The sequence below is a fragment of the Littorina saxatilis genome, linkage group LG2, assembly GCF_037325665.1.
Source record: "Littorina saxatilis isolate snail1 linkage group LG2, US_GU_Lsax_2.0, whole genome shotgun sequence".
NCBI lineage: Eukaryota > Metazoa > Mollusca > Gastropoda > Littorinimorpha > Littorinidae > Littorina > Littorina saxatilis.
This window is the reverse complement of record NC_090246.1, coordinates 73291767-73354266: the sequence shown is the minus strand read 5'-3', so window position 1 is coordinate 73354266 and position 62500 is coordinate 73291767. Positions and strand designations below refer to the sequence as shown.

The 62500-nt window shown below is 42.0% G+C and overlaps 4 protein-coding genes and 1 long non-coding RNA gene across 5 annotated transcripts in view; all 5 read right to left on the bottom strand.

The window, feature by feature from the left end:
- Window positions 1-169, bottom strand: part of LOC138954168 (protocadherin Fat 4-like) — a 21198-nt gene extending 21029 nt beyond the window's left edge. The window contains exon 1 of the mRNA XM_070326074.1: window positions 1-169. This exon is cut by the window's left edge and continues 11 nt beyond it. Coding sequence (XP_070182175.1) covers window positions 1-169 — 169 coding nt within the window.
- Window positions 170-5341: 5172 nt separating this feature from the next.
- On the bottom strand, window positions 5342-12549 carry LOC138954158 (protocadherin-11 X-linked-like). Its single transcript, XM_070326065.1, has 6 exons — window positions 12544-12549; window positions 11953-12138; window positions 10443-10565; window positions 7237-7425; window positions 6149-6274; window positions 5342-5539 (listed from the first exon to the last, which is right to left on the bottom strand). Exons 1-6 carry the CDS (start codon window positions 12547-12549, stop codon window positions 5342-5344), a joined length of 828 nt encoding a protein of 275 aa, XP_070182166.1.
- Window positions 12550-12668: 119 nt separating this feature from the next.
- On the bottom strand, window positions 12669-14957 carry LOC138959699 (uncharacterized). The gene is made up of 4 exons (XR_011453781.1): window positions 14782-14957; window positions 14004-14123; window positions 13424-13600; window positions 12669-12793 (listed from the first exon to the last, which is right to left on the bottom strand). It is a non-coding gene; the product is annotated as an uncharacterized lncRNA (long non-coding RNA).
- A 3824-nt stretch (window positions 14958-18781) lies between these two features.
- On the bottom strand, window positions 18782-35259 carry LOC138954152 (cadherin EGF LAG seven-pass G-type receptor 2-like). Its single transcript, XM_070326053.1, has 17 exons — window positions 35251-35259; window positions 34532-34714; window positions 33924-34070; window positions 33027-33215; window positions 32582-32707; window positions 31898-32083; window positions 31312-31449; window positions 30735-30932; window positions 29320-29466; window positions 28214-28399; window positions 27320-27451; window positions 26780-26980; window positions 21434-21562; window positions 20903-21091; window positions 20067-20189; window positions 19299-19512; window positions 18782-18786 (listed from the first exon to the last, which is right to left on the bottom strand). Exons 1-17 carry the CDS (start codon window positions 35257-35259, stop codon window positions 18782-18784), a joined length of 2502 nt encoding a protein of 833 aa, XP_070182154.1.
- A 7799-nt stretch (window positions 35260-43058) lies between these two features.
- The window catches only part of LOC138954139 (protocadherin Fat 1-like), a 67985-nt gene continuing 48543 nt past the window's right edge, over window positions 43059-62500 (bottom strand). The window contains exons 47-62 of the mRNA XM_070326044.1: window positions 61712-61761; window positions 60706-60839; window positions 59945-60154; window positions 59074-59208; window positions 58152-58310; window positions 54835-55028; window positions 51891-52017; window positions 48880-48956; window positions 48235-48337; window positions 47755-47883; window positions 46706-46776; window positions 46141-46372; window positions 45516-45725; window positions 44947-45066; window positions 43191-43324; window positions 43059-43068 (exon numbers count right to left, since the gene is read on the bottom strand). Coding sequence (XP_070182145.1) covers window positions 43059-43068; window positions 43191-43324; window positions 44947-45066; window positions 45516-45725; window positions 46141-46372; window positions 46706-46776; window positions 47755-47883; window positions 48235-48337; window positions 48880-48956; window positions 51891-52017; window positions 54835-55028; window positions 58152-58310; window positions 59074-59208; window positions 59945-60154; window positions 60706-60839; window positions 61712-61761 — 2095 coding nt within the window. The remainder of the gene's footprint in view (window positions 43069-43190; window positions 43325-44946; window positions 45067-45515; window positions 45726-46140; window positions 46373-46705; window positions 46777-47754; window positions 47884-48234; window positions 48338-48879; window positions 48957-51890; window positions 52018-54834; window positions 55029-58151; window positions 58311-59073; window positions 59209-59944; window positions 60155-60705; window positions 60840-61711; window positions 61762-62500) is intronic.

Sequence of the window (62500 nt, the reverse complement as noted above, 5' to 3'; positions counted from 1 at the left end):
AATCACGGGCTGTTGTTGTGAAGATGGTGTCGCCGATGGGAGCGTCTTCGTACACTGTCCTCGTGATGTCGTTTTCATTCAAAAAGACAGGGCCATTGTAATTTCTAAAGACAATAATGGTAACGACACCCAAACTCGACTTCGCAGGTGTGCCCTTGTCCCTAGCCATGATTCTGACCTGAAAGTATAAGAAAGGATTATAATCACAGTGTAACATCGCTGTCTTTCGTTTTAAGGCCTCTCCGTTGGAAGGGAGAGGGGAGGGAACGGAAAGACCCAGCAAATCACCTTTAGCGTCTCGTGGCGATAATTATGATCCTCGTGAGTCCGTCTAACATCTTCGCACAACCAGCACGTTTTATAATAATGCTTGACAGTCTCTGATTTGGCAGATGGTGAGACTCCCATGCCAGTCCTTTCAGTTACACTAAGTGTGCTGGTCGCTTAGGGTGCTGGCAAGCTTTTTTACAAGGCTCAGCTTCAGCTGGCTTTTCCATGTATTGTATATGGTTCATTCTGACGTATCCGTTAAGAAACAAATGAATATGCTACCTTTTCCTTTTTGATAAGTAAACATTGAGTCAAGCGCAACGTGAATGTTAGGACAGTCACCCTGCATCAGGCAATAGTGTTCCAATTTGGGTTGTGGATGTATGAGCTTCTTCTTCTTCTTTTCTTACCAAAACCAAACAAACCATTATGTTGTTCACTGTGCACACACTTCACAGAGAATATAATGTTCATATAATATATCCAGCTAAGGAGAAAATAACCACACAAAAATACAAAAACCAGCGACGAGGACCACCCCAAAAATAATAAAACAACAATAATACAAACAAGATCCATGCAGACATACCTTATATTCGTCTTGACCAGAGTTGATCAGGCTGAACAGGCGTGTTCGGATGATGCCGGTGTCAGGTTCAACCCGAAAGTAGTCCACGGCCTTTTCGTCCCCGATCATCTGATATTCCACTGCACTAAAGTCGGTGCCCTGAAGACAAGTGAAAGTTTTAAGTGGTTTACCCTGCCGGGTAAATTAGACACAGCCTGTTTGGATTTTCCAACGCAAATGATAAGGGGCTAACAGGCAAATGAAGGGTGGTAGTTCTATATACTACCTTACAACAATAAAAGCAAATGCTTACACGACTCGCCTTCGACACCAACCTCCCCCCCTACCCCCCTTTTTTTAAGACCCCTGATAGAAGACTTCCTTTCTTCTTACCCAACCATTCAGACTAAACTACCAGACCGATATTTCTGAAATTTGACATGAGAGTTCCTGAGAATGATATCCCCGGATTTTGTTTTCATTTTTTTCAATCAATACCTTTGGTGACGTCATATCCGGCTTATTGTAAAAGTTGAGGCGGCACTGTCACACCCTCATTTTTCAATCAAATTGATTGATATTTTGGCAAAGCAATCTTCGACAAAGGCCGGACTTTGGTATTGCATTTCAGCTTGGTGGCTTAAAAACTAATTATTCACTTTGGTCATTAAAAATCGGAAACTTTTAATTAAAACGATCCAAAAACATTTTCATCTTATTCTTCGTCATTTTCTGATTCCAAAAACATATACATATGTTATATTTGGATTACAAACAAGCTCTAAAAATTAAAAATATAAAAATTATGATTAAAATTAATTTTCCGAAATCGATTTAAAAACAATTTCATCTTATTCCTTGTCGGTTCCTGATTCCAAAAACATATAGATATGATATGTTTGGATTAAAAACACGCTCAGAAAGTTAAAACGAAGAGAGGTACAGAAAAGCGTGCTATGCAGCAGAGCGCAACCACTTCCGCGCTAAACAGAGTCGTTAATTTCACCGCCCTTTGTACGAGCGGCGGACTACGGTCATTGGGAAAAAATGCAGTGCGTTCAGTTTCATTCTGTGAGTTCCACAGCTTGACTAAATGTAGTAATTTCGCCTTACGCGACTTGTTTAATACCTGATTTTGTTTGAATTAAAAATGCGGTTCCAGCTTAAAGGTCCTTGTCTACATTTTTATACCGAAATCGCCATTTGACCATTAAAATGCAGAGTCTATTATCTACAAATAGCAACAATACACCCCCTTTCGATCAGGAAAGACGAAGCCAGTGTAGCCGTTTGAAAACTCATTGTAGTATTCCAGCGTAGTACTCATAGTAGGATATTCTTATTTGGAAAATGCCAAGCGCAAAACTCCTCTCAAATCCCGTGCATTTCGTGCGTTTAAAAAAAAGCGTGGACAGCTGCAGTGTTGCTGCACTTGTTTGGGCGTGGCTATAAGCATAGTGACATGAATTTGATTGGTCAGCATTTTTAGGCAAAGCACATGTTCTAAGCAAACTGAAAACAAAATATTGGAAGCGTGAGTCACGCTACCCAAAAATAAAATCTTTTTTTACATATATTTTTTTTCTATAACTTTTTCCCCCATGGTTCATTCATCATCTGACATAACTTTGAAGCGAAATCTAACCATAAGATTATTGAAAAAAAGCAAAAAATGTAGACGACCACCTTTAATAAAATAATGTTCAAGAGAACGCTCACGTCCGATTGATTGACAAAAACTTGATCCTACCGTGAACTGTATCAATCCATTTAGTTATTCAACCCTAAAAATATTCCTAATTTACAAACTTGCACCACAAGTGCCGGCCGGTCGTCCATACGGACGGACACGGATGATTCCTAAGACTCACCCATTAGTCAGGTGAGTCAAAACACCAACTAGGCAGTTACCTTGAGTGCAGATCTTTGTACTGAGACCGTTTATTGTAAAAATCAATTATTGGACTGGAAAAGCCATTCATTTCCCTACATATTCAGCAAACATATTGGTTTCACATGAGGTAGTGTCTATACAGTGGAACTTACAACACCAAAAAAAAAATCAAATTCACAAAAGGAAGGTTCCTGCTTTAAAATCGGAAAACAAATCAGAACAGCTAAAAGGGAATAAGTTTTGCATGTCAATAGAAACAACAATCACATTTCAGTTCGATTTCTTCACTTATCTTATCTAACAATGACGTTATGGCATGTTGAACAGCATGGGTTCATTCTTCTGATAAGCCACAAAAGGCGGTTTTGAAGCTTTTTGAAGGAGTAATGAGACAAAAACGATACGTGTATGTAACTCCTTAACGTATTGGGCCTACCTTCCAACTTTTGGAGCTGTGTGCCAACACTTATCGTAAAATACACACGCAATCTTAAATCATTTGAGACATTAGTTATGCTGTTAAATGACATTCCAAAAAGAGTTTTCTTGCTGCGTGTTTCTTCTCAGTAGATTGACACTTCACCGTTTCTTAAAAACTTAAACGCAAAACCAAGAGACAACACGATCTGTCCTTTGTTTGGATATGTCCTCTGTCTAATACATCTGAAAGTGTCAGACTTTGATGGATATATGGGCTTTACAGCAAAATATGCGATAATTGTGATGACGCAAATGCCATCTGAAATACCAACTCGTTGTTTATCTGTGACATTGTCTTTTCTGTATGGAAGTATTGCTAGCTTTCCTTGGGCAATTTAAATACTCACTGGTCTATCTGCATCAGTAGCATTCATTTCATAAACGACGGCGTCTTGTGTCGTACTTTCAGAAATAATGGTTCGATCGCTGTTAATTCGGAAATTGGGTGCAAAATTGTTACGGTAAATGTCAATGGTTCCAGTTGCGTTCACGAGAGCATCCTTTGATGGGTCGCCGTCGTCCTTGACAGAAAATGTAATCTGAAATCATAGACAATGCTGGTTTCAACAACAACAACAACAACAACAACAACAACAACAACAACAACAACAACAACAACAACAACAACAACATTCTTGCTACTATAGCATATTCAAAAGGACGATCTCATGTATATCAAAGCTGTCCATCACAAACCTTTATTTTGGCACTTTGATCACAGTATGGACAATCTGACACTCATTTGTTCCAAGGAAAGAGGCACCTTGTTCTTTTTACACAACATGAATATCAGGGCACCACTCATGTAGAACAAGACTAAATTGTCTTCCTTTTTTAAAGAACACACGCACACGCACACCCACACCCACACCCACAACAACAACAACAACAACAACAACAACAACAACAACAACAACAACAACAACAACAGACGAATCGACTCCGAAAAAAGCAAGGTCACTTGATTCAGATTACTCGGGATAACCATACGAGATATTTTATTTCAAGCTTACCACACAGCTGTTGAAACGCGAGTTCAAGATTGGCAGGGCAGGCGAAACTTGACCAGTCAACACGTTCAGGTAAAAGTAACGGCCACAATCACCTGGGCTAGCAGACACCACGCTGTACTGCCTTCCTTGCTGTACACAACAAATACAACACAATAAAAATTTAAAAAAAAAGAGGCAAATCCTTCCAGGCTAACGAGTGCAAACACAAGTCCGTCAATCGATCACATCCCTACTGAAACAGAATGTCGAGCCAATGTGACACACCTCTGTCTGTTTTACGGTATAATTATTGTCTGCTTTGCGGTATATTGACACGCACGCAATGTTGGCTCTATTGAATGACTCGAATGACTCGGCATACCCAGGTTAACTTTGCGGCCGTGACGAATTGTAAACAGTCCCTTTTCGGGCTTGACGTCATATCTAAATCGCATGTAATTGTTTCACACGTAAAGACTTGTGGGATCGATCGCCATGGGGGAGTGTACGAATATCATTTACACGATAGTGCAGCTACAGCTTTGAAGTCATGAATTTGAACATTGTGTAATTTGCCCTTGTTTATCATCATATGAAGAATGATGCAGCATAGGTCTTTATTTTGTTAAACATCGTCGAATGTCAAAGCGTGCAACATCATAGATTGCATAAACAGACACACAGACGGTAATCAAAAGGGTAATTGACAGACTGACTGATAGCTTTACTGGCAGACAACAAAAAAGTCAGGCAGTAGATATTACCGATTGTTAAGAAACAAACAAAAACGTGTCTGTAAATGTCTGTGTGTCTGCGTAGAAAGAATTATAAAAGTGCTATACAGGCTTCATGTCATACAGACTTACAGTGTTGTATTGCATAATGAAAATTGGACACACGCACACAGACCCAAAAAGGCACCCAAAGGGCATATCCTAGGATAGACAGACAAGACACACACACACACACACACACACACACACACACACACACACACACACACACACACACACACACACACACACACACACACACTCACACACACCCACACACACGCTGAAATATATGGAAAAAACATCAAAATGTCTATATAAATTTTCCAGATCTATTGTACGCAAGAAAACAATCTATTAGTGTTTAAAAACTTGCCCCAGGATCATCGTCCGTGGCAGAGAGGGTAAAAATCTCCAAGCCGGGCATGTACGTCTCTGGAATTTCCCTTGAATAGTTCAAGTGTGTAAAGGCAGGGAGGCTGGGGTTGCGTTCAACATTGATGGTGATGTTGGCAAGGCCAAAGTTGTCTGGTCGGGCTGAGTCGTACACCTTCAGTCTCAACTGTTCAAAAAGAATAATATATAATGTGAAATGTATATTTCATGTGGACGGCAGTTTTGGGTGCATGTCTTCTCAAAACAGGAAATGGCAGCAACGACTGATTAAGCCAATGGTCAAGTCATGCGCTGCATTCTACAGAATGACATAAACGAGTAAGATTTGTGTAGCCATGCTGTAGAAATTGGTAACTGAGTAATAAACTGCCTGTCAATGATGGGTCAGCAGTTTTGTTCAAACCTCCTTCGGGTTGGGTAGGAAGACAACCATCATTTCCATATTGTTTGAAGCTAGTAAATAACAGGCCTCAGTCTGTCTTGTTACATCTCCCGTGTGAATATCAGATCACAATCACAATCAAGAAATACTACACTCTGCGTTGTATACCTCCAAGACAGGAGCAGATACATTCTGGAGTGAGTCACCATGACCTAAACTGAAAACAGAACTGAATTGATCTAGACAATAAACGAACATACCATGGAGCTCATTGCTAACAGATATGACTTTCTGTATTACATACCTTCTAGGAAGGAGCAGACAGATGCTAGAGAGGTTCAGGCTGACCTGAACTGACAACAGAACTGAGTTGATTGACTCTAACAAGCATACCGTGTAAGTTTTTGCTGAATCAGTAGCCAGTGAAGTTTTCACTACAATTCTGCCAGTGAGTGGTTCAATGCTGAAGTAGCCTGGAGCTGCTAGATACGCATTGTCAGTCTCAAACGTCAAATTCCCCTGAAAACAGCAATATGGTGGTTAGAATATAAGAAAATGAAAGATATTTATATGGCGCAAATACTAAAATAGTTCTTAGCGCCCAAAAAACCCATATATATGCCTAAATAAATTATTCTGTACACCATTCCAAATCTAATTATAATACACATCGAAATATACTTATGCACTTTACAAAGTTTTAACCCACACAATGCCAAGTCATATAAATATACATATCGGAATTTACAACGTTTTCAAAATAAGTTTTAGAATATATCTGTAATCATGTTGAAAGTCTTCTGTTTAATAAAACAAACGCATGATGATAAACGCATTGTTTAAAATTACGCATACTACAAAACAAGCTTACTTCAACTATTCAATTTTTGGTTGTTGAACGCTTCAGGGTTAAAAATGAGAAAAAAAGTAGTTTCAGCCATCGTAGAAAGGTCTTACTTGTCCGAGGCTTTTTTTTTCCATCGTTTCTCTTCACTGATTCACACGCGCTATTTAGAATCATTAGCCATGGAGCAAACAAAGATTTCCGGAAATAGAATATAATAGTTATAACCTGAAGATGACACATTAATGTTTAAATATGGCGTTGTTTGTTTTGTCTGTCTGTTGCTGTTTTTTAATCGCATTGTATGCCTGCTCAGTTGTTGAACACATATGAGGCAATTATATCTGAAGGGGTAACCCGCATCACATTGATGAATACACCCATGGGCTTGAATTTTGAAATCATTCAAATCAGGCATTCTCATACACAGGCCTACAACTATCCCTGTCAAAGAACATGTCCGTTATATATAGTCTTCGTTGTGCTCCTCTTTTGGAGTCTGCTTATAAAACGAACAACAACAAGCAAACCGCACGCGTGAATACTGCCGACCGCTTTGTGTATTACCGTTGTCATTATAACCATTAATCGCTGACTGCTTTTGTCACTAATCCCTCCCCTCCTTAAAGCTACTTACAAGTAGATCTTCGTCACGGGCGCTCGCAGTGTAGACAGTCTCCCCAACACCGAGGGTGTAGTTGATTAAGGTGTTGTATGGGTCATCGATGAAGCGAGGTGGATTGGTATCTCCGGTGATGCGAATAGTGACGGTGGCTGTTGCTGACTTGGGATTCACTGCAGCGTTATCCTTCACTACTACCGGGATCTGAAAGATAGCAAAAACCGTGAGCTATGAATAATGTAGCAATACGGCAAGAATGTCGTCATTCAGGAAGAGAATAATAGTTGACATTGATGACCGTCCAAAGGTTGAAATACCCTGTTCTATTCTTTTTTGAAACATTTTGTTGCTTACTTTCTCACATGACCAGTAAGGTCTAGTTCAGTGTAAAAAGAAATGTTTGTTTGTTTGTTTCTTAATTTGTTTGTATGTCTTTTTTTGAATCACGAAAGGGGGAGGAATGGCTTCAAAATCAGCAATGTACGTAAATCCAAAAACAAAGAGACTGCCAACGTTCCAAAATTCAGAATCAAAAAACAAAAAAGGTAGGTTGTTGGAACGTGTGTTATTGACAAAACAATACATTCACAAATATATCGACCCAACTGTCTTTTAAATGCACAGACAAACAATAACTAAAACTTATCTGGCTGATTTTTCCTTCCGTTCAATTCAAATCAATTCAAATTCAAAATCAATTCAAATTCGCTTGCGTCTTCGTGGCAGGCGGAAGGAAAAATCAGCCAGATAAGTTTTTGTTATTGTTTGTCTGTGCACTTAAAAGACCGTTGAGTCGATATATTTGTGAATGTATTGTTTTGTCAATAAAAAACGTTCTAACAACCTACCTTTCTTGTTTTTTTGATTCAGCAATGTACGTATCACTGTCTGTAAGATATTGCAGAGTTGAAAGTAACCTGTCTTGTGAAAATGAAGCATCAAAATAAAAATCATGGTAACCGTGGGGTCCAACACAGCCTGTTTGTTCTCAGAACTGAAACTGTGTATTCCCATGCTCAACAGAAAAAAGGAATACAGGGACAAGTCAGTGCACTCAGCCCAAGCAGTTACACAAGGCAAGCAAGGATAGAGTGCGCCCTTAGTTTGTTCCCTAGTGCACAGTCAGTTTACCACTACCCTCATTCCCTACCGCCGGATTTAGGAATCTCCGTCATCGACCCTTTTACGACCATGCATACTAAGACATTATTTCCACATCTCTTTCTCTTATTTCCACGTATCTTTCCATTTTAAAATCATTTTTTCTCAGGTTTTGTCGGTCTTAATACTTGAGTAATAATGTATATAACTAAGATGAGCTTATATGCAAAATATGTGCAACATTTGTACATTTTTGGCAACATTTAGTTTCTTTAATCATGCACATTTTGCCCCAACTCCTATGGAAATTGTTTTGATTGTCTGAAAGTAATTGTGGTTTAAGAACAAACGACATGCATCAGACTATGCTATTAGATCTTTGTGTTCCTCTCTCATAATATATATTGATGTGAAACACTTTACAGAACAAAATATGAAAATGAAAAAGTCCTCACAAAGTTTGGTTTAGTAACCACACCATGCATCACATTAAATTTTAAAGTATTCTGTTTACTAGTGTACGTTGCATTCATCAGCCATTTTTACATAAGGATACCACATTTTATTTGAAATTTGCATAACTAAATGTGCTGCGCTGCGAAAAAATGTGATTCTTTGTATTTTATGCAAGCATGTATATGTGCTCTTTGATGAGTATTTTCCTTTTCATCTGAGCTAAATTGTATTACTGTGAAAACTGTCAAATACGGTCACTGGACTTAGCGGACACTCGCAGAATACGGACAGTCAGTCTCGGCACGGACTGCTTTACACTGTAAAACACCTGTACGTTACGGCCACCTCGGCATTACGGACGCGGACACGTATTTTGGGTCCATAATAAGTCATATACCTGCTAAATACGGACATCCACAGCAAGCTGGGAAGTTCGATCGACGAAGAAGACGATAAATCGATCAGTTGATATTAGTCGGTATCTGAGCAGCTCTCGCGAGACACGCTATTTGTTATACTTTGAACATCGCGAGAACTTCGAACCTTGGCTTGTGCAGCTCGCACGAGATCGTTGTACCGCATGCTTTGCTATGCTCTGAAGTTTGCGAGAGATTACGAGAGCTTGGAATACTGATAGAGTCTATTCTTGGTGAGTGTTTTAAGTCGACGCATTTGATTGGCTGCTAGAGTTCCAAGGCAGCCAATCCAACGCGTGGAACGTGTTCGGCGGAACGGAAGTGAAAGTGTATGAGTGAATGTATCTTCTCTTCGAAAGAGTGATTCGTGTTTAACAAGATGGCAGCAAGAAATTCAAATTCAAGAAAAGGAAGAAATGCGCTGACTTTAGAACAAAGGATAAATGTTGTCAAACAACTGGAAAGTGGGAAATCATGCCGAACGATTGCACAAGAGCTTGGGTGTGGGAGAACGCAGATTTCGAAAATCAGCGTCGATCGGGAAAAAATAATGAAGTTGTGGGAATCGGGAGACGGACGTGCTGACCAGAAATGGGTTTCGAAGAAGACAACCGAATACGAAGAGCTAAATGACGCCGTGTTCGAGTGGTTTTCAACCAAACGTGCGAATCACATTGCCATCAATGGTCCACTCAGACAACGCTGGACAAATTCTTTCAAAAGCTGATGAGTGCAGAATGAAGTGAATGTGAATGTGTTGTATGAATGAGATCCAGTAACTTTTTAACAATTTAAATTTATACAGTTGATATGATAAAAAGCTTTTAAACTTGTTTTACAACAGTCAATATTAAATGTTTCTCTGTTTAATCTAAACAGCTTCTGTTTTTCTTATAAATGTACATGTACATGTGCAGTACTCTCTCTCTCTCTCTCTCAACTTGACTTTGTCGCGTTTACTTGCACCTGTCTAATAAGGACACCTGCAGAATAAGGACACTTTTGTCTGGTCCCAAGGGTGTCCTTATTTGACAGGTTTTACTGTAGTTGTATATATATCGTGTTGTGTTTTTGATTGAACTTGTAAATCAAACTTGTAAAGCGCTTCGAGCTATGGAGAAGCGCTATATAAATGTCCATTATTATTATTATTATTATCATTATTAAATAAATAATAGAAAAGTTCACCAATGTCCAAGCCATGTGTTACCTTAAAAGAAGGGTACATTAGTAGTTGCAATCTTTTACCTCAATGACAGTATTTGTCCGTCCCACCAGGCTGTTCTTCAGAGTGATGAGGCCGCTGCTGGGTCCCAGGTAGAATAAATCTGTGTCAGCAGTAGGGCTGTCAAAGCGAAACGTTAGGCTATCCTGTAAAGAAATATGAGAAAATCAGGTATGTGTTTCAGAATTGCAGTTACGAAATTATGATCTAAGAAAGAAGTTATTAATGTTGGTAAATATGAAAAAAGTTAGATTTGGGTGTATTATTGGAAACTGAGCTGAACATTAGGAATAAATTTATGTTATGATTATTTTTATTTATTTATTTATTTAAACATATTAGTTTACTGATAAAGTTTGTTGATTTAAAAATGTACACATTTTGACTGAGAAAAGAAAAGACCTATGAAGAAGGTTTGCTCCAAGCCACACACACCCAACAACAACAACAACAACAACAACAACAACAACAACAAAAAAGGCAAAAAATAATTGTAGTAGCAAACCTGCATGCAACTGAGGCTAAAAAACAAAAACAAAAAACAAAACATATATATATCGAGAAGGTCGCGAAGGTCGCGAAGGTCAACTTGCACAAGAATAAAAGATTGTGATGAACAGAGAAAAACATGCCAAGTGTTGACATTCTTCAGTTGTATTTAGTTCGTTTTTTTTTTACGTTTGTTTAATATGATTTACATTCAAGCAAAATTACTTATCTTAAGAAAACAAACCCACCAACATCCAAACCAAAATAAGCAGTACACATAACAAGACGGCAACAAACGATCACTGTGTGGTATAAGAACAGAGTGAACCGAAATGATTTTCTTCTCCGTTCAGTTCTGTCAAACGTTATCACAACTACTCGTGTCTGACCCTAGAAAGTATCAAATGTAAATCTGTTTCATTTTCACTGGACTTCTCCAAACTTAAAAATGACTCAAAACGCATTTAAAACAGAATGTGCCAAACGCTGTCAATCTCTAAATCTTTCGATCGTGTGATTCAAATAAACCGATTTTAATAATGAAATGTGAAGTTATTCTGTGCATGACTCCAAAGGCCACTGTCATATCACAAATGCACTGGTCATACAAACCATCAAGTTGGTAAATTGGTTTCACTCATCTTAGCCTTATCTCGGTACAAAAATATTGAGTATTATATTTCTACCCCTGTGATTGTTGTAATTGAGTGATTGTGGCTTTCTTTCACGTACACTTAAAGATGACTTCTTATGTTTGTGTATGAAGGGGGCTCAGCTGCCTTAAAAAAGTCTGACAATGCACCTATTTCTCTTTTTATAAAATGTCTTTTTAAGCTGTTTTTCTATTCTAACCTTTCATATAATTGAAAAAGCAGTCTACTGATAATATTAATAATATTTCATGAGGTCTCCGCGATGACAACTAAGATTTTGACTAATACGTCCATGTTCCGCTTTCATCAGCTGACTGGAACGGTGTCTCACCATGAAGAAAAACAATAAAAGCGCAAGATTGTACTCTGCAGGTCCAAAACATGCACTCACGTTGACATCAGCATCTCGCGCTTGTAGCCGCAGCAACTGGCTTCCCACTGACAGCCGTTCATCTACCGTTGCGTTCAGACTGCCGATGAAAACAGGTTCGTTCTCATTTCGCAGAACATTGATCGTCACTGTTGAGGTCGCTGTCTGCCTTGTCACTGTAGATTGGCGTGTTGCCTGGACCAGTAGCTGTTGATAAACAAATCATAATTCACTAGAGTCACAATTCATGATTCAGTTAAGTTGTAAGATATAGGAAACTTACAGAAACGTATATATCATGCAACAAAAATACTCATTGCAAAATAATCAAATACAGAGATTTTGACGAATGAACAGGAATACAAGAAAGGGAAAAGTTAACAATGAGAATGTGGTAAGTGTGAAAGGAGTGTACTAAAAGCCAAGCATGTCTCGCACACGCAAGCACACACACACACACACACACACACACACACACACACACATACACACGCACAAGCACTCACGCACACACACTCACACACACACACACACACACACACAGACACACACACACACACACACAAATACTCACGCACACACGCACACGTACGCGTGCACAAATTGACACACACTCATTTGAACAAGCTCACACACTAACACAAGAACATTAACACTTAACCTAAGTGAAGGATGTTACACTTGAACATTTTAAGCAAAAGCTACATTTTTCTAAGCTCACACAATGCTTCAATATTACCGTATATTCAACTCTCCTATCCGTGCGAAGATCTTTTGCCACAGTGAGGTTACCCGTGTTGGTATCAATGTTGAACCATTCCGCGTCACTGAGCGAGCCAAGGATTTGGAAGGAAACTTGATCCTAGATGACATGTTTTAAGATTAAAACCAATGACCTTCAACGATGTACTAGGCACACGATGAATTGATAAAACAAGTTATGTTTAACAAACCTAGGCCGCAAGGAAAAAAAGCAAGTTATACGGCAAACCTCAGATGTGGATACAAATGTAGTTTGCATAAAACATAGTATACTTATGAAAAGTCTGCCCAAATCAAACGGATCACAGAAAAAGCAAACGAAAGACAGCACATGTTTTATTTTATTTTACGTTTCTATATACTCATCATAGGAATGTGTTTTACCAAAGAAAAAAACAAGAAAAAAACCAACAGAGCTCAACAAATCGCTGTTAACCACAACAACAAGGAAAGGAAAGAAAAAAAACACGCTGTTTATCTGGAAAAACTCCAGCCCCTAACTGAAGTAGACAGAAACCTTCATATAATTTAATTATCTGCACAGATAGATGACTATATAGTTAATAAAAAAAAATTAAAAGACAAGATAGCCAGACAGACAGACACACAGATGGATAGGTCAAGAAGAAGACAACGAAGAACAAGATTCGTAGATATCTTTGCTCTTTTGTTTAAAAGAGGATTGTTCCAACGGAAACATTATAAGATTGTGGTTTGGTGATACACTTACATTTGGATTGGTGTCTAGGTCAACAACTTGGGAGGAAATCCCGTCGTTCTCAGAGATGGTTAGCTGGTAGTCAGGGGATATGAAAGCAAGAATCGTGGGGTCCACGTTGATCTGCACGGTTTTCTGACACGTTTCGCTTTCGCTCGGGAAACCGTCGTCGGTGGCCTTGACATTGAGCTGCAAAACAAGAGAAACGGCTCAGTTCCTGCCAAAAATTGATTTTCGTGTGTGTGTGTGTGTGTGTGTGTGTGTGTGTGTGTATGTGTGTGTGTGTGTGTGTGTGTGTGTGTATGTGTGTGCGCGCGTATGTATGTTTTTGTGTGGTTTTGTTGGGTGGTTTTGTTTGTGTGTGTGTGGGGGGGGGGTGTTTGCGTGCGTGCGTGCGTGCGTGCGTGCGTGCGTGCGTGCGTATGTATGTTTTTGTGTGGTTTTGTTGTGTGGTTGTGTGTGTGTGTGTGGGTGTGTGTGGGTGTGTGTGTTTGCGTGCGTGCGTGCGTGCGTGCGTGCGAATGTTCGTGTGTGCACAAAATTAGGAATGTGTGTTTCTAAAAATAAACTAAAACAACTTCAATTCATTCACCTGGTAATTTGGGCTACCAGTGGAAGGGAGGGCTTTTTTCACAATGATTGTTCCATTGTCATAGTCCAGAGTAAAGTATTCTTTTGATGTTTGCGTTCCTTCCAGGAAATACTTCACACTCTGAAAGAAACAACCAGTGAGCATGAAATGTCACAATAAATAAATGCAAATTTGTCATGAATCGTCTGGTATGGTTACATTCACATACAGTTTTACTTCCTCAAAAAAAATGGAATGTACGTGAACACGCAACATTTCCTAGAGCACTATAAATACTAAGCAGTCATCAAGCACACCTCTGATGCTATCGTGACACAAACAAGAGTGTCTGCACGTTAACACACAGTCCGTCAAAAGTGAACTACATCAGGATAGCAAATGCAGACTAAAGTAGAAATGAAAAAAAAACACGCGAAAAAAGACCAGCCAACCAGCCAAACAAGAAAACCTGACCGCTGTCAGCAAATATAAATGCAACTGCTCTGGCTTTAAAAAAAAGATCACTTCATCATTCAACATCGACATGAATGTACATGACAATGCTTTCGCATTGCTTAAAGAATGTAAGGCACTGCGCACACGAAGAAACAAATCTAATGTGGTTGTCTAATACCGGTTCAAACCGTTGTCTTCCGGCAAATGATATCGTAAAAGTCGTCGACTAACCTTTCGCGTAGTCGTTTCACACAGGTGGCAGATTCAGACATGTGGTCGATAGAGAAGGTTCGACTGCAAACGTTCTCATAGCTTGCAAAAATCTAAAATAGGAATTCCTTACCTGTCCAGGATCGTCATCGGTTGCCCGGAAAGTGCCGATGGTGTTGCCAGGGGGTGTGGTGAAGTTGATGCTGATGAACTGATTGTTGTCCACACACACAGGGTTGAACAGGTTGCGCACCACGTTGATGTTCACCACAGCAGTGGAGTTCAGGGAGGCTCGCTCGCCTCGGTCACGTACTTGTAGAACAAGCTGGTCACAAAGAAGAAAAGAGAAATGCTTAAATTAAAATCTGTGTGTTTTCCTTCACGAGTACTTTGTATTCATGCCCGTTCATTTCTGCTGCCTTCCAATGACTTATCCCAACGTACATGTCCATGTATAAATAGTTACGTCTGAAAGAGTACATTTGTATTACTTCTTTCTAAACTTGTATTTGATCAATGTTAAAGCAAAATCAAAAAACAAGAAAGGTAGGTTGTTGGAACGTTTGTTATTGACTAAACAATACATTCACACATATTTCGACCCAACGGACTTTTAAGTGAACAAACAAATATTCACACAAAACTTAAAAATAATAAACTGATAGAACTATCAAGATAAGTTTTGTGTGAATATTTGTTTGTCTGTTCACTTAAAAGACCGTTGGGTCGAAATATCTGTGAATGTATTGTTTTGTCAATAACAAACGTTCCAACAACCTACCTTTCTTGTTTTTTTATTCTGAATTTTGGAACGTTGGCAGTCTCTTTGATTTTGGATTCAATATTAATGCATTTAAACATTGTTCTCCCTGATCATGCAGTTATTTTTAAATAAACAGCAGAGAATAAACATACAATCATAAAATGGGCCTTTAATCCTTCATTCCTTCCTTCCTCGCACAGACACACCTAGAGACTTACAACCCAAAACTCACAGACAGATGCAAAGAGACCTTGACAGTGACTCACAGTGTAAGAGCTGCGTGTGTCGCTAGCCAGGTCAGCGGCACGCTGTAGCACAATGTTGTTGTTGCCTCCAAGAGCAAAGTAACCGTTGTCGTTCCTGCCAATGATTGACACATCTGTCTGATTGAAAGGGATCTGTAACAAAAAGGTTCGGGTGGTCACATGAGACAACTGTTCTTGCAATACAATACAATACAATACAATAACTTTATTAATCTCTAAAAGAGAAATTGCATTGCTGAGCGTTTGTGTCCGTAATAATAACATACATAAAACATTCAAAATAAACATTTGTTCTTTGTCCTGAGAAAATATAGCACATTGGTTATCACATAAGAAAGTATATTAAAAATAAATTAACATGCATTCACCATCAACAGTGCACAAACGAAAGTCAGCACCTTGCCGGTTATCACATATTGTCTAAGAGAGTAGAATAAGAGTATATAATCATGCAAAACAAAATCAACAATACTGAAACAATACAGAACACTGTATAATTGCTGTGGCGAATCAAAGGTAATCAAACAAACAAGAAAAAAACGCTGTCCCGACCCCATTTGGTTTACAATGATGCAACACAGCATGTCCACTTTTGTTTAGGCCCAAAAAAAAATAGGTCTGTTTACGGTAACATAGGCCCAAAAAATAGGGTCGGTAGGTCGGGATTATTTTTATTTTTTTTATTTTTTTTCTCCAAAAAACCATATCTTTACGTTATTTTGCCAAAAAAACAAGATTTTTTTTTTTTTTTCCCCAAATGCCAAAAAAAAGTCTAGGGTCGCGCGAAAAAAATAGGGTCGGTCGGGTTACCGTAAACAGACCTATTTTTTTTTTTTGGCCTTATTACTCGGGTGCATGTTTACTGTTTGTCTTCTTTCGCACCGCAAAGACCCTAACAGCACAAGTTCCATGTAAGGGTTCTGGAATGAACAGTACACCTGTGTGACTTTAATTATGTTCGGCATCTTAGAAGGCACATAAGCAGTAAAAGTGGCACTTTTTACATATTCTGCACTTAACTCGGGGACTTTTCTGAATACGCCGATAAGATAAAACTTACGTCAATGTCATTATCGTTGGTGGTATAGACAGTCACCAAGTCAGAATCGCTGGCAGTTCTGTTGATTGCTGAGTTGTAAGGGCTGTTCACGAAAGAAGGGACAGTGTTCCGCACAACAGTCACTGTCACTGTACCCGTGTTGGTTGACTGGCGTGATGGGGGGTCGTTTTCTGTGGCGATCACCCGACACTGCCAAATTGGAGTATAAATAGACATCATGAGAAAATATAATGTCAAACATGTCTCTTCGGTGAATGGCAACATTAACAGAAAAGGTAGTGTTGCATTTCCTCAACATATCAAAGCACACGTGTGACCACAGATTCACTGATGTTAATGAATAATTCCTTGTTATAACCCATCTTAAAGACAAAATCCAACTTACAATGTACTGTGTTCTGTCTGTGGTGTCTGCCACCAGATCACTCTTGACGTAAAGTCCTCCTGTTCTGAAGATACCGAAGTATGTGTTGCACACTTGGTCTTGGGCGTCGTTGTTCACGAGTGTGAAGAAAACAGCAGGAGTCTGGCCATGAACAAATTGAGACAATAAGTCTTTGTTATTAATATATGAACCGAGAAAGCCCAACGTTCATGATCATTTGTCCAAAGATATACCTTTTACAACCACAGCCAGGCCTAATCTTCAAACCCAAAAAATATGCCAAAAGTAGGCCTGTTCTGTGTGTGTGTAAAGTGACAATGCCAAAATTGCCCTATACTTGCCAGTGCTGCAATCGTAAATGTTTGCACACTGGCATTTAGACTGGCGTGTTTTGCAGCTAGTACCAGGCCCAGTTAAAAATCCATTATAATTTGCGAGAATCGGCTAGTATCTGGCTTGCCTATACCGGGCCAGTTCTGGCCCACTAACATGCCAGCATTGTGCCATTTTATTTGCCAGAACTGGCTAATTAACATCTTCCAGAATCGGACTGGTAATATTACCAGGAAGCTACTGCCTCACAATTTGTAGTAAGTCTTGCAAATGTTCTTCAAAAGAAAACGTGTCTCTCTCGCGTATTGAAATCACAATGTGTTTCTCCAAATAAGTTATACACCTTGTTTAACACAAAAGCAATTCCTCTGACCCAAATTTAAATGAAATGTTGCACTAAAACAAGCACAGACACCGACACGCATCACACCAACAAAAACAAAAACATTAAAACAAGAATGATATACGTTATTGGAGCGTTTAAGTATGACAAAACAAAGCGTTACATTTACGGTACTTCGACCCAGTGATCTTTTAAGCCGACACTGAGACAGACATACAAACATTAATGATACAGATAATAAACTTATTTCAAAAGTGTCTTGCTTGCAAGATGTTATCAACGAAGCAACCTAACTTACCCCGCTCTGGGCATCCGTTGCACTGACGGTGATGAAGCTTTCCCCGAGATTCTGTATCTCCAGAATGCGATGGTTCGCATTCAGCGGGGTGACGATTGGTGGATTCGGATCGCGATTAACGAGCACAGAACAAACTTTTACAGCACTGCGAGTAAAGCGGGCTCCATCCTGGGCTAGAATACGCAGCTGAAACATCAACCAGGAAAAGAGTTACTCAGTCCGGGACAACAACAACAACAACAACAACAACAAAAACAAACAACAACAACAAATTCCCTGATTTTTTTTCATATAAAGAACAAGAACTAATTTCAAACAAGCAGATTTAGTCACTAGATCTGGAACAAACGGGTTTATTAATTCATAATAAAGTGAACGCTGAGCCGTCAATCAAAAAATAAAAACCAATGACAGAAAACGCGTATTATTGCATGTACAGCAGGAATATCTTTATCGCATTTGGGAAAGACAGTAACACAGATGACATTCAACCAGGTATTAATTTTGTTACCCTGTATGTGGTTATTGTTCCACTGGTGAGAGGCTGGCTCAAATTGACCTTTCCCGATGAAGAGCTTATTGAAAAGAAGTTCTGGTGACCATCATCGCCAATCAAGCTGTACCGCAGACTGTCACTGCCAAAGTTGCTCTGAAATCGTTACCAGACACGTCAAAATCGTCTGCTTCAAGCTGAAGAAAGCAGATATATCAGCATGACCGTACAGATGTCTGTATTGTACTAAACTTGATTTGGAATCAAGCAACAAGAATGGTGGGTTACTGGAACGTTTGAAAAAACACATCCAGGTTGAGTTTTTTGTTTAGAGAGACGGGGGATGGACGAACACTGCTCATTAGTATGACTAACTAATTACTAAGGTGAGCCAATAAACAGTTTCACTCCGCGTGAAACAAACAGAATTGTTGTTCTTTGGGTCAGTAAGATTGTTTGTATATATTCAAGCGGTGAAAATGCGCAAGTAAGAATTGTGTTTGAGTACGTGATACAAAGAAGTGATTTTGAACACAAAAGAGGCTTAAACAAACATACAAACAAAAAAGTCAGGATTTAACATCACAGACTGGATTGTTTTGTCCACATTTCATGTTCAGGTCAGTTGTCAACCTTTCTCCCTCCCGTTCCTGTCTACACTCTCTTGCACCCTTACAATTTTCTGTGCAAACCCACTTAATAATCTTACTCACAGGATTGCCTGTGGTTCCAATAGTATCAGGGTCAGCATCTGTAGCCGTCACAGTCAGAACATCAGAGCCGACAGTAGCATTTGGGGAAAGTGACACAGTACAGTTTGTGTCAGGAAACACAGGGTCGTTGTTGTTGCGGATGATGTTAACCATCACCTCGGCTGTGGCTGTACTAGTCTGTCCTGCTCCGTCAACAGCTCTAACGTCAAACTGCGACAAAAACGTGAGACAACATGATGGAGCTGTACTGCTTTGTTTCAAGGCCATATACATTCTGAGTTAAAGAAGAGAAATATGTTTGCACCAAGCCACGTTTTAGGTCAAGACGTTTCTAAAAGACATGCAAAGCCAACGAATTTGTCACAAAACGTGCGAATCGTGCTCTCGTTCAAAGATATTTCCAAAGAGACGCTTTAAAACGTTAAAGATCCTCTTCAAATAAGTTCGCTTCCGGTAACAACATCGGTGTTCTATGTTTTGCTTGTGTGTTTGTTTGTTTGTTTGGTTGGTTGGTTGGTTCGTTGGTTTTGTTTAATTTGTATTTAGCCTCTTTGTTTAAGTGAGACACATTTCAAGCAATACTTCATACAAACACTGGCACAGACACAGACACACACACACACACATGCATACACACAACCACTCGCATACACGCATGCACAGAGCAAACAATCCCTATCTAACTCCCGCCCCCTCAGTCCCTGTCTCGATCTCACCCTAGCCCTATCCCTCTTGCTCTCACAAATCATTTCTTTTCAACTTACAGTAAACGAAGTACTGGTTTCGCTTGTGAGATCTGTCTTGACACTGATCTCACCAGACTGATTGTTTAGGGCAAACTGGTTGTTGGGAGTCACCAGCTCGTAGACCACGGTGTTGTACGGTGCCTGAAATAATAAGTACGACATTACGTTGTGCATAATTGCTCAAGTCATGAAAATGCAACTGCTTGTCGACAGCTATCTACTCACTGTCGACATTGTTCAGTGAGATCCTGAAATAAGCAGTTAAAACACAAACACACACAAAAACAAGAATGAATGAATTAGATGATATTTTCAATCGGTTGACTAAGCCTTTATTCTTCTTTCTCTAATTCTTTTCCGTGCGCTTAAAACTCCACACATTAGACTTGAATTATTTAGAATAAAATGTTATGCGTATGGCCATTATTTCCTACGGTGCCATAGGTTCGGAGAACTTCCTTTCTCCCTTAACTGTGCCAAGAATGGTTACTGAAAACAAGGTATTACTTTTGCATTTGTGACATGTTGATTTAGGCCGAAGAAAAATCTGCCTGTGGTGTAAAATGAAGGACCCTGACATTGACCTGGGTAGCTTTCTGGAAAAATACGAATTTAGACAAAGACGAAACTTAAATAACAGGCAGAAAAGTAATGTCTTTTTATTTACAAACTATATTCCTATGAGACACGTTACGGTAAATCCACGTTTTGCAAATACAATGAGAAACATTAAGTTGAATTATACCCGATATTCACAGTTGTCCAGCACCGTGAGACTGCTTCGCGAAGTCTCAGCTAATGAGGGAAAAGGACTTTTTTCTAAAACATACGTAATTGAAATCAAGAACACTGACCAAGGCATCACCGTCCGTAGCAGAGACAGTTACAACTGAGCTGCCGTAGAGTGTTTCCTCTGAGATGGTGGCGACGTAGAGGGCGGTGGGGAACTCTGGTCTGTTGGGATTGCGGTTGACGTTTACGGTAAGAGTCTTAATGGGGGACCATCGAGCAGGGCACCCATTGTCACGCACTTGCATTTGCAACTGGAATAAAAACAAGTATTCATCCGTCAAGAGAAGACACCAGGGGCGCCATGTCTAGTTTGTTTCTTCACACCACAGGATCTGCTACCTGTTATTGATTTTTTTCCCCAGTAAGACTCGCACCATGTTTTTATTTTTACATGAAAACACCTGAATGCTTTCGCCTCATCCCAGTAATGCCAGATTTCAGTAGAAACAAATATTCCCGCTCCATGATACTTTCCACGCAAAATCAATGGTTACTGTGAGAAATATACGCATGCATGTTTCTGAAAAGAAGACAGATGTATTAAATGACCTTTCTTTGTTCTAAATCACACACAATATACACTGCCAACTTACAGTGAAATTGGTGTCTATCTCTCGGATGGACTGACGAGTGGTGATGAGTCCTGTCGCATCATCCATTGTGAAGAACGGAAGCGCTGTTCCATCTCCGACCAGTGAGTACACCAGGCTGAAGAACTCTGCCTGGTAGGCAAAACAACCGTATATAGTCAGGCCTAAATGTATTTAAAAACAAATCCCCATTATGTGGATATTGATGTAGCTAAGTGCACTTCGCTACCCTAAACACTCTAATCATCGCATAGCGAAACAGCCTTGTGTACAGTACAAACGGGATACCCATCCCATAGCAGACGATACGATGATGCGCGCGCACCTTGCCGGCGCAAATTCTAATAAAATACCTTTCTTTATATATCTACCTAACTTCTATCTTTCAAAGTCCCTTTTATCTTTGATACGGTCCTAATTATATTTAGGTTTGCATAGAAGTCACTGATTAGGCTGGATGGCTGCATATTATTGTGTTATTTACGATAATGCTTCGAACTGACCAAAGCGTCACTCTGACCTTGACCGGTTTTCATGCATCGTCGAGAGAAATTGATTCTCACAAACTCATCTTTGTCTTTTCAATCATTGTTTTGTCATTTTTGTATCACTATTACATATCCCGTATCTATGTTGCATAAGATTTTAGTTTGTTTGTAAGGATTTGGTTGTAATGAGTGATGCTTGGTTCCTCTGCAAAGATTGCTAATTTATGCAGACAGGTACTCGCGCAGGAATTTAGCCGATTCCATTTACTTTCGGACTTTACCGCTTCGTACTAAGTCAATGTATAATTTTCCCCCAAGTAACGCATATCATGATGTTTGTCTAGGGTTCTTCTTTTTATCTGTATGATTTATGAGTTTGTCCATTATTCCAGTTTAGAGAGTTTTGTAATTTTCCGCACTGAAGTTGGTTCAGTGCCTTCACTAGGACCATTGTTTTTGCATCATACTAAATAAATATAAGTTTTTACGAAATGTGATCTATTGCAATGGAAAGCTAAAGGTCGTAGCTTTAATTTGATGTATTGTTTGTTAGGATTGGTTATGTATTTGTTTAAATAACGTAGGGTAAAGCAAGTGTAAGAAACACAGATTCCGTGTTTCTGGCCGTATTCAGTCCGATTTTCATCACCGCCGGACGGTGCTTTCTGTGCAGTCCGCGCCGGGGCTATAAGTATAAGCCGGACACCGGCATAAGCATGCATTCGCTCCTAGCAGCTGAACACGACACTACACTTGCTTTGCTGTCTACGGGTTTCGCCTTCGGCCTCTACGTTTCCTTGCATTGTTTTCTTGAATAAAAAGTTGAAACAAGACGCTTGGACTTGGGCTTCGTGTATCTACTACTACCCTTCCACTCCTCCACTACATTTGGCGCTGCGAAATCCAGGACTATTGGAAGCCAGACATCTACAGGGTGACCTGCCGCGTCGCTGAACATCAGCACGTCTACCTCGTCGCGCCTTTAGCTGGTGGCGCGGAGCGAGCGGTCAATAGAAAGGACTTGCTGCCAGCCTCCGAGACTCTTGACAATCAAGACGAAGATACACCGTCTTCGGCTACCTCAGTGCCGAGTGAAACAGACTCTGAGAGTGACAGTGATGACGAACTCTGGATCACACTTCCAAGGCCCAGACCTGCGGCTCTTGCGGGTCCGGCTGTGGTTGCTGTGCCTCCTCCTGCACCTGTTGCTCAACCGGTACCAGCACCTCGCCGGTCACAACGAATTGCTTGCATGCAAGGTAACAATTAACTTGATTTTATTTTTTTGAATGATCGTTTACTCGGTAGGCTGAATTTGACTGATGCAGCTAAAGAACAATGCTACTAGTACTTGCATTCAACCGGGCTAAATAATGTTTTGCACATAAAACTCGCGAGTATATCGTAACCCATGTGTATCGTTGAGATTTTTTCCCCGTTTTCATCACATATTATTTCTGGAGATCAGTAAGGTCTAAATAGTAGTCGGTTAAAAGTCCAAAGTTAAGCCCTCAGTGCCATTGGCCCGTAAAGCTACCTATTTACGATTTAGGCGCAGAAACCCCTACAATTGATGAACGGGAATTATGGTTGACACATATATTTTGGGTAATGAACTCGTATCTAACTCATGACGTGGCGATAAAGTAAGATGCCTTTGCTGTAAAGCCGTGAGCGAGAGTTTTTGTGAGTGTTGAGCTTGGGCATACAACAGCGCACATTGAAAGAAAAATCCTATATTATCAACTAAACGGGTTGGTGGGGATGAAGGTTGCATTTTTGTATGGTAGTGTTGACATTGTGTTACTTTTTCTCAGTGGAGAAAATTTGATAAATGTAGCAATGTTTTCCCATGAAATTCCTCATTGTTTGCACTTTTATGTTTTGACGCAGTACTTTGATCATATGTGAGACACTTTGTAAAATGCAGGCCTCACTTTTAATTTAGCAAAGCTGGTACTGATCACGAGAACATGTTTTTGTAACTGTCGATTTTCTCAGTGACATATGTGAAAGTCATAAGCAAAGTTTTCGCAATTTTTCTCTTTTTGGATAATCTAAGATGGTTTGATAAATTCAGCCCTTAGGCTTTCCTGTTTTCTTAAAATCAGCGCGGCCGCCCTCAAGCTCAACATCCCCCACACCAAACTCAAAACAGCAGGTCAACGCTCATTTTCTTTCCAAGCACCTAGCCAATGGAACACACTACCTCTCCCCCTCCGCCAACAACAGTCCCTCGAATCATTCAAATCTGCACTCAAGACATTCCTTTTTTCCAAATAATCCATGCATTATACACTGCCCACCCCATCCCACCCTGAATAACTGTACATATTTTAATGTTTGATGGTGTGTGTGTGTGCTAGTGACTTTAAGTCTCCGTGTGTGTGAACGAGTGTATGTGCGCCTTGAGTCGCCTGTTGGTGAGATATGTGCGCGTTATAAATATTCGTATTATTATTATGTAAAAGAGTTGGGGGGGATGTAGCTAAGTGCACTTTGCTACCCTAAACACTCTAATCATCGCATAGCGAAACAGCCTTGTGTACAGTACAAACGGGATACCCATCCCATAGCAGACGATACGATGATGCGCGCGCACCTTGCCGGCGCAAATTCTAATAAAATACCTTTCTTTATATATCTACCTAACTTCTATCTTTCAAAGTCCCTTTTATCTTTGATACGGTCCTAATTATATTTAGGTTTGCATAGAAGTCACTGATTAGGCTGGATGGTTGCATATTATTGTGTTATTTACGATAATGCTTCGAAGTGACCAAAGCGTCACTCTGACCTTGACCGGTTTTCATGCATCGTCGAGAGAAATTGATTCTCACAAACTCATCTTTGTCTTTTCAATCATTGTTTTGTCATTTTTGTATCACTATTACATATCCCGTATCTATGTTGCATAAGAGTTTAGTTTGTTTGTAAGGATTTGGTTGTAATGAGTGATGCTTGGTTCCTCTGCAAAGATTGCTAATTTATGCAGACAGGTACTCGCGCAGGAATTTAGCCGATTCCATTTACTTTCGGACTTTACCGCTTCGTACTAAGTCAATGTATAATTTTCCCCCAAGTAACGCATATCATGATGTTTGTCTAGGGTTCTTCTTTTTATCTGTATGATTTATGAGTTTGTCCATTATTCCAGTTTAGAGAGTTTTGTAATTTTCCGCACTGAAGTTGGTTCAGTGCCTTCACTAGGACCATTGTTTTTGCATCATACTAAATAAATATAAGTTTTTACGAAATGTGATCTATTGCAATGGAAAGCTAAAGGTCGTAGCTTTAATTTGATGTATTGTTTGTTAGGATTGGTTATGTATTTGTTTAAATAACGTAGGGTAAAGCAAGTGTAAGAAACACAGATTCCGTGTTTCTGGCCGTATTCAGTCCGATTTTCATCACCGCCGGACGGTGCTTTCTGTGCAGTCCGCGCCGGGGCTATAAGTATAAGCCGGACACCGGCAGAAGCATGGGAGGAGGAGGGTGGCCTTTGTAGCTGTGCGAGAGTATGCGAACGACTGTGTCTGACAGTGTAAATAGCCTATCCCCTTTTTCTCACCCCCACCCCAGAGGGGGTTACAGAGACACATCTCTGGCCTCCTCACCTGATCCCCTTCCCATGCCTCTGTAGACAGAGGGTGCCATAAAGGCGTTGATGAATAAACCGACATAAAGTCGCAGCCCTGTACATATGTTTTTAACCGGCCAGTATAGGTCCTAGGGAGGACCGGGTTTGCTTTTCGCCAGTTGACTAGCCGCCGAATCCACAAGTACGTAGAGGGTGCCTCAGCTTCTCCACCACGACCCTCCTTGGTCTGACACTCACTCCTTTGCCATGATCAGTCGGATGCCACTTTTCACAATTTTATTCTAAAGTACCAACAAATCAAATCAATTCCCTTCCGGAATAGCAACGTTCCACGTTTCTTGAATACAAAAGCATTTCTGCCTCGGAATGAAAGAATAAATCTCTACAATCGTGTATCTCCTGCAAGGAATTGATTTTAAATCCTGTTCTTCCAGCATTTCCATTACGGAAAGTAAAAGTTGTTTTTTTTTTTGTTTTTTTTGTTTTTTTTGTAGCTCATCTTCACCCAGGCACACATCGTAGAGCTTCGGCTCTGATATCTTTGACCCAAATTGCTCTAAGCAGAGAGGTCGTTAAACTGTATTTTCGTCGCATAAGCATGCATTCGCTCCTAGCAGCTGAACACGACACTACACTTGCTTTGCTGTCTACGGGTTTCGCCTTCGGCCTCTACGTTTCCTTGCATTGTTTTCTTGAATAAAAAGTTGAAACAAGACGCTTGGACTTGGGCTTCGTGTATCTACTACTACCCTTCCACTCCTCCACTACATTATGTTGCTACTTTTTGTGTTTATGATCTTGACTTTAAACTTAGCTGCTTTCCTCGCAAGCACCGTGCAGTTTTGCAAGCATGAACACGCGGACACACATGCTGAAATTGGGCAGTTCATTTACCCCTCTCTGTAATCTCTCGTCCTTTGTTGCTGCCCTACATGCCAACCGGCATAACGGGCAGTAAGTAAGTAAGTAATCTCTTAATTGTACACTCTTACGTCCTCCACCCGCTCACAATCCTATCTCCATCTAAGCTGGTTCCCTCCCCCTTATATCCGTGTGGCAAGAATCAGACAGCAGAGCACATCCTGCAGGCTTGTCCATACCGCAATGCTCTGAGGGACACCATCTAGCCAAAGGAGACAGCGCTACAAAAGAAGCTATACGGCCCCAGAGAGGACTTGGAGAGGACAGCACGTTTCGCGGTGCAGTCCGGACTGACGATGTAACAGCGAACGACAAGAAAGAGATCTCTATCTCACTTACCTCCGTGCCTGTACCGGCATCACCGTCAGTAGCATCAGCATCATAGACACTTGTTCCAGTGCTCAGATTGTCATCAACGGTGAGAGAGAACCCGGTGCTGCCAACATCAGTAAACTCAGGCGTGTTCAGGTTACGTCGCACACTCACTGTAGCCGAGACAGTAGACGAAAGTCCACCGCCATCCCGGACGGTTACTGGAAACTAGACACAGAACTTAAATCTCAGCACAGAAGAAAACCATCAAAATGTTGCAATGATTGTGCATATATATATATAGCAAGATTTTAAAAGAGAAACATTATCTCGGGCACTGAAGAAGGTTCCCTAACTGCTGTACTGACTTCCAAGTCAAGTGAGAATTATTAATTTCGAAGACTGCACAGGTTACTTTGCATCCACTGTCGTATTGAAATAGAACAACCCAAGAGATTATGTCAGCTCTGCCATTAAAAAGCGATTTGAAAAATAAGGCGACGTACGTAGCAATAATAGAGAAAAGAAGTAAAGGGAAAGAAGAGCACTTTTTTGTGTACAACTCACAGTGTAGGTTGTTTGGTTAGTTATGTCTGTTCGCAGGTCTCTCCTGACATGGATGATTCCAACTCCAGCTCCTTGCGTCCACACATAGAAGTAAGTGTGGTTCATGTCAAAGGTGAGATCATTAAACGGTGCCTGTCAGGAGATTAAAAGGAAGTGTATGAACCAAAGCAAGTTACTAAATCGCTGATAAGTAAACTGACTTTTCAGTTTTTGAAGTAGGGCCTACACATTTTGTTATCTTTCATTTTGTGTGTGTGTTTTTAATTTGGAGTGAAATCATGAGTTTTAACCTTCCCCGAGCTCAAACATTTTTAAAACCAAAACAAAGAAATCCCAAAATGAAATCTCATGAAAAGCAATTAATGTAAGTATACCGGCTGATTGTGCCGTACCATAAATATTGTTTACATCACCCAAGGATTAAGAAGAAAACACACGATATTAAACGGAACCTAATCCTACTTTAAAAGCAACTGACACTATACTCCGTGATGAGTAAGTAAAGGCATGGTCAGAATTACTGAAATAAACACTGTTTGTTTGTGATTGTTTGTTAATTTGTGACTGTTTGTTTGTGACTGTTTGTTTGCGACTGTTTGTTTTTGTGCGCGTAGAGGAGGTCTTAAATTGTACATTAAGCAACGATGGGACAAGAACCATGAAAGTAACATTCATCCTTTGTAAGTATTAACAAACCCATTCACACACACACACACACACACACACACACACACAAATCACACACACAAACCACACACACAAACAAACCACACACACAAACAAACACCACAGCCACCACTACCATCAACACCACCAACAACAGTGTACACCACAGGCGCACGAGAGTTCCACTGAACAACCACTCACAAAAAGGTCGAAACAAGTTGTACTTACGACACGGTCTGAGTCGGTGGCTGAAACATTAACTACAGGTGTGTCGAAGGCAACACACTCCGACACTGTGGCGCTGTAACTGGAGTCAGTGAAGCTTGGGGTGTTCAGGTTGCGGTTGATTGCAAAGGTCACCACGCATGTTGCAGATTGGGAAGGTCGGCCTCCGTCCTGGGCGAGGATCCTCACCTGTGGACAGAGAATCAGGTCTGTGGAGCACTGACCGAAGCCAAAGGTTCTGAAAGAAGTGTTTGTTTTTGTGTTAAGCAACGATTTATGCATGCGTGTGCGAGACTTCCTCAATCCAACGGTATTCTTCTGCTTTGACGAATTGGTATCTATGAAAACTAAATAAAGTATGATGACGAACAGAAGTCCACACTCCTGACACAGGAGAGCCGGGCGAAGCAAACTGCTCGCTGATTAAATGTTATTTAATTATTTGGCATATTTTCTAAGCAGTTTTGAGCAAATCATTGTGGGTGTTTCTAAATTACAGTACAGCGAATGTCCCTTGAACTTTTTAAGGTCTAATTCGTCAGAAAACTTTCCATAATAGTGCCTGAGGCGTACCAACTTTACGGTTTTTTTTTCTAAAGATTTGTCTCCTGATTACTCAGGTGAGTCCAAAATAGGAAGTTACAGAATTACAAAACTGTTTTTTCTAATTTCGAAAAGCAGCTGTTAAATGAGTCAATTAAAATGCTTTTTTGTTAGCATAAACTGCTGAGAAAAAGATAGGTTTCCATTTTTGGCACGAACCTGACTCAGCGCTGACCTTGTAATTTGACATGGGTCAACTAGACTTTTACTGTGTCTGGAGGTCACCGAGCCCTGCCAGTGTGTGAACTGTCCAAACACTAGCTTTCTAAACATATGAAATCATGTCAACGTGAAGTTTTTCATCCCGGAGGCCCAGCGCTGCATATTGTTTCAATACCCACACACACACACACACACACACACACACACACACACACACACTCACACACACACACACACACCACACACACACACACACACATACACACACACTCACTCACTCACTCACTCACACACACACCCACCAGCGACTGCAATAACAAAGTGTTCATGAAATTTCTACTCACCGTGTATTGAGTAACGTTGTCCTGAGCCAGACTACCATTCACAATCACCAGCCTCTGGGTGGGGGATCCAGGGTTCGGATCCAGGCGGAAAAGACCTGGGGCATGATCATCTCCAATGATGCGTAAGCTCACCGAGTTGAAGGGACTCTGTTGACAAATCCACAAAGTCAGCACACACGTTAGGTGAGTATATTATGTTTGTGTACAACGTAGAACTTCTCCTACAATGGTAACTCAGTGTCATGAGTCTGTCAGGCGGTGTTGAACAATCAGTATTATTACTGGCGCCTCTTGTGTAAACTACAAGAAAAGTGATACGAACATGTTGACACTATCGCAGTTACCGCGACTGTATTCTCAGGAATTAGATTTTCTGCAGGATTCTTCTTATTTTCTGATTATAAGCGTTATGGAACCAGACCATCAAAATACGGAGGACTAGCTCAAAGAGGGATATAAACGGAAAATGAAACAAGAGGCAAGGCCTACTTTCGAATCCATCAACACATTTTATCCCCAGTGAAACTTGCGCCCTATTACAGTTGTCATGACAAAATAGAATGGAAACCGAAGTTTGGTGATATTGAATTGAACCCAACAGTTTTCTCATTACCCTGAACATATTTCAACACGTTTTTCAACGTGCTATCAGAAGCTAACTACTAACCAACTCTCCTTTCAGATCCATTTTCAGCCACTGGAGTGAAGACATTGGTGAAATTTGATAACATACTTACTTCCATTTCGTACTTCAGAGCAGATACCCTTGGGGGGAAAACACAAGGGATGCAAAATCGTTTTCACTGTAGCTTGCAGATATAATAAACGCATCTTCTTTTGAGCAAGTACTTGTAGAATTCAATAGAGTTGTAATCAATGGTTCATGAGCAGTACGTGATCGATGCCGGAGAGGCATGGCCAAAATTCCGACAGATGTAACCGTGTCCAAATGCGTTCTTGGTTACTTCCGAAGTTCCCCTACGCAATGTAACAGTGAAGCCTGTTCTTAGACTTTTCTCACGCTCTCCAATTTACAGCCTCATTATTTCCAGAGACCTCTGCATGGTATCAGTAAAGTTACTTCCATCTTAAGACTCATCATCATACATTCTTCAGATCTGGACCGCCTTTTACACAGGATAAGAACCCTCAACGTGGTCACATACCAAAATATAAACAGCCTTGGCGCTCTCTGTGCACAATTGGATTTGTTTATGAATTCATTTTGTGAAAGTCATTAGTGACATTTGAAGAACTTCAGTAATACAAAAATTCCAAATCACCACAACGAGCAGTCAGTGTGCAAACTTTTGGTATGTGACCAAGCAGAAGGGTGGTCATATCCACTGTAAAAGCCTGGTCAGGTTTGAGATGGTGCGCAAAAGTGTTTTCCCAAGAAAGAGTGAAACACTCACCTGAACATCGCTGTCACTGACTGTGGCAGTGTAGGCATTGATGCCACTGGCTATATCTTCTCTCAGAGTTATCCTAGGCTGAGGCGGACAGCCGGTGAAGATTGGAGCATTCAGGTTGTACCCCACATTCACCACCACTGTCGCTCGGATCGCCTGCTCTCGTGGTGGGTTGCCTCCATCTCGGATACCCATCTGCCACTGCAAGCAAATAGCATCAACATTAGCAATAAATATGGTCTAAATGTCTCTTAACTTAGGAATAAATGACAAAACAATGAAACTGGTAAATACTTATGTTTTACCAGAAACAAAAACTGAAAGAAACAGTAAGGCCAGGCATCAATGTTCTGCACATAAATAGTTTTTTTTAAATCGCAAGAAAATTGAAATTATATCTACTGATGCCAAACGAATGCAAAATTAACAGTTTTAGTCTGTAGCTATAAAGAACATGAAATTGTCCACAGAAATGTTGAACACACACACACACACACACACACACACACACACACACACACACACACACACACACACACACACACGAACGAAATGTATACCAAAATGCAAGTGGACTGACCTCAAACCTCTGGTCTCTGTTCGTATTGTCATAGAGGGGAAGACGTACAGAGATGTCCCCGTTCTGATCAAACTGGAACCAGTTGAGGGCACTGTCCGTAGGATTCACAGCAAAGAACACGGTCTGATTGTTCGGTGCCTGTTAAGTTGGGGGAAGCAGAAGATAGGTAAAGATCATTATTAATATATTACCGCTACAGGTTTACACACAGAAGTTTGCATTTGGACAACGCACACAAAAGCTGCGAGGGAAGATGCACAGGGAAGTAGTGTTTCTTGGATTTCATATTTTCTTGCAATCTGCCTAACAGAAAAAGAATGGCATATCTGTAGAATCATAAAAGCGCAATCTGTTTACAATGTCAACATACAGAAACACATACAACACACATGCTTACACAAACATGATGATGCCTATTAGCATGAAACCACGCATCCACACATGTGTACACACGTGCCCGCGCTCACATACACTGTCACGCAGATATGAACAAACCTATGGCAACATACAGACACACACACACACATACACACACGAACATACACACACGTGCACTGTTGCTTATACATTATCCACACATACGTACCGTGGTATCTGCATCACTTGCACCCAGAGCGATGATTGGTACTGAAAGGTTCTGTGTGGATAGGATATTAACCTCGTAGACAGTGTCTATCCATTGCGGGTCGTGCAAGTTCCTGTTGATGGTGATCCGCACAACTGTCTCGTTGAACAAGCTAGGGGTGCCATCGTCGGAGGCTCGCACGCGCAGCTGCAAATCAGTTGTATCACACCGTTCAGATTAAATCGCTTGGACTTAGTAGTAAGGCACGAGGAAAAAAGTGAGCGCCTGGGCTAAGTTAAGCAGATTAAGCACTGTTTCTGTGTTAGGGCCTGGATTTTGAATCGTTCGAAAGGACATGCACACACACGGACACACACATAGACACACACACACAGACACACACACGCGCGTGAGCACACGTTCACACACGCGTTCACACACACGTTCACACACACACACACACACACACACACACACACACACACACACACACGCGTGAGCACACGTTCACACACGCGTTCACACACACGTTCACACACACACACACACACACACACACAAACACACACACACACACACACACACACGCGCGCGCGTGAGCACACGTTCACACACGCGTTCACACACACGTTCACACACACACACACACACACACACACACACGCGCGCGCGCGGGTGCGCACTGCTTGAGAAGAGTTAACTGACCTCGAAGTAGTCCTGCTCAGTGCCAGCCAGAGAGCTGGTCAGTGTAATGCGTCCAGCACTGTCCACAGTAAAGTAGTCTGGTGAGGGTCCGTCGCCTATCAGGGAGTAGGACACAGTCCCGTAGGCCTTGACACAGAAAGTGAAAGATGTTATATTTTAGTCTCTGTAATATTGTGAGAGAAGCGAATGAATCGATTACTTCTTCTCACAACAGGTCTACTGTGCTGATGTAAAAAATGAAATTAAAAAAAAGGAACACACCATTCACCTTTCAGAATGAGCGAGAGAGAGAGAGAGAGAGAGAGAGAGAGAGAGAGAGAGAGAGAGAGAGAGAGAGAGAGAGAGAGAACACACACACACACACACATACACACGCACACACACACACACACACACACACACACACACACACACACACACACACGCAAACACACATACAACTAACCACTCTGTCCTCATCAGTAGCAGTAACTTGGGTGACAGATATGCCAACCAGCATGTTCTCATCGATTGTTCTCGGGTAGGAATCCACGTTGATGAACTGAGGTGTGTTCTGATTGCGGTTGACGTTCACTGTCAAGTTGACGGCAGCAGTTTGCGGGGTCGATCCGCCATCACGAGCAACTATTTGAAGCTAGAGACAAACATAATAACATGTTCAAGTCTCCTCATCCCTGAATGAATGATTGACGGCTCATTAATTTCTTTTAATGATTGAAAAAATATGTTCCTCGTCCCTGAAAGGACGATCAAGGGTGCAAACATGCCCTATAGTGTAAATCGTGCACAGCAGCAATCGCGACAACAAATAAAAGGAAAGGATTAATGCACAACATGACACCAACAAAACCTTGTCTGGCCAGAAATTACAGACTTGCTTTGTTATTCAGTCTTTCTTTGCATGACCTGAGACTGAGAACGACAAACAGCTCCTTTCCTAATAGTTCCCACTGGGTCTTGTTGCCTCAATAGGTTTATCCGCTCTAAAAAGATACAGAATTATTTAAAGACGAATTCAGAAAATAACTCTGTCGGGTTTGTATGGGTGGAACCGCGTGGACGGGAACACGTGTAAAGTTATTTGTCAGCGGAAAAGCGAGAGCATTCACTCTTTCACTACCCAAACAATCCAAACGGAGTTATTAAAAAAAAAATCGTCTGTTACAATTCAAGTTCTGACAGTAAAAGCTGAGTGCTGTTTTCTTAACCGCAATGCCAGTGCACATTTTTCACTTTAGGCAATAACATATTCTGTATTCTTAACTTAATTTAAAGAATACATAACGAATACTAAACTTTTTGTTTGTTAACGTCAAACAGCAAAGAAGAGTGTCACACTCACGTTGTATTGTGGTTTTCTGTTGAAATCCGAATACAGGGGCGATCGAACGGAGATGTCGCAGGTATTCACCCCATTTTTGGCCACCTTGAAGTACGCCAGCGTCTCTGCGTCAGCCTCCAGAAAGCACTCCACATGGTTGTTGGGTGCCTGAAGAGAATTCTCATCTTGCAATATAAATGCGAAATAATCGAAAACAAATTCACACCATGTTCAACTCTAGCGAAGTCTTCGCGGTCTCCAACATGGATCCGGTTTTTTTAAATGAAAAGCTTTAACCCAAAATCACTTTTTTTCTTCTTTTCTTGACACAGTAAGTAAGGTCTGCTTTCACGGGGAAATACTGGTTGTGTCCTGCGTCTACAGAACACTTGACGCAGTTAGTAAGTTTTGCTTTCGCGAGGAAATACTGGTTGTGTCCTGCGTTTACACTCACACACACACAAACACACACACACACACACACACACACACACACACGCACGCACGCACACACACACACAAACACACACACACACACACATACGCACGCGCGCACGCACGCACGCACTCAAACACACACTCCGCAACCCCCAACACACATACACACACAACGAGTCAGAAATGCTAACCTGCGGGTCCTGGTCTGTCACAGAAACGGTCAGAATGGGAACGTCCAGCTGCTGTGTCTCGTTGACCGTGATGTTGACACTGGAGGGGCCAAGAAACGTTGGCGGATACACGTTGCGCCTAAAAGGGAGGAGAAGCGTCTGACGAGCGGACTCCCCAGCACCGTCTTCAACCACAACTTCCAGCTGAGAAAAATGAGAAGCAAGATTATTTCTGCATGTGCTAGAGGAACAGGTGTTGGTTACAAACGGAATGATCTATAACTAATGTTGTCTTCGTTGGTTTTCATGAACCATACTTAGGCTGTGTATTAAACATAGCATAAAGTTAATGACTATATAAAGAGCAGACGTCGATGTCAAATAGTAATCATCTCCCATCATCATCATCATCATCATCATCATCATCATCATCATCATCATCATCATCATCATCATCATCGTCGTCGTCGTCAATAACAACAACGCTATCGTCGTCGTCATGACGATAATATATCCATTCGCTTTTCTTTTGTTTTACTTCGACAAGTGACGAAAAAATGAGATGTCGGCTGCAACCCCATGATACCAAATTCTAAGCACCCTTGCATGCACGCAGATCTTCCCCGGAACCAGTGTTTAGTTGACATGGCTTTACAAAGAAACAAACACACACGCCTGTTAATCACCCACATCCACACTCTCTCTTTCATATGAAATCTACACACAGATGTAGAGCGAACATGAGTCATCCCAACCTTAAACGTAGCGCTTGAAAAATCTCACCCTGTATTCTGTGTTATTATCACCAGTCAGTCCCGCCCTATCAGTGATAGTGATTGAGGCATTAGTCACAACACCATCAGTTTCCACGTTGTTGCTGACTTGGAAGAATCGTGTTGCTGTGCTGTCGCCATCCAGCCTGTAGTTTGTGACCCGGAACTCTGACTGTAAGATGTATATAAATGTGTTCATGTCAAGAGCATTTGCAAAAGGGTAAAACATCAAGTTTTATGATTATCAACCAGACCATGGACTGCTTCGTATGCTTGTGATTTACTGAGTTGATCGTGAAGAGCAGGCTTTACTTTCAAACAAAATGATAACATCCTGATTATCTTTGGGTTGGGGTTGAAGTACTGACATTGTTACCAAGCGATTAAATTACATATCTTTACCCAACTCACATATAGCAATTAACTCTAGTTCAGTGCTGGTAACGCTGTACGCGTTCCCCTTGGTAACAAGGGAGACCACCCTAAAAAAGAGTGATCCATCCCATAATATCAGACCGATGTCCGGTCCAACATCCGTATGCGTGCGCATACGCCGCCATTTGTATCATTCTCACTCAGCGTTTCAAGTGGACTGGACGCTCCTGACGTACGCTCCGGCTGTTTTCAGCTTTTCGCCAGAGTCTTTGGCTTTGGCTTCTCCCCTTGGTCGCCGCCTAGCTTTACACCTGTACCTATGCTGTGTGGTGAGATCTTTCCGTTTTTATTGTAACTTTAGCGACGTTTCGTCGCTTGTTTGTACTTGTGAAATTTTTTTCTGTGAAATTTTTTTCTGTGAAATTTTTTGTAAGTTTGTTTGCTATGGTGGAGGCTGCGCTCATTGATAGCGATAAACGGAAGCATAGTTCGAGGCAGGTACCTGACGATACGCCTCCTAAAAGAAACTCGAGGAGAGATAAGGGCGCAGGAAAATCCGCGTCTTTATCGTCAGAGCCATCTTCTGTTAAGTCTCCCGTTTTGGCAGACGTTCAAGCAGCTTCCGGTCAGACTTGTTTACCTTCTGACAAGGGTAGTCTTTCTGGTGTAGCATCTACTGCTTCTGTTTCGCCTGGTTGCCCTGGGTTAGCACCAGCTGATGTTGCGGCGTTATTGTTGACGCTTAGCGCACAGGTTTCGACGTTAGCGTCGGAATTGTCTTCCACGCGGGAGGAATTGCGTTCTCTTCCGGCGGGTGTTTCTGATGTTTTCTCGTTAGCCAGGATCCAGCAGTCGCCCGCAGCTCCCGCTTCGACTTCCGCTAAGGCTTCAGCGACCGTGACTCGGGCTGATGTACATGCTTCGCAGGATGGGGGGACTCACATGGTGTCTCTGCTGAATGTGTTTACTCCAGTTAAAGGTATGTCTACACCGCGAGTAGCTAGATCCTCTAGCGAAAGCGGTGTGCGAGCTCAGGGGGCTCTCTCGCGCTATGGTTGCCTTGAGAGTTCCGGTGAGCAGCGATAGGACGGACGTATCCGTAGGTCTCTTGACGAGAATATCGGTGACCGTTTTAGTCCTCTTCCGCCCAGGGGGCAGGAAGTGGTCGGTTCTGCCGACGATAAACTGTCTGAAGTTCTGCCTCCTGGGTCTGAGTTTGATCTCGAGTCGGAGGGTAGGGCGGATGACGGGGATGCCTCAGTGGTAGAGGATCCCCAACTGAACTTGCCCGTGAAGTTGTCAGCCGCAGTGGCGCTGGCGGCGGAAACGGCGTTCAGGTACTTCCCGGAAGGGGTGGTGAAGGATAAGGCTCAGCTTCCTCCACCCCGTTCGGCTTTTGATGATTTCCGGAGTGCACAAGAGCAGAAATCTCGCTTCCGCTTCCGGGAATCATCAACCATTGCCTATGAGATGGCAAACGTTTTGTGTGGGAAGCGTAAACCGGCGGTACCTCTGTTGGTTCAACATGGCGAGGCCCCGGATGACGTTGTCTCGTGGCTGGCTAAGCCTGGGGTTCGAGCGGCTTCCGGTATTCCGAAGTTCAAGCTCAACCCATTTCCGGTTAATCTGGTTGACACTTTTGCTCTGCCGTCAGGTGTGCTTCCGGTGACGCCGGAACTAGCTGCGCTGAGAGAAGATGGCTACAGTAGGGATAGGGTGGTCCCCTATACTGACGGTTCTCTCGCAGCTTTGGAAGAGGTTGGGAGGTCTTTGGTGGAACTCACGTCTGTATCGGAGTCTCTGCAAAGATCATTGTCCAGATCGATAGCCACATCACTGGACCCTTTTGAATTTCGCTTCGACGCTTCGCCGGCAGATGCTTCGACACTGCTGGCTACTCTGGCGAAAGTGACTAGAGAACAGGTGGCGTTGTCTGCCAGGCTGTACACTCACGCAGTGCACTCAAGGAGGTCAGCCTTCCTTGCGGGGTCCAGATTTAGGGACTCCACGACCATTGAGAGGTTGAAGGTCTCTCCCTTTTCTGAGGGGTCTCTTTTAGGGCAAGCGTCGTTTGACGCACTCCAGAAGGAGACGCAAGACGCGCGGGACGTCGCGATCGCGCATTTGGCTTCACAGGGCTTTCAAAAGCCTCAGGGCAAACCACAGACGCAGGGTCATTCCTCAGCCAAGCCTCAGACTTCCACGTCTGGCGGTGGAAAAGCCCAGAAGCAGTCTTTCTCTTCAAGGGGTAGGGGTCGTGGAGCGCCCTACCCTAAGAGGGGTCAATCGTTTGGCGGTTCCAGGGGGTCGGGGCGCAAGCCCCACCCCCAATGAAACTTCCCCGAACAGCACATCCTGGTGGCCCCCGCGCTGGTTGTAGCGGGCGGCCCGTCCAGGGTCCTAGCTTCCTGGCTGCAACTGGTGGGCAGCAAGTGGGTCACTGGGATCGTGGGTTCGGGGTTCCGGCTTCTCTGGTCAGGGCAGAAGGCTCCCCTGGTCAGGATAATCCCGCCCTGCAGGGCGCCAAAGGATTTGGTGGCACGGGACGCTGTCCAGAAGGAGGTCTCGGCTCTGCTGCTCAAGGGAGCTATAGAGGAGGTCTTGGACTCGCGGTCCCCGGGGTTTTACGGCAGACTTTTCGTAGTGCCGAAAGCCTAGGGGGCTTGGAGGCCCGTGTTAGATCTTTCTCCCCTGGACAAGTTTCTGAGGGTAATCAAATTTACCATGGAAACCCCAACTTCGGTTCGGGAGGCCTTACGGCCGGGAGATTGGGCGACGTCGATCGATTTAACAGACGCCTACTTTCACGTCCTCATTCATGCCACAGACAGGAAGTGGCTGCGCTTTCCTTGGGGCGGCAAAGCTTACCAGTTCAGGGCTCTGCCGTTTGGCCTGTCATTAGCCCCCTGGATTTTCACGATAGTGGTCAGGCAACTTTGTGCTCTCGTGAGACAGGAGGGCATCCGTCTCAGAGCTTACCTAGACGATTGGTTAATCCTTCACCAGGACAGGGGTCTTTGCGAAGCTCATACGCAGAGGGTGCTAAGCCAGGCGGCACAGCTGGGTTTCTCTGTCAATCTGACGAAGTCCGAGTTGGAACCGTCCCAGAAGTTTACCTACTTGGGCATGGAATTCGACACTCTTCAGTGGTCGGTCCGTCCTTCTCAAAGGCGGATCGACAAGCTCCAGGGTCTGATTCGGTCTCTCTACGGAGAGAATCATGCCAGCGCAAGGGTTCTGACTTCAGTTCTGGGTCAGATGGAATCCATGGCTTCTCTCATTCCGCTGGGCAGGGTTCACAAGAGGCCTTTTCAGGCCTCCCTGCAGTCAAGGTGGGATCAGACATCCTAGGACTGGAGTGTTCCGATCGCACTGGGAACTTGGTTTCAGCAGACCACAGCCGTGTGGCTCCTTCCGGATTTGTTCCTAGGGGTTCCCATTGTTCGTCCACCGCCGGAGAGAGAGTTGTTTACGGACGCATCTCTGACGGAGTGGGGTGCTCATCTGGACGAGCACATGGTTTCGGGAGTTTGGGATTGCACTCAGGCCTCCCTGCATATCAATGTACTGGAGTTGGAGGCCGTTTTCCTGGCGCTCCTAGCTTTCAAGCCTTTCCTGGAGGGCAGTCATGTCCGTCTTCACACCGACAACATGTCTGTCGCGTCGTATGTGAACAAACAGGGGGGGACTCGGTCTCACAGTCTTTCCGACATTGCATGTCGCATTCTGACGTGGTGTCACGCCCAGCACATTCTGTTGTCAGCAGTGTACTTGAAGGGCAGCCTAAACGTCCTTGCCGACACGCTGAGCAGAGGGGACAGGATTGTTCATTCAGAGTGGACTCTCACGCACCAGTCCTTGCAGCGGCTTTGGTCGCAGATCAACAAGCCCATGATAGATCTCTTTGCGACGAGGTTTTCGGCGAGACTTCCTCTCTTCGTATTCCCCTTCCCGGATCCTCTGGCTTGGAAGGTGAATGCGCTGGAGGTAGATTGGTCAAATCTTCCAGCGTATGCCTTCCCTCCGTTCTGCCTTCTGGGCAGAGTCCTCAGGAAAGCGGACTTGGAGAAACCAGCGCTGGTTCTGGTCGCTCCGCTGTGGCCAAGCCAGCACTGGTTTCCCGACCTACTGCGTCTAGCAGTTCGGCCCCCGATCCCACTCGCCCTGAAAAGAGGAGATCTCGTGCAGCCTCGGTCAGGCGTTCAGCACGAGAACCCACAGGTCTTGACCCTACACGCGTGGATTCTGTCCGAAGCGCTTTGCGTAGGGCAGGGGCCTCTTCCTCTACTCTGAAATTCGTTGGCCATGCGCATAGAAAGTCTACTTCTTCAGTTTACTCTTCGCACTGGGCATCTTGGTCTAGGTGGTGCTCGCTTAATGGGGTTAAACCTCTTTCACCTAGCTAGGGTCAATTCAAGTAGCCAACCACCTTTCTTGGTTGGCTGATCAGGGAGCTTCTCCCTCTTCCCTTAGGGTCCGGAGGTCCGCGATCTCTTCGACTCTCGCGCAAATAGGTCACAAGATTTCGCTCGGTGGAGTGATCGCTAGTGTTATCAAGGGACCTGCCCTTTCAGCAGCTCGTTCCAAATCTCTTCTCCCTGCGTGGGATTTGTTTTTAGTCTTACGTTTTTTAGCCTCGGAAGAGTTCGAGCCTATTTTGTCAGCTAGTCTGGCCGATTTGACGCGTAAGACCGTGTTTTTAACGCTTCTCGCTACTTCTAGGAGAGGCAGCGAGGTGCATTCTTTGTCAGGTTTAGATAAAGACATTGCGTTCGAGAAGGATGGTTCCATTTCTCTCAAATTTGTTCCCGGCTTCCTCGCGAAAAACCAGAAACCCGGCCAGCTTTCTCCCATCTTGCGTATTCCACCCTTGAGCAAGATTTTGGCTCCTGGAGATCCTGATGTTGTTAATTGTCCCGTGAGGGCTCTCCGATGTCACCTGTCTCGAACACGGCTTCTAAGGTCAGAAAGTCAAAAACTACTTTTCATATCTTTAAACACGGCTAGGTGTAAGGATATCGCGAAGGTGACTCTGACCAAATGGATCTCCACTCTGATCAAGCGAGCATATGCCTGGTGGCACTTGCAGTCGGGTGACGTTAGGGCAGTTTTGCCTCTCACCGCGGCTAGAACCCACAAGGCGAGAGCCTGGGCATCCTCAGTGGCAGTTCTCCGGTCTGGCAGGCTAGCCGAGGTACTGGAGGCCGCATACTGGCGGTCTGAGGACATCTTTGTCAATTTCTACCTCAGAGATGTCTCTTTTGTGAGGCAGGATGGAAGCTCCGCTCTACCTGTGATGGTAGCTGCGGGGCAGGTCCTGCGTGCTTAGATTTTGGTAAGTACCCACCACCTATAGTAGCAATCTGCTATATGTGAGTTGGGTAAAGATATGTAATTTAATCCAAAATTTTAATAATAAATTTTCATTTAATTAATATACTTACCCAACTCACATCGTTTAAACCCTCCCGCCTCCCCGCTGTGGTGGTATTGGGTTCTAAAAAAGTAGTGAGTTGGGCTTCGTTCGAATGATGCAAACCCCCCGCGGGTTAGGGGGAGTCCCATATTGGTTGGGACGAGAAAGAATTTACCCGATGCTACCCAGCATGTCGTAAGAGGCGACTAACGGTTCTGTTTCTCCTTTTACCCTTGTTAAGTGTTTCTTGTATAGAATATAGTCAATGTTTGTAAAGATGTTAGTCAAGCAGTATGTAAGAAATGTTAAGTCCTTTGTACTGGAAACTTGCATTCTCCCAGTAAGGTCATATATTGTACTACGTTGCAAGCCCCTGGAGCAATTTTTTGATTGGTGCTTTTGTGAACAAGAAACAATTAACAAGTGGCTCTATCCCATCTCCCCCCTTTCCCCTATCCCATCTCCCCCCTTTCCCCGTCGCGATATAACCTTGAATGGTTGAAAACGACGTTAAACATCAAATAAAGAAAGAAAGAAAGAATGATGCAAATGGCGGCGTATGCGCACGCATACGGATGTTGGACCGGACATCGGTCTGATATTATGGGATGGATCACTCTTTTTTAGGGTGGTCTCCCTTGTTACCAAGGGGAACGCGTACAGCGTTACCAGCACTGAACTAGAGTTAATTGCTATATGTGAGTTGGGTAAGTATATTAATTAAATGAAAATTTATTATTAAAATTTTGGATTCTACGCCAACTGTGTTTCTTGATGACATTTCTGTAAATCGGTTGATTGGTCGAAAAATGTAAATAAAATCTGAAAAAACCGACTCATCCACTCGCTTAGCTCCTTCCATCTCCTCAATTTCCCTAGCCCACCCCTCGCCCACCCCCACTCTCTGAGAAAGACAGAGAGAGAGATGGAGCGAGATAGAGAGAGAGAGAGAGTGAGAGACCTCTCAGAGACAGAGAGGAGGTGTAAGAGAGGCAAAGAGAGAGAAATACAAGCAGACAGGTAGAGTCAGAGACTGCATGTTAAAGTGGAAGGGGGTAGGGGGAAGTGGACGCGGCGGGGATATTCTTACAATGGTATCCGGGTCCACAGCACTGACGGTATAGTTGACAGTGGTCTGGTTCACCCTCAGCTCAGGAATAGTGACCGTACGGTTGTTGAAGCTGGGAGGAGTGTTGCGCAAAATGTGCACCGTGATGTTTGATTCTGCCCATCGTGGGCTGGAACCGGCGTCTGATGCTCGTACCAACAACTGTGTAATACCAGAAAGTACTTGATTAATACAGCTTTTACCAACTGTTTGGCAAGAATGTGTGTCATCGAAGCTTATAGGGAGTCTTCCTTCTCATGTAACTCACCACGGCAGCAACCACATCTCTGTTCAGGCAATTACATGGGATAAGAGCATCCTTTGGTTTGAACACTTACCCAATGGTAGGAATCTTTGTTGTTGAATTACTGTTGTAACTGACACCAGTGTCCACATGCGAAATTAATTCAGAGAAGATAATCACTTTACAAGGGAGCTCAGCCAGGCGTTTGATTTTTGTATTGTACTCGAAAGGATACTATCGTTCTCTGTAAAATCGTAGACAGATTTGTGATTGGCTGATATGACCATTCACGCGAGAAGGAATGTCTGTTTAAAAGTACGCTGTCAAAATCACGATCTACGCACATATACTTCTAAGACACCCTAAACTTGGCTGACAGGACACGAAGGGGTAAATGGATCAAGCATACTGATTACTATTTCAGCTACATATTTCTTGGCTTTGTTTGGTTCTGTGTGATCCGTGTGTGTGTGTGTGTGTGTGTGTGTGCGTGTGTGTGTGTGTGTGTGTGTGTGTGTGTGTGTGTGTGTGTGTGTGTGTGTGTGTGTGTCTGTGTGCGTCTGTGTGTTTTTGCCTGTGTGTGAAAGTCTAGCCATTTCTTCTATATACCAAAGTGCACTACAACGCGATACTTACAAAAATCTATGAGTAAATCAGGCTCAGGTTAAACACACAAAAGTAATACGTTCAGAGGTATTGTCTCTTTTCAACACATACAGTCACGATTTACATTATTAAAAGAGCTAATCATACTAACAGTGTACAAATCTTCGGGTGCCTCTTTGAGAGAGCCAGCCACAGTCAGGACCCCAGAAACAGGATCAATGGTGAAATACGGCCGGCCTGAGCCCGGTGTGGATGATTCAATGCTGAAGATGATGCGTCCGCTGGATGTGTTCTGGAAGCGATCACATCAAAGGGTTCAAGACACAAAGAACTCACGGCAGAGCGACAGAAGCTGGCAATGCGCTCATGTTACGCCCTGAAGCATCATGCAAGTGAAAATAGCACACCTAACATCCGAAAATTGTCTCTGCTTCACCAGATGCTTTGACTTACACATAATTGGTTATGATAACCAATTAACCTGATCAATAATTAATTTCACCACAGCCTCTTTGTTGGGATTCAGAATTATCCTGAGGTTGCCCAAAGAGAAACCAGGATCCTGATTTTACCCTATGGGTAATTACCAAATTTGACTGCCCCATTCAATGACCACGGGAAATTGAGATCCTTAAGGTTAAGAATTGTGTCTCAGAATCCTCCCCCACTCTCTCTGTCTCTGTGTGTGTGTGTCTCTCTCTCTCTCTCTCTCTCTCTCTCTCTCTCTCTCTCTCTCTCTCTCTCTCTCTCTCTCTCTCTCTCTCTCTCTCTCTGATGTAGTTTTTGATTTTTTTTAACATTGTAAAACCAAATCACTGGTTACACAATTAAACAATCCAATCCAATCCAATTCAATCTCTCTCTCTCTCTCTCTCTCTCTCTCTCTCTGATCTTCTCAAAGGAATTATCAAAATCGTACCATTACAATTTCTACAAAATATTCACTAATTTGTGCAGAAAGCCGCACATGTTATTAAACTCGACAAATACAAGAGTGTGAAAACAAGTGATAAACAGGACCCTTTATTATGAGTTATTTCCAATATGCTGACTGTTAACAAATGATAACAGACATATCGAGAAAAAAGATATCAAGCATGAGCCTTTTAGGCGAATGCTGATATCGTTTGTGAGACATGTCTGTTGTCATTTGCTAACAGCATAATTATTAGAAATAACGGTTTTATTACCGTTTAATTCGACCAAAAGAAATTTTGAAGCGACCCCGCGAATTAGACAGAACAGCCGCAATGGGAACTTGAGCGCTCCTACCTAATTATGCCTGTCAGTCAAAGAATTCTCGTGACCTGGGTCAGCCAATCAGAGTAACACACCTGACGTGATGAATATTCACAGGTCAAATGCGTTTGACACACAACTATCTCACAAGATAAACCATGTTGAACATGCGTTTCGCTTGCTTCGCTTTTTCTTGTTGAACAGAGAGCGACAGATTTAGAACCGACTCCAGACGGATGGGAAATGACGTAAAGATACATTTGACGTAAAGCGAGTGACACAATTTCACTTGATTATTCCGAACTTAGATAATTTAGATTTCAAGTGAGCGGGGTCGGCATTGCACACTCAGATGATGGGCGGTGCCTTGCTGTTCCGTAAAGCACCCACCGACAAAACTCGCTTTTCGGTATTTTTTTTTAGATAAAGAGAGTATTATCTGATAGCATTTGAAGTGTCATTCTTTAGAAAAATCCCGCTGATATTGTTAATTTAAATTTTCACTTTGTCTTGTTAATTTTTAGCCTGATAAACAAAAAGGGTCCATGCCCGAACGTTATAACATTTAGAGGGTCACCTAGAATCCGTCCTGATTGGTCAAAAAGCCATATGGGGCACTGGATTGGTAATAAACAATTATGTTTATGCCGACTACAAAACCTGAACTGTACAGACCTGAGAGTCTCCATCATCAGCATTAACATCCACAACTACAGTGCTCGCGTTGGCGTTCTCCAGAAGGTAAACGGTGTTGTTTGGGGTGATTGTAATGACTGGTGTAAAGTTGTTGACGTCCTGCAAAATATCAGCAAACGTTTCATGTTACTATCGTGTACCTCGTTACTTTAATCATCCCGAACTCAGGAATAAAAATTGGAGAAAAAAATTGGTAATGCAAAAATAAACACACACCACGGCAATTAATATCCAAACCAAGCAAAAAGCGTACGTCACAAAATTAAGCGAAGGCATTATAAATCCTGCATAGCTAGATGTGCTTAGATAATACCACAGTGATATACCAGAGCAGTATATCTATTTTCTCGGTATCGAAACAAATTCCTATACTGAACAAATAAACATGGTGAGATGGAGTGGTGTACGTAGTAGGGTTGTAGGGAGTTGGCTTGTGGCGCAGGTCGGGGTGGCAGTTGTTGAAAAATGGCATAAGTAGAAATGGCTATTAAACACCCAGGCCGAAATACAAATAATAAAATGTAAAAAAAGTAAAACTGTTCACTCACGTTGACAATGACGGTAACGGTACTTGAGGTCGACGGATCAATGGCGGAACCATCTGATGTGGTGACCGTAAAGATATACTGATTCTTTACATTGTAGTCCAAGGCTGGGATAGTCCGAATTTCGCCCGTCGTCCCGTCGATGCTAAAATTGCCAGACTCACCAGAATCAAACTGGTACTGAATGTTGTCTGTAGTGTCCATATCCGTTGCCTGCAGAACAAGGGGAAACACTTCAGGAATCTAAACCAGAAGGGGTGAACACAAAGAAGTGACAAAGAGGTTTTGCTGACGATCATTCTCATCAAGATGATATTAAAAATCACTATGGCGAAGTAGAGAAATAGATCGGTTGTCGTTGTTACGGTGTGTGTGTGTGTGTGTGTGTGTGTGTGTGTGTGTGTGTGTGTGTGTGTTTCTGTGTGTGTGTGTGTGTGTGTATGTGTGTGTTGTGCGTATTGTGTTGTGTTGTGTTGTGTTGTGTACGTGTGTCTGTTTGTGCGTGCGTACGTGCGTGCGTGCGCCTTTCTGCTGGTCTAATGTGCTTGTGCACGCGCGCATGTGTGTAAACATTTCATGATTTAACTTTAAATAAGGGTGACAGATCTGAATATCAGTTGCTACTAACCGTGACCTGACCCACAATGGCACCAGAAACCCCTTCGTCCACATAAAAGGTGTAGTTCCTATCGAACACAGGTATGTTGTCTTGAAGATCTCTAACTCTGACAATGACCCGGGCAACTCCAATATTGCCCCCTCCGTCAGTGGCCAGCACAGTAAAAGTAAAGATCTTGTCTTTCTCATAGTCAAACGGTCGAAGGCTGGTGATCTGGCCACTTTCACTGTTCACATTGAAGCTGCAATATCAAACAGATTGACGTTTTCAGTTGCAGGAAGAACTCGTTTACATGCAAGGGCGCACATGCACGCACTCACGCATTGTTACACAGACATATATACACTTGCTGACACACGAGCATCTGTCCATCCACACACACACACACACATACACACATGCACACGCACACGCACGCACACACACACACACACACACACACACACACACACAGCACAAACTCACACATACACAGACAGACAGACAGACAGACTAGACAGACAGACACACAGACACACACACACACACACACCGTGGCACACACACACACACACACATTCACAATGATACTCACTCGTTGTTTTCAGGCTCAATGCTGTAGCTGACGTTAGAAAAGGTTGTGCTTGCCTTGTCTGTGTCATTGGCCTAAACATAGAAATAACAAATCTCAAGCAAAAACAAGAAGAGCAAGCGATCTATCGACTCCCTTTCGCTGCGCTAGGGTACATTCGCCAATACCACCTGTATGACCTTGACATACGACAGGAGGCTATCAAACTAATCCAATATGTGAGGGTCACCATAGGCTATTAAACAGCCAATTGTTTCAAGAATCTAGTTTCCAACACATTCCTATTTTTTAAAAATGATTATTTCACATTATTGTGCACCCCTCACTGACTGGACCTGGAATTTTGAAAGGATCCATCAAACTTTTGATAAGTGTCAACCAGATGTTCATAATGTGTGTAGGTAGCCTAAACGGAACAAATATTGAATTAAACATCTAAGAATTGATAATCTAAAAATTGATAATTCTACGAAGAATTGATTATGTTCCGTTTTTATCCAAGACTTGATCCTGACGTGAGAGGATAAGAACGAGAAGAAAATTACCAATAAACAAACACTCGAGCCAAATGCAATAAAAACTAAATTAAAAATCTTGAAACAGAGCAAATAATATAAGACAAACCCCACCCACACATACACACACACCCACACCCACACACTCACATATACACACACAAACACAGACACATACACACCCATACACACCCACACATACACACACACACATACACACACACACACACACACACACACACATACACACACACACATACATGCGCACACAAAGCCGGCCAAAACGTCAACTAATACTGTAACCAACTATACCATCAAAAAGCACTAAATTAATAAGCACAACCATGTTCATAAAAAAGCTATAACAGGACAGAGATAAGAAAGTACACCGATAAACAAAATTAGTGATGTATCGGAAGAAAATGTTCTTGGAAGAAAACCACATAAAGGCATATATGTACAACACTAAAAACGAGGTCCAACAAAAACTAATTAATACAGCTACGCAAACTAACACTTACGCAAACTAACACTTACCATTACACTGCCAACGACTGTGCCAGAATTCTGATTCTCGTCGATTGTAAAGTTGTATTCAGTCGGGTTGAACATTGGCGAGTTGTCATTCACATCCAGGACTATCACTGTCACAGTGGCTGTGGCGCTCTGCATGAACACACACACACACACACACAATCACGCACGCATGCGCACACGCACACACACACACACACGCACACACAATCCCGCACGCATGCGCAAACGCACACACACACACACACACACACGTACACAATTTCGCACGCACACACACACGCACACACACACACACACACAAACACGCACACACACACCCGAGTTTACATCGATCAAAAGATACTGCTACAAAAATAATAATCATTCTACGTTTTCTACGAAAGGTCTTCCTTGATCAAATCAATCTGTTGGTAAAATTAAAAACAAGAATTGTCAAAGTAAATGTTCTGTTCTAGCTGGTATCGTGTTTGTCATGCTTACATTTCCACCAGTATCCTCAGCTCTCAGCACCATAATGTAGCGTTCCACTCTCTCACGATCCAGGTTTACGGTGTTGCGCAAAATGTGGCTGTTCGACGAGACACTGCATACATTATAAACAATACGATATACAAAAGAGTATGGTGTAGCGACATTTCCTTTGACATCATATACATGTGTGTGTGTGTGTGTGTGTGTGTGTGTGTGTGTGTGTGTGTGTGTGTGTGTGTGTGTGTGTGTGTGTGTGTCTGTGTGTGTATGTATGTGTGTGTGGTGTGTGTGTGTGTGTGTGTGTCTGCCTGCCTGCGTGAGTTTGTGTGGGTGTGCGAGAGAGAGAGAGAGAGAGAGAGAGAGAGAGAGAGAGAGAGAGAGCGAGAGAGAGAGAGAGAGAGTGAAAGAAAGATAGACAGACAGACAGACAAAGAAAGAGAGAAGCAGAGAATGACAGAGACAGGCAGGGAGATAGTGACAGAGGAGGGCGGGGGGGGGGGGGGGGGGGGTGAGGTTGGGAGGGGGGCGAGGTTAGGCGCAGGGTTGGGGGTGGGTCTGGTAGGTGGGTTGGGCATGCTGGGGTGGAGGGAGGGGGTGCAAAAGGTCTATGGATGTACAATTTAAAACTTAATATTTGCAATCGCTAAAACTGACTTGAGCGTGTTGAAGTCGTTCATAGGATCTGAACTTGTAATAGTGTATGTTAAGTCATCGCCTTCTGGGTCAGTTGCCTGAAAATGAAAATCAGAGAACGGCCTGAGAAGCAAGCTCTAACAGCCAAACCTCAGATGCAAAATAACCTGAAATATTAAACAGGTAAATTATTTTCACAATTCTTTACAGTCTACACGAATACCTCATTGTTGAATGCTATTGTATACAACCAAATTACGCCCAATTGGATCATCTGCCTATTATTTTCTCTGTATGGAGTTTCTCATCGACTCATTTGAAACTGCAAAAAAACTAACATGTCGCGTAAGGCGAAATTAATACATTTAGTCAAACTGTCGAACTCACGGAATGAAACTGAACGCACTGCATTTTTTCACCAATACAGCTTCGTCAAACCCCCGCACGTTTAAAACGCAGTGAAATTGACAAGCCAGTCAGTATAGCGTAGCAGCGGTTGCGTTTAGAAGGATAGCGCGCTTATCTGTATCTCTATTCCTTTTAACTTTCTGAGCTCGTTTTTAATCCAAACATGTCATATCTATGTTTTTGAAATAAGGAACCGACAAGGAATAAGATGAAATTGTTTTTAAATCGATTCCGGAAATTTAATTTTAAACATAATTATTATATTTTTAATTTTCAGGGCTTGTTTTTAATCCGAATATGACATATTTATATATGTTTTTGGAATAACAAAAACAAGTCGCGTAAGGCGAAAATACAACATTTAGTCAAGTAGCTGTCGAACTCACAGAATGAAACTGAACGCAATGCAACGCAGCAAGACCGTATACTCGTAGCATCGTCAGTCCACCGCTCACGGCAAAGGCAGTGAAATTGACAAGAAGAGCGGGGTAGTAGTTGCGCTGAGAAGGATAGCACGCTTTTCTGTACCTCTCTTTGTTTTAACTTTCTGAGCGTGTTTTTAATCCAAACATATCATATCTATATGTTTTTAGAATCAGGAACCGACAAGGAATAAGATGAAAGTGTTTTTAAATTGATTTCGAAAATTTAATTTTGATAATAATTTTTATATATTTAATTTTCAGAGCTTGTTTTTAATCCAAATATAACATATTTATATGTTTTTGGAATTAGAAAATGATGGAGAATAAGATGAACGTAAATTTGGATCGTTTTATAAAAACATTATTTTTTTTACAATTTTCAGATTGTTAATGACCAAAGTCATTCCTTAATTTTTAAGCCACCAAGCTGAAATGCAATACCTAAGTCCGGGCTTCGTCGAACATTACTTGACCAAAATTTCAACCAATTTGGTTGAAAAATGAGGGCGTGACAGTGCCGCCTCAACTTTCACGAAAAGCCGGATATGACGTCATCAAAGACATTTATCAAAAAAATGAAAAAAAAAGTTCGAGGATATCATACCCAGGAACTCTCATGTCAAATTTCATAAAGATCGGTCCAGTAGTTTGGTCTGAATCGCTCTACACGCACGCACGCACACACACACACACACACACACACACACACACACACACACACACACACACACACACACACACACACACACACACACACATACACCACGACCCTCGTCTCGATTCCCCCCTCTATGTTAAAACATTTAGTCATAACTTGACTAAGAGGGCTGTCATACAGGCGACTCAGTCGTTGCGATTCAGTCTTGCGATTCAGTCTGTGGCCGATGGCACATCACATCGTAGGCCACTGACCCGTCACACGATGAACGATAGACGAACGACTGCAGGCGAACGATAACTCCACGCGAGCGGGGCGGAAGTGACGTGTCATAGTGAACACGGCAAACGCGCTTTGCGAGAGCAGACGCTAAATGTTCGAACGTCGCTCTACCTTTCTGAAAAATTCCTTTCAGCATTACGCCTTTGCAAGAAATAAAGTTCCCAGACAGCTGCAATTAATGTTTTCCGACCGCTGTACACGCCTAAAACGTCTCCTTTATATCTGAGTAAAAAACTGTTTTTCCAAACAGTTTTGAATCGACGAAGAGACGCTGTACGCCACTGTCCGCCATTATTTTACGTCACGGCATCAAGGCCGCAGCAACGCGTTCTGATTGGCTCTGTTGGCTCTGCCCCTGCGATTGACCGACGACTGGATCGCAGGAATAGAACATGTTCTAAACCTCAAAGCTACGAGGGAATCGCATGAGACTGAGTCGCAGACTTGTCGTAGCTGTTTTCTACGACTGAGTCGGCTGTGTGACAGGGTAAATCGCGCGACTCAGTCGTATGTGTGACAGCCCTCTAAATGTAATGATAAAGGATAAGATGAAATTGTTTTTGGACCATTTTATGAAAAACTAATTTCACTTACAATTTTCTGATTTTTAATGACCAAACTCATTAATTAATTTCTAAGCCTCTAAGCTGAAATGCAATACCAAAGTCCGGCCTTTGTCGAAGATTGCTTTCAATTTCATTGAAAAATGAGGGTGTGACAGTGCCGCCACAACTTTTACAAAAACCCGGATATGACGTCATGAAAAACATCTATCTAAAAAATGAAAAAAACGTCTGGGGATATTATTTCCAGGAACTCTTATGTAAAGTGATGTAAAGATCGGTGCAGTAGTTTACTCTGAATCGCTCAACACACACACACACACACACACACACACACACACACACACACACACACACACACACGACATCGTCTCGATTCCCCCTCTATGGTAAAACATTTAGTCAAAACTTGACTAAATTTAAAAACGAAAGCAGCATCAACGAAGACAGAGCAAATATGCAAGAAACGTGATGTGTTCGCATCAAAGCAAGAGAATGCAACAGGGTTGGGTCGACTTACCTATGCTTTGGGTCACAACATCCTTCCTCTTTATTTCTTCCATCGCAAGGCTACATGCGTACTCAGAATCACCTCTACCTGCACCTATTCTTATTAAAAAAAAATAGCAAGAGCAGTTGTGTCACATTTCTTTGAGAGGATTAAAACAAAACACATTTACAAGTATTGCCACTTACGGGAATATTCCACAAGCTGCTCTGCACAGGAACTGCCTCGCTGACGTAGATGGTGTAGTTGTTAGCTGTGAACTTGGGAGGCTGGTTTCCATCTGGTGTGACATCAACTATCACGGCCACACTGGCTCTGCACACACACAAATATACAGGTATTGGCAGACAGACAGACAGACAGACAGACAGACAGACACAGACACACACACGCACACGCACACACACACCATATCACACACACACACACACACACACACACACACACACAAACACACATATATATATATATATATATATATATATATATATATATATATATATCCCATGAGCTGCTTCTTTGTCTCTGTAATGCTACTATGGGTATATATGTTGTATTTTTCGGCTTCAATAAATACATAATGGGCTCAAAAAAATATATCATAGTACCGATTCCGGTTTGGCCGAGGAACTATACTTCTGCCTACACTTGACACTGCACCGAACATGTTTCAGTGGATTGATGAAGAGCATTCACAGAGGACAAAACCATGATACGTATCTGTGGTATGCGATACAGTAAACAAAGCGTTTATCTTTACACTTTGGGTGCAGGTCGAGTAAAAAAAGAACAAAAGCGAAGAATCAACTGATAGTGACAGCAAACGAACCTCGCTGTTCATTTGAGGTGAAGCTAGAGTAACCTCCCTTCCTCCGTGTGTTCCAACAAGCAAAGATGCACTGCGTTACGAGTGTACCTTTTTGACTGGCCGGTTCGCTTCGACGGTCATCCAGCACAGGCTGTTTCATCCATTTTTCGAGCATGTCCAACTTTTTTGCTTTACACTGACGTAAGTTCATGATTATATGAAAGTATCCAAGAGCTCAGCAAACGTGTATTTCATCCTGATGGAGTAAAATCAGTCCAAACGGTATTCAACACGCAGTTTCAAGGAGCAGCCATTACGTAGAGGTTACATGCCGAGTCTCAGTGATTATCAAAAATAATGGTCGAAGTTAGCGGATCATGAAAAATGCGAGCTTTAGCGAGCTTTTTCATGACCGCGAACTGAGACCATTATTTTTTATAATCACTGAGACGAGGTGTGTAACCTCTTTATTCCTCCTTTCTTCAGTTATTCAAAGAAAAGAGGAGGTTTTTTGCGAAAGTTTGATCGAATCCTATTCACTCAACCAGTCAACCTGCGCAGGCGATCGATTAATGCGCGGTTGTATAGTTCCGTGCAAATCATTCCATTCTGTTAACACTTCTTGTCAGTTTTCCTATTTTGGACTAAAATCAAGTACACAGATATGCTGTTATTCTGCTGTGGCGGCAAAGGCAGATATTGTGTGTTCTGTATATGTTTTGGTATCGGTTAGGATAATGTTCTTTCGTCAAATGGGACTAGCAGACGAACTTTTGCACCCGTGTTCCAACGTTAAAAACTGTATGAAGTTAAGTTTTCTGGGGAAAATAGTGTATGAAACCGCTTTATGTTGTTTAAATTGATGAGATGTGTGCATTTGGTTGCGTGTGATCTGTTTATTAAATGAAATATTGTTGAAAACTGACCGTCGGATTGCAGTCTGTTGTCGAAGAAACTGAGTGAAAAGAAGGGGAACTACTCTTGTCGCTAGACAAAGTATGAGTTACTTGCCTTGGGAAATTGCTTGTGATGAACGTCTGATCTAGATTCAGAAAACAACCGAACTCATGGATTTTATATGGAGATTCATGTGTTCAGGCCTGTAGTTGTTAATTTAAATGCGGTGTGTTTGTATTGTTTGCTCCAGAGATGTATACTTCGTACATTAGAGCGTTCGGAACTTTTCAGTCGCAAAAAGTAGTACCGAAACAGAACAGCTTCTCAACCCATTGCACTATCGAGGATTCAGGCTGTTGCTGGGTCGTTATTTGTTTGGTTGCTGGGTCATTATCGAAAAATAACTACCCCTACAAGTTTACAGAGGTAAAGAAGCAGAGGGGGGAATAAACCGTTTTAGACAGAATTGACGCTACCGGTATGGGTTGATTAACGCAAGCACGATCGAACAAATTCACTAAGAGATATATTTCACGAACATGAAATGACTGCTTAAATCTAAAGGAAGTTATTCAGTAAAATGTTAGTTTATTTTCGTAATTCTACACTCCAACACAAAAATTAAACTAGAAATGGGATCCGAGTTAACCAAACCGGTGTTAGCAACCGTAGCCTGAAACTGTGACCTTGGACGGACTCAGAACCTAAATCGAAACTGTCTTTGATTCAATGAAAACTTTCATTGTGTGTGCTTTCTTTACTATCTTGAAACTAAAATGCATTCAAAAGCAAATCGAACAGTGGTTTGAATGTAGATTTAACACACATTTACGGATGCACTTGTTTGCACTTCATTTCTTCGGCGACGTGGCTTTAGCATGGGGTAGTGAAGAGGAACACACCTCGCTGGCTCACCTATTTTACACACCACAGACAACTACAGTGCTTTATTGTGGTCCACGTTGTCTTTGGTGTACGCATGGGATATACAGCTTACAACACTCGTGTTTTTTTATATGGCTTGTATTTCAGTCAAGACCCAGCGGGAATATCATCGGGATTCACTCGCCAGAGGCTCGTGAATCCCTATGATATTCATCCGCTGGGTCTTGACTGAAATACAAGCCATATAAAAAAACCACTCGTGTTGTAACCTATACATATATATATTGGCTGTCTGTGAAGGGATACTTATTTCTCTCTCTTTCTCTGCTAAGAGATTTTAACAAATCTCGGAAGAAAGTCTCTGCTGACTTTCAACTGTATCTTTCACAATTTCTGATGTTATATATATATATATATATAGCCAATAACACAAAATGTCTTGAAAAAATTAAATACATAATCCATAAATGAAACAAGACAGACGTGTATGCAACGCGAAACGGAGAAGCAAAACCCCAGGACACATGACAATAGAAACTCACGTCTGGTCAGTATGTCCTAGGCCAGAAACCTCTGTCTGAAGTGTGAAGGAATCGCCAGCCGACACTGCTCCTTGAAGGAAGACACCTCCGCTGGCGTTGATGCGAAACATGCCAGCTAAACCATCAGGGTAGACATCTTTGATGGTGTAGTTCAATTGACTGCTGTCTCCACCCTCTATCTCAGAAGCGTTCAGCTGTTCATGAGATCAAAGCAAAATAATTACCAAGTGTGCTGGAAAAGTAGTCTTGATTGTGGCAAATAATTTAAAAGAGCGTACCTAGACTTCTCTTTCAGGTTTTTACTATTTTAATTGATTTTCCAACATCTTCCTTTTGACTTTTGGAGACACAGAGGAATCTTAATCTTAACAAGTTTGGTTTTCAAACAATAAATTGCCAGTAAAAGCAACCTTTTTAATTTTTGAAAAACGTCAAAGGCCGATTATTAGTCCTTTCACAAAAGATACAATGTGAATAGAAGATAGAAGGTGATTGCAGCAATAGTTTTTGCGCAGCAGGAATCATTGGCCGTAGTATTTAGTCATTCCTATGTCCTGGCCCACAGATAATTCACAGGACAGCTCAAAACAGTAAATGACTGACAGAATAAACGTAATCACCATTTTTAATGCATGAGAACATACGTATACACACTCAGACACAGACACAGACACACTCTCACTCTCTCTCTCTCTCTCTCTCTCTCTCTCTCTCTCTCTCTCTCTCTCTCTCTCTCTCTCTCTCTCTCTCTCTCTCTCTCTCTCTCTCTCTCTCTCTCTCTCTCTGTTGTTTAGATCTATGTTTTACTGAGATTTAATGTAATCAACATCCAGAACCTTCAGCATCAAGTGTGTTCGTCTTTTTGCACTGGAAAACACTGAACGTTCTACAGAAACAATATCAAGCAGAAAAACGTTGTATAATAGTTAAAACACACCTACACCTACTTTCTTCGCTGCATTCTCTCTAAAAACAGAAGATCAGTCGACCCTGCAAGTGGCCTAATCTCAATTACTATTTTGAAAGCAATGTATGTCATCTGCTCCGCATCTGTACTTCGCACGGGTAACTTCCCCTGATCAGATCGCCAGAGGGGCAGTTACTCTTGTTAATACACAATACCGCTTGGTCAGAGGTGTGTCACTCACAAAACTTCAGTCGCAATGCATTGTTGTATTTGGGAAGCTAACAGGTTTGTCCAAAAAGCAGTAGAAAAACGTCCCTGAATTGAACTTTAAGTGCAACATAACCAAACTGCTTTTGAAAATTATTCCAAATAAAAAGCAAGAACCCTTCCAGAACTACCTGGTATTTGTGATCCGAATCATCAGTTGGCATACTCTGAACGGTGAGAACTCTTTGGAGCCCAATTTACTTATGAACAAGTCGCGTAAGGCGAAAATACAACATTTAGTCAAGCTCAGTCGAACTCACAGAATGAAACTGAACGCACTGCATTTTTTCCGCAAGACCCCATACTCGTAGCATCATCTGTCCACCGCTTGTTCTGTGGGTGTTTTTAATCCAAACATATCATATCTATATGTTTTTGGAATCAGGAACCGACAAGGAATAAGATTAAATTGTTTTTAAATCGATTTCGGAAATTTAATTTTAATCATAATTTTTATATTCTTAATTTTCAAAGCTTGTTTTTAATCCAAATATAACATATTTATATGTTTTTGGAATCAGCAAATAATGACAAATAAGATGAAATTGTTTTTGGATCGTTTTATAAAAATAATTTTAATTAAAATTTTCAGATTTTTAATGACCAAAATTATCACTTAATTTTTAAGCCTCTAAGCTGAAATGCAATACCAAAGTCCGGCCTTTGTCGAAGATTGCTTGGCCAAAATTTCAATCAATTTTATTAAAAAATGAGGGTGTGACAGTGCTGCCTCAACTTTTACAAAAAGCCGGATATGACGTCATCAAAGACATTTATTGAAAAATGAAGAAAATGTCTGGGGATATCATACCCAGGAACTCTCATGTAAAATTTCATAAAGATCGGTCCAGTAGTTTACTCTGAATCGCTTTACACACACACACACACACACAGACACACATACACACATACACACACACACACACACACACAGACACACATACACCACGACCCTCGTTTCGATTCCCCCTCTATGTTGACTAAATGTAAAAACAAAGCAACGAAAAAGAAAACACGACAGATAGTCAAAGTCAACGGATATCTTCTTACTGATTTGTTCTGAAGTGTCCGTTTATGAACATGGGTATCAGACTATTGCGAATCACTCAATCACTCTGTCACAAAGATGTGAGTAGGATATTTGTGATGTGAAACACGTCGTGATTTTAACCTCCCTAAAGATTGAATTGGGATATGCTAGGACACGTTTGAAGCGATATCATGGGTTTCGTGTGTTGCACGAGAAAACCCTAGTTTGACATGAGTTGTGTTAATGAGAAATGTAGCTGGTCTGGGTTTAATAACGTCACAACGTTGTAGATGCTCGACAGAGCAAGGTGTCTAGCGTGTGTCAAGTTGACGGACCTCACACGGAAGAGGCGTGACGATGGTGGAGAGAGAGACCACATCGGCGCAGATGGCTGGACGGAGGAGGCTCCATCATCACCGGTCGTAGAGACGACGGTTCTTTTCGTTAATGGCGAAATTGTTTCTCGGGGAGAAACGTGAAGGGTGCATGTTGGCATCTAAAAGGAGAGTTTCTGGGAATTCATCGTCTACGTGGATTCAGCGGCACAAGGAGGTGTAAATGACGACATATAGTGAGCCGTGATACGAACTCGTGAGTGTCTGTCAACACTTTACCTGGTGCAGTAATTTATTATTATTATTGAAATAGTTCTTGATATTATTAATCACATGTATGGAGAGATTGTGAAGAGAGTGTATGAACGGTGGGGACGAGAAAGTGATTGGTAGTGATGTTGTTTTGAGGTGAAGAATTATTGTTATAATTTGTGTGAGGAAATAATAAGTCTGCATCCTCCCAAATTCTGTGTTTGGAGTGTTTTAATGTGAAGATTGAAGAGTCAGTGTAATAAGATAGGGCAGAACACGTATACAGAAAAGTAACTCCTTATTCACACTACAATCCACTTCATGACACACTCACCAGCATTGCTTAACATTATGAGTATGGCGCACTAACTGGAGATTCTTCATTAAACAGTTTGAACCGTACTGTGTACCAATGATCTCCCCATTTGCCTGTTGCACAAACGAGTGACTTTGAAAAGAGTGTTGTTACTTCGTTACTTTGACTCTTTCCAAGATGTGAGTGGGAATAAACCACCAAAACACTTACACTGACGAGGAACTGCCCAACTCCGCTGTAGTCTCTCTCCGGAACGGTCACTCGTAGCAGGTCAGAAGGCACACTGGGGACGTTGACGTCCAGCACGTGGATGGTCAGGGTGGCGCTGCCGGTCAGTCTTTCTACCGTGTCCAGCTCTCGCACAGTCGCCTGTACCCAGTCAGTTGTTATCATTAAGTCGTTCACAGATCTGAATGAGTTTGAAAACCACAAGCGGCGAACAACGACATCGACAGCTGCGTACACAGCTCCTTTGAGACGAATAATTGCACAGACAGTCTGTAATCGCAACTAACAACATTGAGGCCCTACATGTCCGTCGGACGGACAAAGATTAATAACAGAAGAATTGGGGACAAAACCACAACTTCTGAAAATCAAAATCAAAAAACAAGAAAGGTAAGTTCTTGGAACGTTGATAATGACAAAATACGTTACAATCACAAATATATCGACAAATATATCGACCCAACGGTCTTTTAAGTGAACAGACAAACAATTAGTCACACACACAACTTAGCTTGATCGAAATTTTGCCCGCTCGCAAGGAAGCCGAGCAAATGAATGTCAGTTCTGAAAGTCAGTTTGAATGGTTTCGATCCGAAATAAGCGGTAAATAAAGCATGACTACAGAACAAGGTATTGGGTTATCAGGCTACCTTAACATATACATATACACGACAAATCAGGATCCGGTGCCATGTCCCCGAATGTTCTGGAAAAGTACGAGCAAAATTTCTATTCTTCCTTGTCATTTTTTTCTTGAAAAAGTCGAGTTTTTAAACTTTCTTCGAGAAAAAAACCACCCCATTCATCGTATCACTTTTTCTCTCTTTTCCAAATAAGTGTGCATCTTAGAAGTCCACTTGGAATTAAACCCAAGATTAAAACCCCGCACCGACAACTAGCTTACGTTTAAGATGTAGATTCGCTTGGTTTCGTAGTCGAGGGTACCCTCGCGAAACTGAATGTACCCAGAGTCATCCACGTGAAAGCCGTTAAAAGGATCAAGAGTAATCTCATAGTTCCCAGGAGGGTCGCCAGGCGCCTGCAAAAGAACATGACATTCGTCAATTATGTTTGAAGAGATAATCCCTGTACTGTGAAAATCTGGCCCCCTTTTGCGATATTCTACAAAGTATTATTTCACTCAAACCCACACACATCGGTGAAAAAGCAAAGAAAAAGGCAGCAAGACAGATAGTCAAAGACATTACGATTTTCATTTTGATTTTCATTACTTTATTGTCCCATCGCTGGGAAATTCGGCTCGCTTCCTCCCAGTGGAAAGCTAGCAGCAACGGAGTCGCGCTACCCAGGTGTCTGCGTGTTTAGGTGTATTCAGCCACCTGCACTTATGACACAATGGCCAAGGTCTTTTACGTGTCATTGTGATGACACGGGGGTGGGACAAGGCTTCCGTCTCTGGGTCTGCACATAAAGTTGACCCGTGTCCGTCCCGGCCCGAATTCGAACTTGCGACCTTCCGATCACAAATCCAGTGCTCTACCAACTGAGCTACCGTTATCATTTGCTCACAATCAGCATATTAGAAATAACTCACAAAAGCATGTTTCATCTTGAACACACAACACTAACAGTGTTGTCTGAAATGCCAGCTCTCTGACACACAATATATTATTGTATGAAAAAAGCATCTTTGACAAATACATTTACTGCCACATATTATGAAGAAATTAACATTACTGTCTATCATACCACCTGTTTTTTGCAAACGACATTCAAACCACATAGTTAACATGCAACATCATTGTCTGACATACCACATCCCTGTCTGTGACCAGGAGACGGAGAGGACCTCTGAGACCGGTGTCGTTGCTGACCAGCGTGCCAACAGCAGAGTTCTCCAGGATGTAACCTTCAAACGACCCAGAAGTGGTCGTCAACGTGGGAGGGTTCTGGTTATTAGGGATGATGACAAGCCTAAGCACTGCTTCCTCGCTGTAGTTGTTGCGCGTCTTTTGTTCTGTGGCCTGAGTAGACGCATGAAATCTTCTTTAGTAAAATAAATTAACAAGAAACTACTCTTTTTTTCCCAATTTGTTTTGGTATTTATAGGTATGGTTCCCGTCTGGACATTTTATGCATATTTGAGAGGGAATTGCGATATAGAAACAGTTGTTTAAAGTACATTTGTGTAAGTATTGTTAATGATAGAGGTATATTTAAAGAAGAAATATCAGTAAATAGCATTTGGTTAAAAAACAAACAAAAAAAGACAAATGAAGAAAGGTGCTCCCCGCCAAAAAAAGATGGAAAAAAAGAAACTACTGGTAAAGAACACCATCTTTTGGATTGTTGCCCTCTTTTCGTTCAATGATGACTTTGAATAATGGTACACATACCAAACACAAATTTGCGAAACGGAAATAACTGATGTTATTTTGGTGTCTGAATGAACCAGAGTTTTAAATAGTAGCCTATAATAGGCACTCATGCGTTGAGTGTAAATTCCTTCCAATATGTCGAACCTGCTAAAGACAAAATGAGAACCAAATGTAAAACATCACAAGCAAGCACTTACCAGTATAACGATATCCAAGAAAGGAACAATGTCTCTGTTGAAGGGTGAGATGACACGTACATTGCACTGGTACTCGTGTCCACTGACGTTCTCAGTGATTATTTCTAGGTTGTCTTCAAACCCCTGAGGAGTAGCTTAAAAAAAGAACAGAAAAGTTGCTCGATATTCATAAACAATGTAGCAAAAATAACACACACAAAACAATCTGTCAATAGCTTTTATTTCTACCGTAAAAATAATAAGTTAGTATTTTACGTTACAATCAAAAAGCTGCTTGAATTACTTCCAAAATTCAGAGTTACATCCCTTTAGCCATGCAGTGCAAAAATACAAATCCTCTTTGCAACAAAAAGAGTGATAGAAATAAAGACTTAAAATTAAGCAAGAAAGGCGGATCTTAATGATCCGAATAAAAAAAAAGACTTCGTGATCATTTCAAATGTTTAACACGACGTTGTTTTTGTGTTCATACGTGTTTACATTCAGTAAATTTGTGGCTGAATGTATTCCGGTAGACTTTGAATAGAGACGAGTGTGAACGTGTATGTGTGTGTGCGTGCGCGCGTGTGTGTAGAGCGATTTGTTGAAACCTACTGAACAGATCTTCATAAAATTCTACATTTGAATTCTTCCCAAAGTTTTTTTCTCATTTTTGATAAATGTCTTTGGTGACCTTATATTCTGCGTTTAAGAAAAGTTGAGGCAGAACAGTCGCGACCGTACTTTTTCAAATTGATTGAAATGTTGATCAAACATTGTTTGACCTGGTCCGGACAATGGATTTGCATTTGATCTTGAAAGCTTAAACATTGTTTCATTAATTTGTTAATCAAAATGTCGCTTGAAATCGAAATTACAATAAGAGACACAAAAGAAGTTCCATCGCATTCTTTCTGTGTCTGTGAATCCCAAACAATATTCAGCTATGTAATGTTTGGATTGATATTAAACTCAAAAACAAGGAAAATCCGTGTTTTTCAAATGAGGTACCCTCTGTACATGATACCAAGACAGCGCCGTCTTGGTCGACGGGTTTCGGTCAGCCAGGACTCAGTCCTGGTACAAACGTTTTAGTTCACTGTTAATGTATAGACCAACAGATTGACAAACATGGTTGATGTCACTTCACGCGACTTGTTGATAATTCATGTTACTGCAAAAGGCACTGGATACTTTTTTCGATCAATCTTGTTCTACGATCATTTAACATTCTTGACAAGAAATGATGGTCCAGTGTTGGAGGATTACATAAAGTCTACATAATCAATTAGCTTTTTAGTGATTAAAAATAGACACGGATGTGCTCATAAGGGGAACAAGAGGCGAAGCCTTCAAGGCTCACGTAAGAAATAGACAAACAGTAACACAAACTCACTACACGAAGCTTCGCAAAGTCTTAATACCAAAAACCCGCAGCTACGGCGTGGTACTTTGACCCCAACATCGCTTCTCAAGTTTTGACATGCGAAGCTTCGCCGTAGCTCGCAACGAAGTTGGGTTTTTTTGTAAGAAGAGTGCTTTTCGATTCAAGATGGACGACGAAATCAATACCATAGTGAAGAATGCATTTATCGACTTTGGTTGACCCAAAGTACAAGAACTAACCTCCTACCTGTATTATTTCATACTGCGATGCATTGACATGTCGAATGAAACTCGAAATCCCAGCGCTCAGGCCAACTGGTCCCGGCCGTGCTCAGTCAACGAAATAGAACACATACAATTAACTTACGTCATCATCAAGTACGTAAAGTACAATTTGTGACGTAAAGTACTCAGAAAGAAGCACACCACG

What these genes read in the sequence shown, in the direction of transcription:
- LOC138954152 (XM_070326053.1), bottom strand. An exon ending in TGACAGACCAGGACCCGCAG is followed by an intron (nt 34,071 to 34,531) that starts GTTAGCATTTCT and finishes AATTCTCTTCAG; the next exon opens with GCACCCAACAACCATGTGGA. An exon ending in CCACCGACTCAGACCGTGTC is followed by an intron (nt 27,452 to 28,213) that starts GTAAGTACAACT and finishes ATCTCCTGACAG; the next exon opens with GCACCGTTTAATGATCTCAC.
- LOC138954158 (XM_070326065.1), bottom strand. An exon ending in CCCGTGACGAAGATCTACTT is followed by an intron (nt 6,275 to 7,236) that starts GTAAGTAGCTTT and finishes TGCTGTTTTCAG; the next exon opens with GGGAATTTGACGTTTGAGAC. An exon ending in ATTCAGCAAAAACTTACACG is followed by an intron (nt 5,540 to 6,148) that starts GTATGCTTGTTA and finishes CTTTTTGAACAG; the next exon opens with TTGAGACTGAAGGTGTACGA.